We start from the raw sequence: 71545 nt of genomic DNA, 5'->3' as shown, positions 1-71545 counted from the left end.
CCCATCGCCATGTTCCAAGAAAATATCCTGGACTGATCCTGATCAATGACAGATTGGGTGAGAAAAAACTTAGTGTTGGAGCTCCCACTTCCCTCAGAGCAGTCCTGCAGCCCTTCAATGCTACTTGTGCCTAAGGAAAACCTTCTTTCTTGGGTTTATTGGTTTAGAAGGTGGATCTCTGCTGCACCGTCTAAGGGCATGCCAGCACTTGCAATACCAGGCTGCTGGGCCAGCGGATGAGCCAGTACGTGTGGGACACACACAATGATTGCAAGTGTTAGAAAATTGAAGGCAATATCTGATTCCCTCTTCCAGGATGAGAGGAAACTGCTAACGATGCGCAGATCCGAATTTGGTTGCAGGAGGAAGTGGGTAAGTTGTCTGCGTGGTGCTTCTGGCTGCAAAAGGGGTTCACAAGCAGCGGCTGCTTCTCTTTACCCCCTTTAATTTTGTGGATCCTGCTAGCATGAGCAGGGACGGAGGAGCCAAGGAGAGGTGATAGCTCATCACACCTGGTGTAACTGAGCTGTGGCTTCGCCTTCTGCCGGCTGTAAAACACCCCAGGCTCGATCTCCTTCTCCTGATGGCTTTTCTAGCAGAACAGGGCCATTATGGATGTGTCAGCGCAGATAAGGGAAACTCCATGAGGTTGCTCGAAAGGAGAGCTTGTGTGACATATTAGGCCATCAACACATTCAGGACAGGGAATTGTCTTCCATCAGTCTTGGGTAACGTGCTATATCCGAGCACACCGCTCGGACGAGGAGCTCCTGCTCTGCTCGCAGTGACTAATCCCAGGTAACGCATAACACGTCTGTGTGCTGCGCGGGCGGGGAGGCGTTAGCCTGTTGCTTGGCAAAATGAGCTGCAATAATTTTGTGCTTTAGCTTCATATCCTTGCTGTTTTGGGATGGCTCCTTTGTGTAGACAAGCCCTTGTTTTTAACCTGGATACAGCCCTTTCCTGCATGACTGCACAGGTTTCTCTGGCTGGTAGGCAGAGAAGGAAGGTCAGAAATAGGGCTGGATGAACTCTGCCACTTAATAGCTCTCTCAGATTGTCCCAGGGTGCATGTTTCAATGTTTTATTATCTATCTATCTATCTATCTATCTATCTATATATATAGTGCTCTGTTAGTAGGCAAATTCTTGCATTATTAATCTGCTTCAGGCCTTTTATATATAGATTCTCTATGTACGGGTTCATGCAGCTGTAGTTTTCAGATCATGGAAAAATTTTGCATTTGCAGTCATTTCATTAGCTGTTGGAGCGATGTTTGTAATATGACAAACCTCCTGCTGCCTGTGTTGGTTTAGCTAATTGTTCCGCTGCTGTAGGATAATTCAGAGGTCCTGGTCTCTAACACAGCAGAAATAGGGTGATTGTTCTCCACTTGGGAGAAGGGAAGGCGGCTGCTTTTTCCTTTTACTAGAGGTACAGTTGCTCTGGGCACTGGGAGGAATCACTGGGAAGCTTCATGTTGGTGCAGCTTACCTTGAACATGGGAAAGTTAGAAAGCAGGGAAGGAGATTTGGGACTCCATAACTGCCCTCGATCAGGAGAGGTCCCTGAACCTGCTCAATCTTCCCCACATCACATCGACATGAATGGCAGCTGAAGGGAGATCTCAAGGGTTATGTTTAGGAAGGTTTGGAAGGATAGGAAATTGTTTTCCTGCTGTTCAGTCTCAACAGTCACCTCCACTTTGTGTCTCTAATCTACCTTGTTCTCCTCTGGAAGCAAGGAAACAAATGAACACCATGACAGCAGCTCTCTGTTAAAAGTCCAGACAAGCAGGAATCATTTGTATAGGTTTATTTATTTATTTTAACTTTATAAATGTTATTTTTGTCTTTAAATGCTCTTAGCCATTTTTGGGCACAAAGATTGCATTTGATTCAAAGCTTTATTTAGCTCTCCCCAGGAAAAGGGTCCCAATGCATGGGGATGAAACCTTCTGAGTATGGATGTTGCTTATCCAGTGCTGCTTTCTGGGGAGGTTCAGAGCTGGTCTTTACAGGGAAGAGGTTCCCCTAAGTGATGGATTAAGTGCTAAAGGCACAAACACTTGCCATGTTTTATTGCTTAAATAAAGCTTTGCCTGGCTGTGTGGAAGCAAAGCTAAATCTTCAGGTCCAGGGAATCCATTTCTCTTCTCCCTTGAAAAAGGATGGATTAATCTTCAATATGGTCTTTAAAGAAGTCCCCCAAGAAGGGTTTTCTTTCCTTCTGCCATGTAGTGCTTGTACTAAACAATCTCTTTGGTGCCTGAGGACCTAGTGCTTTGCACAGAGTTGGCTGAACAGGAATCCTGTCCCAAACCAGATACAGACACCTGGGCTTTGTAGCTCTCTTTTGCCTCACACTCGCATTCCTGGACACAAAACATGGCATGACATGCACTGCTGCTCTGAGATCCTGAGTTAGTGTTTCAGTGGCTAAGCCCAGTAAACCACACAGCACCGAACGAATCTGGCTCAAAAGCACAAATGCGGGGGCTCCGAACCGCTGCATAAGATTGAAAGTGTGAAAAGTCTTTAAATTACCCATAGCGTGACAGTGATGCTGGAGCTTGGGCTCCAACCACTGGTTGCTGGCTGGATATGCTACACACTGCACACACTTAATAACACTGAGCAACCCTTGTATGCATTTGAATGACTTACTGCAATGGTTTCCCAGGGTCCTTTCTGATCAGTGAACTTCTGCATGCTCTTTTGTTTTTTTGGAAACAGCTGCCTCACAGGTTTGATAACTTGCGTGTGCTCATTTGTTATTTGAAAGCAACTGCCAGCTACTTTTGATGAATAATGTTCCACCTACTGCTTGGTAGCCTGCTGCTTTTTTGTGCATAGCTGGTAATTTGGTCTTCTGGGTACGTTACTGAACATGTGGGTCGTATGGTCCTGAAAGGAGGTGCAAAATGGATTAAAGAGGAGAAGAACAAAGGATGAAAAACAAACCCACGTTTTCCCTGAACTTCTGCACTACTGAGACCATACTGTTGACTCCCCTTTGGAAAAAGTGAAAACTAACTCCTGAATCGTGTGCGTCTGGACATCCCAATTTTGGGATGCATAAGTATGGGATAAAACTGGGTTGAAATGGGATCTCAATGGTTGAGTGTTTGCTGTGGAACCTGCTGGAGCTGGGGAACGTGGGCTTGCACGGCATGTGACAGTGGGGTGCACAGCTGTGGGACATGTGCTTGCCATGTGGGCAAAGTGTGGGAACTAGTGCCAGCCTTAGCTTGCTTGCTCTTCAAATTTGCCTAAGTAATTAGTGTGTCACTTGAGCCATTTTAATAAGCGTGAGTTTCCTGCAGCCGGTGGCTCGCGGGATGCTTGGCAGCAGCCCATTCCGCACCACTGACAGAAATTCACCTTCATCACGTCTCCAAACCTGTGTTCTCGGTGCTGAGCAACCTTTATTAAACAAATCGACCAGTTCAAGTACATAATTTAAAAGTTCTGTTCAAACATGATATTTTGATCCGATCACAGCTTCCCTGTAAAATTAAGGATTTAATGCTCCCATTCCAGCTAAATGGACTTTACGGCTTTCGGGCTGAAAAGACTGCATGGTGGATTAGAAAGTCATTGTGAAAAGTGTCATTGAAAACCTGTAATTTTCCTGTCTCTCCCTCTTACATCAATGATCCATTTTCATGCCAAATTTCAGGAGACAAATGCATTAGTTCAGCTGGGCTGGTAGTGCTTTGCTGTTGGTATGCATCTGCAGTCTTTGGGGCCCAGCACAGGAGCTTTAAGGTGGAAACATACTTTTGGGAATGTTTAAACAGGAAAGTCATTGCCCCACATGTGATGGTGCTTTTAAATATTGGGAATTTAGAGCTATTATCAGAAGAAACATTTTTTTTTCCCTTTCTTTCCTCTTTTCTTTTTTTTTTTGTGCTGACATGTCTAATTGTGTATTACCCAAGGGTTTACATCTTACATAATCTATATGAAAGTTTAACTGACACTAAACATTCATCTTGTGCAGATGTAACAATCCACATGCTTTTGGCAGATCTTCCGCTAGCTATAAAAAACATCTAATAATCCATTAACTAGCCAACCTGAAAGCCAGCCTGTGAGAATATTATTGAGTTCTTTCTTTATTACTAAATTTAATATGATGAATACTCATCTCGCATAATAAGATTTAAATTTCTTCTCTGCTCCTGTTGAACCTCACCATAAGACAACCATAAGCTCAGGGCTGCTTTTGTGTGGTCACTCACTTGGCATGTTCGCTAAGAGATATATCAAGCTATAGACACTTAAACTCAGATTAAAGACAGTGCTCTGACTCATGGTGCGGTGATTAAGGCTCTGTACAGTGTCCCTTTATAGCCCTGTTAAAATCACTGTAGCCTTATTCTGATTTGATTTTCCTCTTTTTATTCGGGAGCCCTGCTGAATGTCCTGCAAGAGGGGAGATGTTGTCCTCTCCAGGATGATATCTGTTTTGGCTACGTGGTCTTACCTGTGTACCTGAGAGAAGGTTTACGAAAGATTGTGAGGGCTTGTAAATTAACAAAGGCTGGGATTTTCCATAGGATATGCTCTAACAGTGGTTTATGAGGCTTGATAGCTGATAGATGTCAGCTTTTGATATCGTTAAAGTTGGGCAAAAGTGTTTTAGTGAAGCTGATAAAGATATTCAGGCTGAAAATGAAAACCTGAGACAGAATGTTGATCCCCCACATCCCCAGTTTCTTCCATTTCTTTGTTCTCAAGTAACTGTTTCCTAATTCACGAGTAAAGGAAAAGTCAGCCCCCCGGGAGTCAGTGTGGCCAGGGGTTGGTGCTGGTGTTCCTCCAGACTCTGCTTCACGCAGAGTGTGTTCACAACTGTACTGTGTCAGCTTCCCATGAATAAACCAGGAATATTTATGCCACGAGGATTAAGAAGATGACACTGATAAATAGTGCTGAGGGTGAAAAATGCTTGCAATTGCTAAATAATCACACTTCTCTGCATGTTGGCAGTAACCTCTGCTGAACTTGTAGCAAAGAGGAGTTATACTCTTTAGGAAGCTGCTCAGGTGTCTTTGAAGACTGACCACCTCTGGGAGCAGGTCATTTCATTTTATATTGCTTTTCCAAGAGCAAACCCAACCCATGAGCACCCAGGTCTTGCTGCACACAGCCACCATCCTCAGTGCTCCCCAAATTGTTTTCCTCCTGTAAGCTGTTCCAGCTGGGAAATGGGGTTTTAGGCTTGCTAAGTCATGACCACTCATAGCTGGGTGAGGAACAGGCTTCTTGGGAAATGCAATATGATCCCAGGGCATTTCTCAGATATGTTGCGTGACTGTTGGAGAAGCATCCTTTTCTCATTGCTTGAATTCATCTTGAAATTCAGGCTCCAGAGCGACTTTGTGAATAGGTTAGTGAAAAATCTATATGTTAGAATAATGCTGAGTGTAATAAATGACTTCTTAATAGCTAGGAAATAAAGCTATAGCTAGCTAAATAAAGCTTTGTGGCTCTGGACTGTTGCCTTAGTCTACATGGGCTTTTAAAATAAACCATAAATTCCCTGAGTTTTACTATTGAGATATGTAGCTATTCAAGTAGGAAAACTGAAATATATATTGCATTGGAAGAAAGTAAATGCCTGAGTCTGCTTTACAGTTGAAGCAAGACCGACTATGGCAGCAGGCTAAATTTCTGAAAAGTGCGGAAATATTAATTTGCTATTTAACTCAGTATCAAATGCATCATGAGCAGCTTCTGTGGCCGTTGCCATAACTTCTCTTCCACAAAGAGTGTCAGGCAGACTTTAGATATAGCCAAGCCCCTTCTCAAACCTTTATTCAGCCAGTGCTGTAAAGTAACTTCATTCCATGCATCTCTTGGTTTTACAGTACCTGGATTTAAAACCAGAGGATCTATTTACAGGGACTGTGTTATATATGATTTGGGTTTGAAGCCAAGATACTCACGCGAGGTGAAGGATTATCTTCCTATGACATTAATTTTTGCAAACTTCCCTGGCCGCTCCGAAACACCAGTAAATGCTGGAAGGGCTCCAGTGAGGCTGGGGGAACCTCGAGGGTTGCTGTGAGGGGTCCAGCTTGGTTATGGAGGCTAGGATCAGCCCCGTGACTCTGCTCCTGACGAAAAGAGGTATGAAGCAAGGATTAGGGTCAGAATATTTAATTCCTCCCACCCCCTGTTAGTGAAACTATACGGCTTTTTTGAAACTTTTGCATTTCTTTCCCAAAGTCTGTTTCGTAATTCCTAGGTTCACAGAGCTGACTTAGGGAGGGAAATGTGAAGGGAATTCAGATCTGATGCTTGGGTCTGCTTGGGATGACAGGATGTTTTTTCTCTAGGATATATCAGAAAGGAAGGTGCTGACAGTGGTGAGAGCTGAACTCGCCCAGTTTGGGGTGTGGGAGAGGGAGGGCACAGTCCCTCGAGGACCTTGTGCATCAGCCTGTTTTAGTCTTTGGATCTGATTCATTCAGGGTCACTGTGGCTAGGGGACAGGCAGACATTTATTTCCTGGGGTTTTGGACTGGTTAATAGGTATGTTTAATCTCCTTATAACATTCACATTTCATACTCTGCCATATGATTTTGTTTTCAACTGAGGCAGTGAGGGTAGATAGCTGTGGGGACTTACAGCTAGCTGAGCTTCAGCATTTATAAGGTAGCCCCTTGATGGCCATAGTTCAGCAAACATGACTTTTTTTTTCATGGAAGTTTGGACCAATCACTGTATTTTTGTTGGACTGAATTGTCCCTGTTCGGATAAGCGCACTAAATTTTGTTTATATTCTTATATTTTTCATATGGGTTTTCATGGGGTGCCTGTGCATGAACCGCACTGCAGCTTCAAGTGCTCACATTTCCTTGCTGGGTACAAGGGCTTCCCGGTGCCATTGTGAAGGGAAATGCTGTGGCAAAGTGCAACAGCTTCATCAGCAGGGGTGTACACTGATGACATTGTATTGCAGCTTCACATCTAATGCAGTTTCTCCTTCATTTAGACAGGAGGAACGTAGCACACCCCAGTAGGTGGAGGCTGAAGATTATTGATAGATATGGATAAAATGAACCTGATTATTGATAGATATAGATAAAATGAACCTGGCTTTAAGAGGCAACAGTTAAAAAAGTGAGAGTAATTAATCAAACACACTGCTTTATAGGGGAAGTGATACAAGCATCATCACCTGGAGCCTTAAAAATCAAAGCAGAATGCACGCTGGCTCCCTGAAAGGTGCAGCTTGGCACAACTGCAGGTTGAGGGACCTGGCGGTGGCTTCCTCAGGACAGAAATCTCCCCAGTGGAAGACCCTAGGGAGTTGTCTGCAAGATGACTGCCCCAGGCAGGGTCCCGGGGGGGCTCTTGCCAGGTCCTGAGAGTCCATAAAAACTTATCAAGTGGACAAATTCCTGCTGGTTTCCAACTTTGCTGCTGCAAACAGTGTTTTCAAAACCACATATTAGTTTAAGGACAACAAAAGGAGTTGAGCTCCCTCATTCTCTCCCCATGACCGAAAACCCCAAGAACTGTTCAAAAAGTCTAAGCTGCCAGAAAGTGGGACAGCGAGAAACTCCAGAAATCTGGCAACTGTTCTGAATTGTGCCTATGTTTGCTTGACCTGATTTTTCCCTTATCCTTATAAAAACATTTAATTAAACATATTTTGAGGCCCCAAGCTGCACAACTTCTGTTGTTTAATTGCCTCAGATAACCCCCCCTTTTGTGTGTGCTGCTAACAAGCAATTTGCTCTGTGGCACTTGCAGCTCCGGCAGACGACTGCATTGGCTGGTAATATTTGCCTCTCCTTTTTTTATTGTTCCTCTCAAATGACTGTCACTGGTTGTATGGAGAACAGCCCAGACATATATGCACAGCACCCGAGATCAGAGTTCCCAGCTGAACTATTGCTGTGCATTAAGAGCTGTGTAAACAGCTTTCTGGGTTTTACACCAAGGTAAATATTAATCTTTTTGCATGAACTGATGATGGAAAAATCCAGAGTGAATAGAAATATTAATAAACCTTAACAGTTTGGAGCCGTGTGATGGCAGTCAGCGCGAGGCCAAGGCTCCTTCCCCTCCACGGGCACTGCTGCGGGGTTTTGGGTCAAGGAGGCTGGGGCACCAGCTGGGCACCGCTGCAGCATGGTGCCACTGCGGGGAAGAGAGAGGCTGCTGGGCTTGGGACTTCTGTGAACATTTTCTCCTTTTCTGATTTCTGCCCATCTTCTTTTAATGTGATTTGGGGGTTGGAAGCAGTAGGATAGTAGTGGATGCAGGGCAGCCCGTGCTGGGCTCTGTGCAGGCATGCGGGGAGGAGGGTGCAGGGTCACCCTGTGTGTCCTCCAGGAAAGTTATCCCATCCCAGCCTCTGGCCAGACCCTGGCACAGGTGTTTATATGAAAACGAAACACATGCTGCCTCATGGCAGGGCTGTGCTCATAACTCAGGTCGTGCTCCTCTGTGTGGGGCTGGGAAGGGAGAGAAGGCGGACGCGTGTCCTCTCATTACCCAGACTGGGAGCTGCAAATTGGCTTCATTTGCTGTAGGCAAAGTGGGGAAAAGCTCACCAGAAGACTCCCCAGGTGAAACTGTGAGCTGGGAAAAGTGTTTTCCAGCAGCTTTGCCACAAGTCTGCCTCCCTGCATCAGGGAGGTCCCTGGCATGCCCCAGGACATGGTGGCACCACCTCAGTTCTCAGCTCAGGTCGGCAGCCAGCAATCCCCCCTCCCAAATCATGGATTCATTCGAGCTGAGTTCAAAAAATGCCTTCCACTGCTTGGTGCATGACAGAGAATTATGGTTTGTTTGGTGGTGTTTTGGTGAAATTCTTTATGCCATCAGTGTGAAAATGTCTCTGAGCTCCCAGGGTGTGCTGGTTTCCTCCCACCACCACGTCCCTCCATTTAGTGTTGGTGTGGAGCCACGGCTGTTGGGAATTCATTTCTGGGTCAATCCTTTCTAACCTTTCTGTGCATTAACTGTGTTGTTGTAGCTTCATTTAAACTGCACAGTGTTCTCCTCCTAATTGAGCTTTACGAACTAATAAGCGGATGACCAGTTGCACATCATCCGGCATTGATTTGCTGCTGCTGCTCCTGGGGGGCCGCGGGGTGATGGTGACTCCCTGTCTCAAGAGGATGGGGTGATGGGCACTGTCCTGTGCCCTGCAACCCCTAAGCGGATTTGGCGCCCTACACCTGAATGTCTCCCACACCATACAGCAGCAGTGAAAGCTCCCCGTCTCCACCAATTCTTAACAAGCTCCCTCTGCAAACCACGGGCCATTGCTGGGAAGCATTTGAGGTGCTGATGTATTTGAAAATGTGTCCCTTGTTTTAAATATGGACATAACTGAGTTCCTCTTTATTCCCTGTGTTTTCCCAGCAACAACAGTTTTCTTTTTTAAAAAGGAAGTTAAAGCATTTACAAAGTCTGTTGGGAAGTCAATGCTGTTCCTGTTTGGTGGCAATGCAAAGCTCAGGATTGCTCCTGGGGGGTGTCTCCATGGCTGGGACTGCAATGTCACTGACGGCCCATGGTTGGGTGGTGGCACGGGCAGGGTTTGCCATGCTCACCTCCAGCCCAGGCAGTGGAAAACAGATAGCTGTCATTTCCAAACAGATCCAAAACCAGCTGCTCCTTTATTTTTCAAGTGGAAAAATGTCCCTTATAGAAGTACTCAGGATAAATTTTCTTTTCCTTAGGTATGCATGGAGAGGCTGGTCCTGCACCTCCCTTATCTGCAGTGCAAAGTGATTGATTTTAAATAGTATTTCCTTGATGCATGTATGTTTTTTGCTTTAAAAGCACAGCAATTCAAGTCTGTAGTCTAGGTTTAAAATGGAGACTGAGGTTTGGCAAAGAAGCTAAAATATTGCTTCCTAGAACATGGCAATACCGTCAGTGCTTGCAGAGCCCTGTTCCAGGAGCTATTAGAGAGATGGGAGACTGAATTGAAAGTTAATAATGGCTTAAGAGCATTAATTTACACCCCAGTTGAGACTGGGAGTCCTGGAGGAAGGAGATGTGGGCTTGGCGGAAAGTTTCTGTCTGGATCAGCAGCTTTCCTTCCGAGTCAGTGCTGATCAGCCTGCTAGGATGCTTAAAAGGATGTCCTATGATTATACAACTGGAAACATTTTAATTAAGTGATGCAGCCTGGATTGCTAAGTGAATTTAAAGCGTATGCAAATAATTGCCCAAGTCTTGTGCACGATGGGCAGAAACGAGGTACAAAGAACTTGAGATCTTTGCTTGCTTTTTAGGTTTCAAATGCTTCCAGTTGCTTAAGTGAGAACCCTTTTTTTTTTTTTTTTTTTTTTTTTTTTTCTGTTAGCAACAGTGACTGAAGGTGAGCCCGAGCGGTTCCCTCCTTGCTGGAACTTGATAACACGGGGGTATCAATCAGCCTTACCGAATTAGCATTTTACTGGTAGTGATGCACAAAGCCTTTTAATGAGGACTTTCAAGTCTCCCAGCTCAGGGTTTCTGCCTGCCTGTTCCTTAGCAACAGAGGGGATTGGCAGACAGAAGGGTTTTGATGTATTCTTACATAAAGGATTTACAATGCTGGAAATTGCATGCAGAAATTAGGATAATTGTGTTTTGTTGTTTTGGCACAAAGTTCAAAGATAAACAAACAACCTTTGGGCCCCCAGAAACTTCCTGTTTTGTTCCCGTTCCTTGCTCTGTTCTAGTGGAGAAGTTATCCACCAAGTCTGGAGCTTAAATTAAATGGACTTGTGTCTGTTTTCTAGAAATTAACACATCAGAGCAGCAAACACAGTGCTCATTGATCTGCAGTGGGAGAAAGAACTAGATGAGCAGCATGCCGAAATGCGGGAAGAGGCAGCGCTCTGCGGTGCTTTGGCAATGCCCCGGCTCCTTCATGGTGGCATCGTCCTGGAAAGCCTCGGTCCCCATCCTCCCGCAGCTCCCAGAGCCCTGCTTCTGGTGGCTGGGGAGCTTCCCATGGCTTGGTGGTGCCTGATGTTAACACTGTGCATCAGTGCTTCTCCTCCTGCTCTCCTGGAACTGACTGGGATTGGGGCTGCAGGGAGGATGCGCCTTAAGCAGACGCCCTTCACCAGGTTGCTGCCCTCCTCTCCATCCCTTGGCCAGCCTGGGCTCCTGCGTTATGCCACAACCTGCTGCGTGGCCAGTGATGCTGATCAGGCTTTTCTTTAAAGAGATTTGGTGTGAGCAGAATTTAGGGTGAGCCAGGCCGTGGGAAGGGCCACCAGGCAGAGCCATGACACCACCACATCCATGCTGCTTTGGGCAGCCTGGGATGGACTTTATCCACCGACCTGCTCTGTTCACTATAAAGTTCCCGTATTTCACAGAAGTGGAAGTGCAAAGCACATCGAATTACAGCCAGTAAGCTTTTCACCCCTACTATATACACTGAGCATCACTTTTCACCTCAGCATTGCACATCCGTGCGCCTGCTGCTCAGCTGGATGTTGAGCACTTGGCCCAGAGCTGCTCCGCTGAGTCGTGGATCCGAGCCCCTGTTGCAGAAAACCCAATGCAAACTGCAGGGAACTCACCCAGTTTGCTGCTGACGTGCGCTTGGTGCAATGTGCTCTGTGTTTTGGGGCGCTGAGTCAGCCTCAAAGCTCGATCCCTGCCTGCCTCCTGCTGGCACCCTCCTCACCCCTCCCAAACTTGCCTTGTGCAGCAGTCCAAATTCTGCAATTCACTAATAACCAACCCAAAGCAAGAACAGTAAGAAAACCTCTGCAAAAACTCCCTGGCAATTTTATAAGAGCTCAGACTTTCTTTATAAGGTCTGCCTAGAGGAGGATGTCGATCCCTGGCACCAGCAGCAGGCACTGGGTACCTGCTAACCCGTGGGTTTTGCGGACCCCATCCTATCCCGCTGCTAGGGCTGGGTTTCTCCCTGCGAGGCGCTCGTGCTCCTCCAGCACTTACCAGAAGCAGGTGTTGCCCAGCTTAGCTCTGTGCAGAATCATCTGCAATGCTAATTTAGAAGAACAGAACCGTATGTGGTTATTACAACCTGTTTGCTGGAGGCGTTTTGGCATGCTCTGGCACGGGCGAACCGATCAAACCCTGTTGCCCCTGCCAGTCTGCTCTGCACCCTCTGAAGGTGTTTCTGCAGCAAATATTCGGCTACCAAATCCCATCCCCTGCTGTCACTTGCAGCTCTGGCAGGCAGCACCTGGCTGCCTTTTGTTCATCCCATCCCATCCCCCTTTTGTTCACCAGGTTTGAAATCCTGACGGGGTACGTGGCAGAAATGGGAGCCTGTTGGTTTGGGCTTTGTCTCCTGGAGTAAACCTGGACCAGTTCTGCTGAAATGGTTGGAAATATATTTGAGAGCACTGAGGAAGATGCGACCATCCGATCTGCACTGTCTACTCGAAACAGGAGCTGATGGGTGCAGTAACTGCATTCCTGTGTCTCCAGCCATTGGGAGGTAAAAGCCAGCGAGGCACCGAGCTGGGCTGAGGCACTGGGCTCTGCCGGGACTTGCAGCAGAGCAGGGATCCCTGGAGCACGGCTGCTCGCTGCTGGTATTGGCGGCGAGTCCTTTCCCCTAAGCCTGCTGCAGGGGATGGGTGGGCATCCGGCCCTTCCTCACAGGCCACCACTGCCCAGCATCCCATTAGCGGTGCCAGGCTGAGCTGCTCCTCGAGGCTGGGCAGCAGAAACCCTCAGTACCACGACTCGCTGGCTGTGCACATGTGGGAATCTGCTATACTTGTATTCGGAGGTGTTTTCTTGCTGCGGTTTTAAAATAATTTCTCTTTAAGAATATACGATTTTTTTCTTCCTCTTTCTTTCAGGGTATCAGTTTGTTTGGATTTGAACACTGGGAAACTGTTGTCTCACGTCACCCATTAACTCAGTGCCCCATTTTGACCAGAATACTGACTATCAAGCCTTTAAAACATTTTTTTTTCACATTATAGAAATGTGAGGGCATTTTATGTGTGCTGTTTATTTTTTTTTTCTTGAGGGCTTTAGTAACTACTTTTTATTTAAAGAGATCAAAAGTTAGAAGAGCAATAGCAATTTAAATATAAAAGCAGTGAACTAGTCCCCGGTTTTATAGACAATTAGCTTGCTGAGATATTGCTGCACATTACATGTACGTATGTATATCAGGCTGTTCACTGAGGATGCCTGAACGAAACACCTCTGGAGGCCCTGGGCTCACTTTCTGCTCCCCGAGGCAGGGCTGTGGCCAGGGGAGGAGCCCATTGATGCCAGGACTTTGCATGGCAAGGAGCTGTCCTCGTTGTAGGACTGCAATGTCCCCAACGGAGTTTGCAGGGTTAGGTTTAAGGTCAGCTTTACCCCTTGCAGGCAGTAAGCTGTGTCTGAGCAAAGGGTGGCCCCCAGCTGCTTCTTCCCCAAAAAGTCACCTGCTGAGAGAGTCTACGTGCACAGCCCTGCGGTGTCCCCATCCTTCTCCTTTTTGCTTGTCCCTCTCTAAACACCACCGCCTTTTGTTTCTGAGGAGGTCTCGAGCCGGCAAGCTGTTGCTCGGAGAGGACGTCAGTACACCCAGGCGCTGCAAGGCTGAAATTTGGAAACCTGGCTGCGTCTTCTGGGCATTTGAACGGCAAGCTGCATGCCTTGTGTTTGATAAGGAATGGATGTGATGCTGCTTGCTGTTTTTAATGCATCTAGATGAAACACACTCTCTGACATTTCCTTCGCTAAACTCTGTGGCTTAATATTCAGCAATTTACCCTTCATTATGTTAAATGCCTTTTAAAAAGTAACCGGAGCGCTATTTGGAGAAGGCCCACTGGCATACAGAATGGCTTCATCCCCATAAAAATGCAAATTAATGCTCTGGAAGTGTAGGTCTAGCTCATTTATATAGAAAATAAAAACGGGCATCGAACAGAGCCCAGATGAACTCTGTTACCAACAAGGCGTTCAGTGATAGCTGCAGCTCTACACATTCCCACAAGACAATTTCTCGTCTCTTTCCTGAAGTTTCCTTTTCATTTTTCAACCTGACTTCCCACCAGAACATGCATGATCCCTGCCTTCCGACAGCTCCCAGCTTCCTCCTGCTTTCTGAGACCTCCATAAACAGTGCAGTGCCTTGGAAAATGGGGCTTTTACGTGCAGTCCTTGCTCATCCTTCAATGTGATTATCATTTCTGGAAAACACACGTCCATTCCCACGTGCAGGTTAAGAAAGAATCCAAAGCACACTGCACGGACCTGACCATTTCCAAGGATCTCACCTGGGAAGCTCACAAATCTGGAGGGCTGATATTAAAATATCCAAATTTTTTTTTTTTTTTTTTTTTTTTTTTGCACAACATTGCAGTGCTTTCCTTAGAAGCAGTGCTAGCAAAATAGAGAATTGTGGTGAGATACTTTTTTTCCCAATTTCTTCCTAAATCAGACTTTTCCATTTTTTGAAGATGATGTGCTTATTCCAGACTTTCTTCCCTGCAGGAACTTGGCTTTCCCAGGGAAGAGGACCTGAGCTAGATATCCCAAGCTGTCGTGCTGCAGGGATGTACCCCAGCCGTGGACTTGGCTGCTCCAGGGGTTGTGCGAGGGGCCCGGGGTGCTTTGTCCCTCCTGGCATGGTTTGTAGCTGTGAAATGTGGCATGCAATCCAACACAGCTTGCCACAGAAATAATGACTGCATGAAAATCCACTGAAGTTGCATTCATTTTATTCACTTCTGCTCTTTTTTTTTTTTTTTTTTCTTCATTTTTTTCTCTATTTTTTTTTTCCTGTGGAGTTTTTACTCTGTATTACCAGAGGCTGGCCCAGACCGTTTTCCCTCGGGTCTCTCCCTTTGCAGGGGTGACCATGCCACCATCCCTGTCCACTCCAAAGGTGGAGGGAAACATCCTGCTCACCACAGCACCCCAGGGAACGCCGAACATCTACATTCTGGGAGCTTTGCTGCAGATAAGCTGGTGCCTTAATTCATTTGTTGAGTGTGCGTATTTCCATGCACACACCTTACTCCCTGACCACAGCAGGGTGTTCCCACCACACAGCAGGAGGTAGGACAGAGGCAGGAAAAGAAAATATTTCACTGTGCATGGTGGTGCCCACTGCCTCACTGTGGTTGATAGATGTATCCGCAGGGCACCAGAAGACCCCAAGGACAGGAGCTTGGTCACGTTCAGCCCAGGTCAGATTCACAACAGTCTCGGTGCCAGAAATCGCGTCTGCAAGTGATGCTGAGTCACAATGTTGGTCAAGTCCTTGGATCATCTCTGCAGGCCATTGGCAGTAGCTGATCTATTTCAGTATTCTGCATAAATTGTCTCTTCTGGTGCTAGGAAAATTGGGCTACCAGTGTGAGAGACTTGCACACATTTAGCAGCCTCAGTCCTGCAGATGCCACTTCCAGCATTCAGCTCAGATAACTGTGCTACTGACAGGTTCAGCCTTCTTGCTATTTTTCCCTATTTATAGCTTCTTTAATGCTTTTTTTTTTGGGTGTCCTTTCTGCTAATATTCAAGATCCTACGCCAGACTTTTTTCTCCGGTCGTAATTGTTTAACACACACACTTCTTTTTATTCTTGCTTATTTTGCACTCGGGCTCTGTCAGGCAGGAATCTCCATGCCGAGGTGTCTGCCCCAGTAATTGCCTGGGCTGCGTTCCAGGTTTGGTTCATAATTTTGGAAGCACTTCAGGAATCACAGTGCCCACAGAGGAGTTTTGCTGTGTCTTCACAGCCAGCGTGCACCTGGGTTTTTGGGGACCATGCTCCTATCTCACTGCCTGACGTGTGGTTGCCATTTCCATGGCGAAGCCCCAAAGCTGCGGTGCCGTTCCCTAGGTTTGGGACCAGGCTGCTATGGACAGAGGGTGGGTGGCTCTCAGTGAGCGATTTCTAGCTGCTGCCATTCAACTTGCTTGTCTGCTCTTGCTCCAGCAGAGACCCAAGGCGATGGATTTTCTCTCTGAGCTGCTGCCTTCAGAGCGCGCTGACTAGGTCGTACACTCATGGTGCTTCTCGAATATTTCATTTTTTATTTCATCTGCTTTTTGTTGCTTGAGGCAGGTGTCACTGGGGTTTCAAACTGCTTTTTAGGTCACTGGCTCATTTCAGGGATGCTTGTTTTACTTGGATGTGTTGAATGGTGCCATACACGGCCTCCCACCCGATCCCTCCACACCGAGTCCTGGTCATGCTGATGCAGAAGGCAGGACCCACCTGGGAGGTGGCCCAGGAGAGGAGGATGGGACAGGAGTGTGTCACGAGCAGGAGCATCCCCATTTATTCTATTTATGATGTAGACTATGAAAATTCTCTCTTGCTATCAGCCACAATACATCTGTAGCCTTCTATTTAGAGAATTATTTTATTCCAGTCTTTGCTCCCATTCCTTTTCATCAGAGCCAGGTTAAAAATGTCCTTTTTTGGATGTTCTTGAGATCCATGCGTATGACAGAATTGCCCACTGCCTTTTGGCTTTCATCATAAATGAACCTGTGCAGCAAGTCCTTGATCCATTATTTCAGCGCTATTTTCTGATGTTCGGTTCAACTCCTTTTTCAGACCTTTTATAATTTAATAAGTAACCAGAAGCCTTAGCACTCAGCAGGCTTCTGAGTCTGGCATCACAGCAGCTAAAACTAATGCACTCCAAGAGGTTAGGCTGGGTCTGTTTTTTCCTGTATCCATTCACAATGCCAGCAGTGTTTTCTAAATACGTGTTTATTTCTGGTACGGCATCTTACATTGTTTTCACATCTGCCGTTATCTATAGAAACACAGAACACAAACCCAGAGCAAGAACAGCCCGCTGCAGGTTCTGTAGCAGATGCAGCAAACCTGTAGGTGCTTCCTTCTGAAATCTGCAGTAACTATTGAAAACAAACCAAACGAAGAATTTAAAATGCAACACTGAACATGCACTGAAGCTGCAGGGTGTGACATGGTTTCCACATCCTGCTCTGCACTACTGCAGCTGTGATCGAGGTCCCAGCCCCATCGAACCCCATGGGCATATGTCTGCACCCCATGTTTATAGCACATGATGGAGGTATCCCAAGCTGACTTTAAGCACTCCAATTCAGCATCCAGAAATATGTTTTATATATAGAAATGTCTATAATGGGTCAGATGAAAACCCAGCACCCCGTTCCTGCCAGGGGCCAGGAAGAAGGGCGGGCACAGCCACAGGAGGCCCCGTGCTACAGGACGTGGAGTGGTTGTGTTGTGAGGGAAAGGCAGAGCCCAGGGGAAGCAGATCCTCCAGGCCTCGCAAACCCTTCTCTTCTGTGCACTCCTTGCTCCCTCCACATGCGGCCCAGCTGCACCCTTGTACAGGTCAGCAGCTCTGTAGTGTCACAGCAGAAACGAGAAAAAGTGACACTCACAAGACTTACGTGGAACAGCTCTTTCTGAGCCATATATTTACTGGTGCATTGAGTGAGGTCATGCCAGAGACACCCCTGGGGACGAAGCTCATCGCATCTGCTGCTGCAGGGACCTGCGAGAAAGCCGACCTTGGGAGAGGTTACGGCTCTGCAAGCTCTGCAGGAAACATATCTCCTGCATGCTGTTGTTCAGAACTGCTGAATTTCTCATCAAGATAATATCTGTTGGGCCAGACGAGGTAGGAATATTCATTTCAGCCCCACCAGTCATTAAGAAGGTGGGGAATTGCACCAGGAGTCAAGAACAAAGTTTGTTGCATTGTCTTTACAAAACAGGAGCTTGATCTTCGTGAAGAAATATGATCAGAGCCTATCAAGTTTTTTTCCAAGATACTTTGAACAAAATAATTGAGCAGGAAAACCTCTCGGGCCTTCATTTCTCAAAATATTAAAATTGTAATGTAAATTATCTTATGCCTGGAGCAAAAAAGCGTATAAAATGTCAGAGTTGTCATGGTTTTAAATATACAAGCAGTCAATCCTTTGTCAACTCATATTGGAATTTTAGTCATCCAGATAAATTGTTCCTTCACATAGACACACACATATAGACACAAACATAGGGCTTTTTTTTTTTTTTTTTTTTTTTTTTTTTTTTTAAATAATGAACCTGCTCCTCAAAAGGTGTTATAGAGACCCGCAATTCCCGGCTTCCAGAAACGTCTGTGAAAGGAGCTGTCTAATATCTTCAGAGCAAATCCACCTGGGTGTGGGGAACGTGTTTATGTAAAAAGATTTGACTGTGTAAAATGATTTCTGCTACCGCATCCATTTATATTTTTGTCTTGGTGTAACTAATGGATACAGCAGCCGACCGTAGTGGAGAAACATTAAAGAAGCGCCGACTGGCTTGATCCAAATAATAGATCTTAAAAAAAATCCAGTTGTGAGCAAATCTTTGAATACAGAACTTGTCTCGGGGTGGAGTGTGATTCAAACGAGGCACCCCGTGCAGACAAATGAAACACGTCCGCCTCCTCCCGAGGACGTGCCGGGTGCAGGCGTGAAGGTGGTGGTGCACGGAGCGGTGCCGGGGAGCCCTGGGCAGCCGGGTGGGCTGCTCAGCCCCACAGCACTCAGCATAGGGAGCCTTGCTGCTGCTGCACCTGCCTGCTGTGCCCCGAGGGAGAACGGGGAAAACAAGAACTGTGTCTGGCTACAGCCGGGACGGGGGTTTCTTAATTCATTTATAGGATATATAAATATATTTCAATATAATATGTATTATTATATATATTATATAAACCATATTAATAATATATAATATAATATGATATAATATAACATAACACAACATAACATAACATAAATTAAATTATTATATAAATATACATACTATATACTATGTATTATGTATTACGTATTATGTATTATGTATTATATAAATATATAATATATTTCTATATAACTCATTTAATGAAGATTTAAGGTCTCTACAAGTACTTTATCCCCGCTGACAGAGTTTTCCTAGGATCTGATTCATGAGCGTGCAGATAGATGTAATGGAAGTGAAGGCATCCCATACACTGAGCGTGGGATGATTTGTAGTTTGTCATTGTGTTTGTGAGTCATTTTGGGGGACTAAATATCTGTTCAAGTCTGAAGTGAAGATGCCTACAAGCAAATCAGTGTGCACACAGAGTCAGTCTTGCATGGGTATGCAGTGCCTGGGCTCAGAAAGTGTGGGCAGAGAAAATTTTCTCAAAATTTTGCAAAAAGCTTCTTATAGCTCTGTTGGACATTAAGGCAAAGGTGGATGAGATCCCTGGGACTCTTAACCAGCACCGATCTGATAAGGATAGAGCAATGGTGCAATTCATATCTAACAAAAACTGGAATGGAGGCAGGTTGTAGCTCATCTAATTTTGCCAGTCAGGGGAACACTCCTTCAATGTCGTGTCTGCACTGGGATCTCCAGTAGGAGACATTGCAATGACTCACACAAAGGTGGTTCCTTGCTGTACCAACAACTGTAGATGCATGCACAGAAAACACTACTAGGAGCCCTGATCATGTTGGCTATATGGGACACACTGGTTTACAACTGGATTAAGTCAAATTCACACACAGCATAGACAGCTCCTTGTCCCTCATGTCCTGGCTAGGCTCCCAGTTTCCAGACAAGGGGCATTCCTGCAGTGTTTGGGATAGTTTGGCTTGCTTGTGCTCAGCTTCTCATTCTGTGTTTTTCTTTTTCCTTCCAAACTGCAATATCAGTAATATCTTACTGACCACATGTAAATATCTTTATTGTGTAGGGTTCCAATTAAAGCTAGTTTATGTTTCCTCTTCTGTTTAACTTCTCCTCTGAGGAAATTCCGTATCTGGATCTCCTGTGTCTCTTGCTTGGCAGCTTATGCACCACAGCAGTATGTGGCCCTGTTTTGTGCTTGTTTGTTTACAGCATCCCATCCACGGTAATCAAAGGTCTCATTTAATCTACCTTCCTCTGTATTGCTGATTAAATGGGAGAGTAAGAGACCGCAGCACATGACCTTCTCATGCAAAATGGAGTTGTTAAGCACAAAATGGTGTTATCTGAGTTACACTCAAGCCCAACAATATTAATATTTTCCTGTGCTAAGAGGCATCTTGGAAAAATGATATTTTTTTTTGAGGTGTGTATCTCACGTGTTTGACCACAGAGGAAATGGACACAAGTGGTTTGGCTTAAAAGTCAGCCTTTAGACGTCTAAGGTAGCATATGAGCAAACCCATCCATGAAACGCTTCATTAGCGGCTCACTGTCCCAACATTGTGTGCCTTGACCAACGCAGCCCCTGATCCAGGGGACCAGTCCCAGAGCAAACAGAACCCAAACCATCCTGCCATGGTGCCTCTCTGCCAGCACGGGCTGTTCAAGCCTTCAAAGCCACTAGGTAAATCTGCTCCTTAGCAAAGCAGTATGAGCAACGACAACAGAAATCACCGGAGTTTTTCTAAACAGGATGATCCTGAGCAGGGCAGTGTTGACCTGTGCTCAACACACCATTTGCTAGCCTGTGTTGATGCTTTATTGAACCAGTTGTAATTATCGTGTCAAAGAAAGCCAATTTGTACCCTGGCAGACTGACATCTGGTTCTAGATGGCAGCAGCCTTTCCATCAGTAATTGAAATGATTGTTCTTAGTGTGCATTGTCAGAAAATGACATTCTTGCTGATATCCCTGAAGTGACTTATATTCACTCTGGAACTAAACAGATATTGTCAGGCCAAAGCTGACAAGTCATTTTCCTCTTTTGGGAAGAACTCTCATTACTCCAGCAATAACGGCCGGGTGCTGCTGGAGGGGGCTCCCAGGTGAGGATGTTTGGATGTTTTGTTGCCCCCGTCTGCTGGCTTTGCCTGCATCTGCATGTGGCATCCGAGGAGCCTCTCATCCCTATCCTGCGGCTCCATGGCTCGTTGAGAGCCCTCTTCGGGAGTCAGATTTTCCCTGGCCTGTGAACCCAGTGCCATGGCCCCCTTCAGAGTCGTTGGGAGGGTCCTGGGAATGGTGGGACCAGGTCACGGTGTCCTTGGTTCATCCTTCCTCAGGCTTTATTGGTGAAGCAGCAGCGGGGAAGCACAGGCATAAGATCTACAGCCAAAGTCTCCTTCTAAGTTGCATATTCCCCCAGCTAATGATCAGAAAACTTTGGCCTCAGTCTCTTGAGAAGGAAATTTGGAAAAATGTCAGACTTTTCTAATTACACACAAGTTGCTTTCTAAGAAACGCTCAAAGAATCTTTTAATTGCTCACAAGATTTTATCAAAATGTCTGTCAGAAACGTTGCTTTTTATTTCCCTAGCAATTTGTTTGTGTGTTTTATTCTTCACCAAAATGTTTTTTTTTCCCTAAATAAATCAATCGGTTTGCAACGTTTGTGAAATTGAAAGAATTTTAGATTTTTTGACTCTTTGCTGCTACAGGTGTGACCATGTAGTGATGGAGAAAGCAGCACTCCCAGGGACTCCTCCATCACATGTCCATCAGTCAGCCTCTGAGAGCTGAAATGGATATTTCTGAACATGGTGCAGGCTTGTGAGTTTTCGAAAGCATCCAAAGCACAGAGAATTACTTTAAATTGTAGCCAGCCTACTTGAGTTTCTCCCTAATCCAGTCTTCCTAGATATTTGCACTCCTTTTTCTATCACCGTTTGTGTTAGTCTGGTTTTAAGGAGGAGCATGCTGGATTGATGCAGTTGGCGTTCTTTTCTTAGGAAAGGCTAGGTTATAATAAAAAAAATTAAACGCATAGTTTCCTTTTTGCTTTAATTAGCCCCACCTCCAGGTTTTTAAACCTAAGCTATCTGCTTGTCTTCCTTCAGTTGTCAGGAACATAGGGAGAGCTCTGCCTCTCTTTTATGAAGTTGGACATGCTAATTATTTAAATATAAGGTACGGGAATGATCCCCTTTTCTCAATGCAGATAGGTACTGACATATCTGCACCACGCAGCTGGTAAGTGCCAAGAGTTCATTATTGACACTTTGTATTTGTTCTAAAATATCAAAGCTTATTCTTGAGCACACCAATGAAAGTACAGAGGAAAAATCTCATACAAGACAAAATAATAAAAATGGTTCAATGATCTGCAGGACCTTCATGGTTTAACAAATTGAGAGGAGACAGCATGTCAGAAAGTGCCAATTGCCACGGGGCAAATATCTCATTAGTTATTATTAAATGCTGGAGAAGAAAGTCAAGAAGTAGGAGAGAGTGATATAATTTGCCACCAATTATGATTTCTGTATTTTGATACCTGATGTATTTAAAACAACAAAGCGGCTTGGATGCTAAAATGTGCTAGTTAAAACCAGCAAAATAATATATGAGGACACGGCTAGTAGGAGTGAAGGGGCCACAAGGTGCAGAGAGCTTTCAGTATCATTACCAGCTTTCTCACTTGAGCAGCAATAAATCCTGTAGTAATGCTTTTTGGGCTGGAGTACTTATACTTCTTCACTATTTGCTGTTCTCTGAGACTCTCTTTAGATATAACAGGGAATTAAGCATGGGAAAGCAGGGAAAAGAGCATCATCAGAGCACAAAAATCATGTTTAGCACTTCGGTAAGAAAAGAGCAGCCTGTAAAGAGAGAAAATGACAGCGAATAAGCCTGTGGAATAAACCAGTTATGTGTTGTGTCATGGCCTGGGCAGAGCCAAAGTGCAGGCTGTTAGCTCAGACTGCTAGCTTTAGAAGCTGCTGTGCTTTTTTTTGATTATTAATTCATATTCTTTTACCTGGAACATGCACACCACACAGAAAAGTACACACGGGGGAAATCTGTATTCTTGTGATAAAAGACCAAAAAAGAAATACAAGTGCTGTATTACTCCAGTTTCTTAATATCTGTAGGTGGTTTTGAACACAGATTATGATATAGCACACCCCTAATAAGCCCATAAGACCACCTATTTGGTGACACCAGGGGAAAATGTCCTACAGGGCATTTGCAGCTACAACATGGGCTTGTAATGACTCACAAAAGCCCTCTGGGAGAGTATAAATTGGTTTCAGGGCTTTCCTCTCTGATGGCAGTTTGTTGTGGCTGGGCTGCATCCTGCTGGGCTGCAGGTGGGGGCTTTCCCTACCTGGGCTTCTTTGTGCCATCTCAGGGCAGGTGGGTGAGCTGTTAGCTCCTGCTGGTTGCTGGGAGTGGGAATGTAGCCTGTGTTTGGGGAAAGTTAAGTCTGAGCAGGCTTTGCTATGTTTTGGGGACCTGCAGAGATGGTGAGACCCAACCTACAAGCAAGAATCTCCTCTACAGGTACATGTGGTAGGAAAATACAGATTTATAAACCTTTTGTATGTGTGTTGTGGTTGACTCAGTGGCTTAGTGCGTCTTTGTTTTAAGTGATAATTATCAGTGCTAACATTCTGATAAATCCATTTTGGGACCCTCTGTTCAGAGGTGCTCGTAGCTTTGATGCTGTTGTTGTCCTGGAGTGCTGCTGCAGGCTCTGTGTGGAGATGTTGGATGCTGTGCTGATGTGGGGGGGATGCAGGGGATATCCCTGCATTGCTTGGTGACCCTTTGCACCTCTGGGTGCTGCCCTGTCCTTGCAGGAAGGGCAAAAGGCTCCTTCTGTGACCATGGTTTCGTTGTGGGTGCCGTGCTGTGCTTTCCTTGAGCTGTGTACTTTCAGAGTTTTGAATGCAGACCAGGGTCTGACTGTGATAATAACTTCATTGCATCTCTTTGAGCCTGTAAGTTGGGGGATAATGTTGTCTTGTGGCTCTGCACTGTAATGTCGTCTTTTTTGGGAGCTGCTTGAATTCAAGCTTTTGCAAGTTGTCTGAAGGCTCCTCTTCAAGTGTTGTTTCAAGTGACTAGGTACAGAAGCGGAAGCTACCAGTATATGGGCTAAACGTGGACAAGTGTAATATTGTGTGGAATATGAAGAGGTCTTGCGAAAAAGGATTTGATAAGCACATTCAAGGGGATCTATCTTTTTTTTCTAGCATATCTGTTCTATTTTGCCTTGTAACAGGGCTGCAATTGTAGGCTTGAATGAGAACATAGATTTCCTTGCCAAACAAATCTCAGCAATTTTCTCAATGTTGCTTTTTATCTGAGGACAAGATAAAATTAGATGCCTGATCCCTATGTGAACTTGCTGTATCTTTTTAGCTATATCTTGTATGACTGTGGGAATTGTCTAAACCCCAAATTTCCTGGCATGGCAGGAACTCCCCATCTGTTGGGAAGTGCTGTTTGGTGCTGAGAGCTGCAGTCCCTTGCTTTCAGCATTGTTTTAACTGCCAGAGCCCAGGTCTTGCCTAGCTATGAACACGTTTTGTTTTTGTCAGTGATGATTCCTGCCTAGTCCCTTTTCACCTGTCATTGCCTGAGCACTTGACAAAGGATGCCACCTTTATTATCCTTATTTACAACTGGGAAGACCTAGGCAGAGTGCTGGAACATCATAAGCAGCCATGAAACTTTTCCTGCTGCCAGAATAAAGATACCAGTGTTTGGCTTCTGCTCTAATGCAATCCCATGCGAAACATTCCTGAGAACAGTCCTCCTGTTTCAGGGGAAAATGCATTGTGGTGTTCTTGTTGTTGTGTATAAACTGTGGCCATCAGTAGCATCTATTGTCAAGATGTTTCTTTTGGAGAGTTTTTTTTTTTTTTTTAAATAAGTGGCAGACTGACTCCAGCTGCTGTGGTTAAGGGCAAGTCCATGCCCCTCAGGTGGGCCTCAATTATTTAGAAGGATACTGGCCTGTTCTGGGTGATGATGAGTTATAGAGATGGATTGGTGACTCACAGACAAGCATTTGTTGCAGCTGGATCTTATTGCTAGGATAATACTGGATATATTACCAAGTAATGAATGAGGGAGAGGTATACTGGAGAGCTGAAGATAGCAGAAGACAGAGGAGAGATTTTATAGGAACCTGCACAAGGTAAGTGTTTGCTGCAGGGAAGAGATTTGTTTAAAGAGCAATGTGTCAAGTTCTCTGTTCTGTGATGGAGCAAAAATCAAAGAGCACAGCTTAGGCAAGGCAACCTTAAATCAGTGTAGGGGATGGCACTGAATTTCATCCCCTTCTTGATAACTTCTTTGCACAGCTTGGTTGCAGATAGGTGTCTGGGCCAGTGTACTAGGAGAGGAAAGTCTTTTCTTGGGCTGAGATGTGAAGCAGCCATCTCTTGTCCCCGTTCCTGCTTCTGGCAGGTATAGCTCCAGAAATACCCTTATCACGTGGCTTCCCCTGTTCTTGAGATTAACTTCTTGTTTGCTTGGATAAGATTTGAGGCTATAAATGTGAGATTATAAAATTGCTTGGCCTTGGAGATATTTCCTAGTCAGAGTCATCAGCTTACACAAATCCTCTTTTGAGCTCAGCTGTAACTCCTTTCCATCCACCCCACCCATCCCACAATGGGTATTTGTGCAAGTCTTCATTTTATGTGCGATAACAACCTCACAGCACAAACCCCCAGTATTTTATCATCTGGGCTTCTCAAATAGATGTTCTTCTTATGAAGGTTTCATGGTTTTGAGGGAGACACGAAGTGCTTTTTGTTTTCTTCCCCCATCCAACGTCTGGTAACACAGCAGATCACCACCAGCAGCAGGCTGCTCTGTTACACGTGGCAGCGTCCTACTCTCACAGCATGCTCTCTGCAAAAGCACTCCTCAATCCTATGAAACAAGGGCACTCAGCACTTTCTAAAGCAGAGCCTTATAACTGTACCAGATACTTGTTTGAAACAGTTGCGTGCTGTATCTAGGTATGATCCGATGTATTGGTGCTGTATTTATTACAGTCTGTGTTTTTTAGCAAGCTGAATAGCTCTTGGGCTCAGTAAAGTGCCTTCCTCTGTGTTGCAACCTCCTTGTGTCTCAGCTGTGTTGCTTTGAATAATCTTTTGAGGGAGGATGGGATGACTGGTGTGGCTTTATGACAGCTTTGGGTCTGTAGATTACCTTGTCCTCTTCCAGTTGCTTTCCCCCACCCTGTCTCAGCTTTGCCAATTCTGCTCTAACCTGTTGAGAGTAAACACTGAAATCTCTTGACTGAGCTAGAATCACCTGAGGTGTGACTGCTGGATTCCTAAACACAAGGCATAGCTGTGGCTATTGTGATTTCCACTAGTTTTACATAGCAGCACATCAGTTCCTGAAGGTGAGCAGTGCTTCATTATAAGGGAAGTTTGGGGACTTACACTGCAGCTGTGCAGAGAGCAGAGGAGCAGCTTTGTGAAAGAGTATCTTTTGGGGAAGGAAGAACTTTGAAATTTGGCTTGTTGTCAATGGAAAACTAAAATACCTTACAGGAAAAGAATATTATGTTATTTCAGTGATAATACATTATCAGTGAAAAAATGCTTGTATTAAGGTATATCTCTTATCATTGATCTATTTTTCAGTACTTATTTTGAAATATTTATGCTGCTTAAAAATGAGGAACCCCAGAAGAAGGGATGCTGGTTCTTCTGACAGTACTATTTTGTGTTTTCTTTGTACAACACTTTTTAAACTTTTCTGCTGTGAAAAAGTTGCTGCAGGACTTTGTGCCCAGCAGCATGTTGGAAGGTCAGATCCCCCCCTCTAGGGATGATGCTGATGGCAGGGCTGGCTGGAGCACAGCTGGAGGTGTCACTGGAGGTGTCTGTGTCCCTACCCAGCAGCAGAGCTGGTGCTGACACAGAGGCGTGTGATGCATCTTGCGGTGCTCTTCAGAGATGATGTTGGCCGTGCAAATTGGAAAAGGTGCATTTGGGGGATGTTGTTTCTGGGCTGAATAGTTCTGCCTTCATCCTGGGTGTGTGATGGTGGCCCTTGCTCTGCCTGGGGCTGTCTGCTCCTGCCTGCAGGGATCAGTTCCCCCCAGAAGTTTTGGGGAGAAGTTTCTCACACCTCTGTTTTGCAGCTGCTGGTTTGCTTAGGAGTTGCCTTGGAAGGTGTGTGGTAAGATCCAAACAGAGGTGGAGGTAACTCTTCCTTAATGAGAAGCAGAGTCTAGGTTGCAGAGAAAAGAAACAAAAAGAAAAATTAGATCATTTGGCAACTTAATTAGATGCTGTGCTCCCTGAGTATATCAGTACCCTGTCGATGTCATTGACTATGTGGTGCCATCAGCAGCTTTAATTCTTCTGGTATTGAAATGATCCGGTACAGGATAGGAAGGAGAGGGCTCAGCTGCACTACTATCATTGGAGAAGCACAGTGAGAGCAGAGTGGGCAATAAATTACATCTGTCCGCTGCCACCAGCGGCTGTGCACTATTAAGCTGCTAATTTTTGTCTGACTTGGTAGGAGAGCAGTGCTGCTGACTGCTGCATTCCTGGATTTCAGGCTAAAGTACTTTCCATTAACAAAGATGAGGATATATTGACTTGAACTGGAAGAATAATTGTCTCCTGCGCGTTTAATTGGCTCCTCACATTCACCCTTTGGTGAATTGATCTGCTATGGGGAGATCATTGTCTCTTCTTGGTTCTTGATGACTTTCTACTTCTTAATGGTCACTCTAATTGCAATGGATGGTGGAATATCTTCTCTTTTTGCCAAAGGTATGGCTAGAGCATCAGACTGCATTTTGCACAGTCTTGTAGCGATGATTGCTAATTATTGCCATACTCAGCTGTACGAATGGGTGTTTTGCTTTGTTGCATTGGAGAAGGAACTTAATTACAGAGCTGTGGATGTTGTGCTCACAAGTGCCAGCATGTCCTACATGACAATAGGAGATTTGTTAGGAAAGCTGCTTTGTAATACAGGCAATATTCCCTCTCCGCTGCCCATGTATTAAGTCATTGAGCAACATAAATTTTAACCTATTATGAAAATAAAAACTTAGAAATCAGCTCCAGTTTCACACACTTGCAGTGATGGCTCAAAATTCAGAAAACAAGCTCAGCCTTGGCAGGCTTATAATATGATACACGCTCTTTGTCAACCCATTTAATATGTGTTTATGGTTATCAGCTCCAATAATAATGACTAAATAAGCAATTAATGATGATGAGTTGGAATGGGCTTAAGACAGAAATACAATGTGAGTATTCCAAGTCTTGAAAATTAAAATTGTTTCACTCTAATTTCAATAGTAGTAGTAATGAAGTGCTTGAGAGATTGTGTGTTGAGCTGGAATGCCATGAATGCCTCTATGGCTCACATCACATCCATAAATGCAATTAAAGGCTGGTATCAAACTGAAATGAAGAGTGGAGCAGATATCTGTAGCTCCCTTGACTTTTTTTTTTGGAGGCAGCTTCAAATGGAGAACTGGTCATCAAAAGTTTGGACAGAAATTTGTTTATGGTACTTGGGGATGCAGATGGCAAGAGGGTCTGTGCTGGGAGAACTGGAACTAGTAGGTAGCAAACTCTGCTTTCTGTCATGAAGCTTTGGTATCTGTCCTTTGTGGCTTTTAAAATTTATTTTAGAATGGTTTATTTCACAAAATGGCTTATCAGAACACTTCCTGTATTCTTACCTCTTCCTTGATTATTATCTGTACCTTGGCAGTACTTGGAGTACTGGCACAATGTGGCCACAGCTGATTATGCCTATCAGCTGCATCTTGTTTCCCCCACATATGCTCCCAACCCTGCAGTGGTGCCCAGGACCAGGCAGGCCATGGGATTTACCCATCCTCTGGGAGTCCTGGGATTGTGGGAGCTTCCCCAACCTCTTAGGGCACATCAACCCCAACCAGAATCAGATGGAGAACTTCCACCTCAGCTGCAGAGGGGGAAGCTTCAGGGGGCTGTGACTTGAGCAAGAACTGCAGTAATAAAAATCCATCTCTCCTGCCACCAGCTTCTCCTCTGGTTGACTACTTTTGCATTCCAGCAGCCCAACCACCCCTGTCCCATCTGAACAGCAATGCCATACAGCTGGGTCCCGTCAGACAACCCTCTGCAGCTTGGGTGATTAGTGAGGGCTTCAGCATCTGGAAGACTGGCCATTGCCCTATCCAGAACAGATTTTCTGATATCTGTCACTTAGACCTGGGCCAAGAATATAATATAACATCAGGTGTCCATTTGCTGTTTGACATCTCCTGTTTCAGACCAGCCAGCATCTGGTAGTACAGCAGTGAGCAGCTGGGTGCTGTCCCCTCTTTGCAGTGCTGCTGTGTTACCAGGTAATGGCCCAGAGAGAGGGCTTAATTAGAGAAATAAAAATGAGTAATAAGACAAATGCTGAACCACCACCAACATTCTTTCATAGCTGAGCTCTCTGAAGACATGATGGTTAGAAACTAAAGATGCCCTTTGCATGTTTGTAACCAAGTCTATGCTCAGCATCTGCAATGGCAAGGCCAGGTTGGGTATTAACAAAAGCAGATCAAATCACACTAGTGTCCTGTCAACCTAATATCAGAAAAGAGCTGAGATATGTTGATGCTTAATATGGAACAAAAAAAAGGCGTGTGGATCCTCAGGCATGTTATTGACTCTAAGTTTGCTCTCATTAATGCACATCTCCTTTATATATATTTTAAAGGAAATCTTTTAAAATGTTATTTGTGCTGCTTTTGGACTTGCCAGGGCCTGCTGGAAAGTGATGCATCCCTAAAACGATGATATATTCCAATAATTCAACAGGCCCAAATCACATCCTGATGATGTATTATATTAATACATCATCAGAAAAGCAGCTTTCTGATCCCTGGAGCTTTAATGATGTATTTGTGTGAACTCTGAACAAAAGGCCATCCTTCTGCTGATATATTACTTAATGGCATAACCAGACCTGCTTGGCAGATGTGTGCTGTAGAAAGCAAAGAACCTGGATTTCCTAATGTGAGCTGGAGATGGGAGATGTAACTTTGGCTCCTATGTGCGCATGGTGAAGTCAGGACAAATGTGAGAGTAAAGCTTCTCTGGAGTCTGTCTGCAAGCTGATTTAGGGACTTGCACCAGCTGAACTGAAATGCAGGGCATTAAATGCTACTTGTGTTTGCTTGAGCTGGGTAAAAGACACGGGATAATAACTAGCTTAAAGGCTGTCTTTTCTTGTGGCCTGGAAAACAACAGAGGAAACTCTCTGTTAATCTTGCATTTATGTGCTCAGTGGTCTTTCAGCCAGATGGTGTGGAAGGTGTTCAGTACTGCAAAGTATTTAATTCAGCCTGATAAAATGTTTTTCTCTATATTATTCCTGTGATGTTTCTTTTAGGGCAGTTGAATTGCATCTTCTGCATGTCTTCTGTGTTTTACAGACCATGTTAACTATCACATACAAGCTGGGACTAGTGTTTGTAACACTTTCATCCTCATGGTGTTGTGTGCTTCTCCACAAGGGTACTGCCCCTGGATGACTAGTGCACTTTGCCAAAAGACAAATTTCTCTTGGTAGTATTCTTCTAGGACTGCTCTATTATTTATAAATTTTTAGCAATTCTTCTCCAACTATGAGTTCAGAGGTGGGTTTGTACGTCTTCCTGCTGTGTCTGTTGAATTATAAAGAGTAATCTTAATCCCAAGAGCAATTGGAAACTTCTGTCTAACACAGGAGTGACTCATGGGGTGGGGAGGAGACTGACAAAACCTGTAACACTGATGCTTCAGCGGGACTAGTTTTGGCAGATAATTCTGCTGTAGTGGGTTTACATGGCAAGGGCTTGGTTGCAGGGGGGCCGTAGGGATGGCCTCTGTGAGCAGAGCCCAGCAGCTGCCCCATGTCAGATCAGAGCCAGCTCCAGAAGGGAACCTACTGCTGGCCAGAGCCAAGCTATGGGCAATGCTGGTTGTATCTCTGGGAGGGCAGATGTCAGAAAGGGAAAAAACTGTGCTACAGAAGCTGGGACATAGGAGTGAGAAATGTGAGAGAAGCAGCCCTGCAGCCCCCAAAGGCAGTGCAGCAGGAGGGCAGGAGGTGCTCCAGGCATGCAGCAGCAGTTCCCATGTGGCCTGTGGAGAGGCCCCTGGTGGAGCAGGCTGTCCCCCTGCAGCCCATGGGTCCCACATGGAGCAGATCTCCACGCTGCAGCCCGTGGAGGAGCCCCCGGTGGAGCAGGTGGATGTGGCCTGGAGGAGGCTGCGGCCCATGGAGAGCCCCCGCAGGAGCAGGCCCCGGACCGGAGCTGCAGCCCGTGGAGAGGAGCCCACGCAGGAGCAGGGGGGCTGGGGGGAGCTGCTGCCCATGGGGGACCTATGCTGGAGCAGTTTGCTCCTGATGGACGGACCCCGTGGTACGGAGCCGTGTGGGAGCAGTTCTTGAGGAGCTGCTGCCTATGGGCGGCCTCCGCAGGCTCAGTTGGGGGAGGCCGGCATCTTGTGAGGGGGAGACCGCGTGGAGCAGGAGCTGAGAGGGACCGTCAGGGAGATGAAGTATTTTGGACTGACCACAGCTCCAGATTCTCCTTACACTGAGCCAGTTTTGCTCATGACTGTAACTGGTGAGTGATCTCCATGTCCTTATCTCAACTTGTGAGCCCTTTCCCATCATATTGTTTCCCACAGCTCCTTTGAGGAGGGGGAGTGAGAGCAGTGTGGAGGAGTTAGGCCGAAACCACCGCATCTACCCAGCCAACAAGCTTTCTCCTTCCTTCGGGTTCAGCTCTGTCTATCCTTTAACTCAGGGTTGCTCCTGGGATAAGTCATGATCCAGCAGCGGTCTTCATCAGCTGCCTCACAGCAGAAGAAGGGCATCCCTTAGTGTGTGGTAGGCAAAGCATGCCTCACGTGGGCTGTAAGGGGACCTCGGGGCCATCTCTTGTCAGTGCAGAGCACCAACTGATGGGGAATGTGGGGAGCATTTGTCTTGGATTCAGCTATTTTTCTACCGGACTTGCCACTTTATGGCTAGTGACCATGCAAACCCTACTGGTTTTCCATTCCAGGAAAGCTTTTTAGTTTTTTGGAGATAATCTTCTTCTCTCTTTGCTCCCTGAGAGCTCACAGCAGAGGGATTTTTTCTTGTAGGCTGCAGGCCAGGTAGTAATGACATGGTAAAGTAGAAGTAACATCCGCAGCTGTGTGAAATCTTATTTGATTTTGATTGAGGTCACTGTTGGTGAGGCACTACAATGCCCAGAATCAGATCTATATTTCAACATCTCTGGAGAGTTCATGCCCCCGCCTTCTGTTGTGTGATGTAAATAACCTTGTTTGGAGTCACACTTCTCATTCTTTGCATCTCCCCAGGTGGGAATCTGCTTGTGACATGGAGCTCTGTGCTCTGCTCTGAGCTGATCCTGGAAGGAGCTGTACAGAAAGGCTGTATTGTAGACACCTGAGTGGTCTCTTCTGCCTGGATCTAAGTAGATCCTGAGTGAGAAGTGGAGGGGATAATGGGCCCTGGTTGAAGTCTTGGCAGGTGACATTGTTTGATTTTTTCCCTTGTCAACTGGTGCAGTCACTCAGTCATAGAAGGTCACCAGACTGGTCAGGCACGATTGCCCCTGGTGAAGCCACAGTGGCTGTCTCTGATCACTTCCTTGAGCTGCATGTGCCTTGACGTTGCTTCCAGGAGGATCTGTTCCATGATCTTTCCAGGCACAAAGGTGAAGCTCACTGGTTTGTAGTTCACTGGGTCTTTCTTTGTCAAGATGGGGGTGATGTTTCCCTTTTTCTAGTCATCAGGGGCTTTACCTGACTGCCAGGACTCTTCAAATATGATGGAGAGTGTCTTGGCAACATCAGCCAGTTCCCTCAGGACGCTGGGATGCATGTCATGTTCTCAGTGTATTAATGTAAGTGTTCTTAGTATATTGTAACCTGTCACCAAACATCAGCTGAGGTGTGGTAGGAGGCTATATACGTGCTCTTACTGTGCAGCAAAATCAAAAAATACCACCTAGTTCTTTGTCATTGCAGGATAAGCTCAACAGCATTGGTTTTCATGTAGTGTTGGTCAAGGCTGCTTATAAAGAAAAATCACACCAACTCAGTAGCTATATGGTAATTTAGATTTATAGAATGTCCTGAGTTGGAAGGGATCCACAAGGATTACTGAGCACAGCTCCTGGTTCTACAGAGGACCACTTAAAAATCAAACCATATTTCTGAGGGTGATGCCCAAGTGCTTCTTGAACTCAGCTTAACAAGCTCAGGTCAGTTGTGCCTGAGCCTTGTGAAATGGAGTTGCTTTTGGCAAAGCACAGGTGAACTCAGATTTATTAGTGTCTGTTGTCCTTTCAGACAGATGAAGGACGTATCACTTTTCTTGAGAGGTACCTACAGTGCCCATTGAACAGCACTTTGAGTGTGCACCCAGGAGTATGTGCTTGGGGAGTGTGCTCCCCAGGCCTGCAGTGGGAGGTGGCCTTTCCTCCAGCTCTGGAGCTTGCTAGGGGGATGGAGTGCCCCAGATATATCAGCATCAACCCATGCTTACTTGCTGGGGTGGCCTGTGCTGGTTAGTCATGGCCAGGGCTGTGTTGAGGCCCCAGTTAGCAGCAGACATGCCATGTGGTCTGGTGGTGCTTTCTAGAGAGGCTTCAGATGTACTCTGTCAAAGGCAGTGACACCCACCTTGCATCTGAGCTCACTTTGGGGGTTCAGCCTCTGCTTTTTATTTAAGTAAAGAAGGGCTGAGTGCTGTCAAGTCAGCCATGTTAATAGTAAGCATGGACACTGGAGGACTTGGTATGAGCAAGCCTGGCTTTCCACTGCTGTGTGGCAATACCCTCTGAAAAGCACCACGATGGTCCATCTGGAGGTGGTGGTCTAATGGTTACTGCAACCACCTTTCAACGTATTCCTATAGAAAGAATCACATTCCCTTTCTATTAAAAGCACTTCTGAGGACAAAAATGATTGTGAGTGTTTTGGGAGTAGTCCAAGCTGACAAGATTTCTTTAAAAGACTTTCTAAAATGTGTTTAGGTCTCTCTTCCTTGCTGGCAGTTGCTTGAAATGATGAAAACCAGACCCAGATCCTGCCACAGGGAACAGATGTGGTAACTTCTGTGCCCCTTTGGCAATAGGGGAAGGAGACAATGTGAAATGCAGTTACGTGGATGTGCAAATGAAGTGCATCTCCATACCTCAGAAGGGTAGACTCACTTCATGAGTGATGAGTTCATGATTATTTGTCTGTTGAGCGTGGACAAGATGTTCTCACCCCTGGACTTCCTGATGCAATTTCTCTGAATAGAGCCAAATCCTTGTATGGAGTGGGATTCACTCACCCTTCCTTAGGTAAGTTTTAAGAGTCTCTACGCAGGGTAGTCACCTTGGGTTCATTTACAGTTGATGGAGTAGAACAGTTGTCTTCAAAGAGTGATTCATCTCCTCTTCCAGCTGACGTCTAAGGTAAATCAGATAAATCACCTCTTGCTAGTGACTGGCTTTGAACTCCAAGAGTGAGGAAGAGCAGCAAAGTTAGAAGTGTAACTGTTGGTCATGTGAAATTGAGATACATCTTACCTGTTCTGTAAGTTCCATAAATATCACAGATACCGTGGCATTTTGCACCAACGGAGGTTTACAGCATCACTTTAAAAAATGCATCAAAGCCTACCACATCTTTTTTTTCTCTGAAGCTTCTCCCCTCCTTATGTGTTCTCCCTAGACATTATCAGCAAAGTTTTTTCTCTCTCTTATTAGAGGCTCATTTTTCTCACTAAATTGGGTCCGTGAGCTGACTGGGATATAATTGAGCCAAGCAACAGTTAGTGTGAGTAACCTATGACTGAGCCCAGAGCAAAACAAGAAGGGAGAAGATTAGCTGCCACTGAGTAATTCAAGTTCCTGAACAAAACAGGAGATAAAGAAAAGAAGGTAACAGCTGGGTGGTGAGTAAGCAGAGGCATTACTAGCCTCAAAGAACTGGGAACATAATTATAGAGGGTCCTTTGCTCAGAGCAAAGGAGAGCTGAACATACCCCTTCAGTGGAGGATTCAGGTTCCCCCTATGGCAGGATGTTGAGGCTGTGCTACCAGGGACTGTCACTACTTACTCTGTCCAGCTCTGTGTGTGTCCCAGAGAGCACCTCTTAGAGGAGGGCATCTTTTCCGTGGTGGCTGCCTGATGCTCACTCAGCACTGTGACAACAGAGTTGAAAAAGAAAAGTGCATCTGACACTCAGGTGGGCTCTGAAGTTCCCTGTTCAGCTCGGACAAGAGGCATTGAACATGTTTATTACATTGCCATTGCATACACTAACAGAATGTCTTGTATATTTGTATATATTCCATTAGTAAATCTAAGGAGCAGTAGGAAGTTACTCCCACATCAAACCAGCTGTTTAAAGTTGTTTTAATGCTAAGTCAGACATCTTAGTACAACTGCTTGTTTTCATAGGAGGCCAAAGAACCTCTTTACAGGAGCCAAGAAGTTAGTCTTTGTACACCTTTAACAAAGGGACTGGGCTTGATCTGTGTGAAAGACAAGCTGTGAGTGAAGCACAGTCAGTGCAATCGCACTTTCCTGTTAAGTACTGACAGAAAGCCTTGGGACAGCAATGTTGCTTTCGTTTTTGTTTTCTGAACACTGGGAAGGATTATACAGGATGTAAGCCACTGCCTAGGTGTCATAGCCACCAAAGAGGGGCTGATTTCCTTTGCAATGACAACATCTGGCACTCTGGAAGTGCCTCCCACTGAAGGGCTGAGATTCACTTGAACAATCAGGGAATGATTTAGGTTGGAAAAGACCTTCAAGATCAAGTTCAACCATTGACCTCACCTACTGAGTCCCAGTGGGGACTTGTCCCTTAGTACCACATCCACACATCTCTTAAATATCTCTAGGGAGGGGACCCTGTCAATTCCTTGGTGTCTCATTGCAATGCTTGACAACCCTCTCCATGAAGAAATTCTTCTTAATATCCAATATAAACCTCCCCGGCACAACTTGAGACAGTTTCCTCATGCCCTACATCCAGATACGGCTGGAAGGTTGCCCCTGTCATGCACTTGCACCCAAGGAGGTACCAGAGGGGCTGATACTGCATATCAAAGATACTTAAGGCAGTGGAAGAATAGTTCTTGTCTGGAAAGAAGAACACCAACTAGTCACGGCCAATGTGGGACCTAGGGAGAGTGGGCATGGTCAGTGCTTTTGTCAAAGACAGTTGCTGGGCACTCTGTTTCTTGTTATTTCCACTACACAGTTAGTGATGTGTTTCACTTGTGAACTGAATTCTTCAAAGCTCACACACAATATTGAACAAAAACAGATGGGATATAAAGTTAAATGGAAGGTGTGGGATTTTTTTTGGTATCTTCTTCTTTGTGTTGACCTATGGATGGGGGGGGAAGATTAGGCAAGTCTTGTAACTTTGGTTTTGAGGTTATTCTTCAGCTTTTAAGTAGGAAATCTGAGCTTGGCTCAAAATATTCTCCTCACAGTAGCATATATTATTACAGTGTAATGTCATGACAGGCTAATTGCTGATAAACACTATGAGCTAGCAATGATGGATGGGGTGGAGAAAAGGGATGGAGCAGATGACCTTGGAGCATTCAAAGGTAAAAAGACACAAGGGCTCAATTATTCCTTTCCCTGCACTTCCTCTGGTACCTCAATACTTGGTAGTACCCTTATAAATTAAGGCAGAACTTGGATCTGTTTCCCAAAGCAGATTTTCTGTACACATTTTTGGGGGGGTTCTCCTTAGGGAATGTCAATAGTAGGCACAAAGTGTCAGTAACCTACAGGTTGGCAGAATGATCTCCTCATAACAAATCCAGAGAGCAAGGAACTGTGCCAATGGTCTTATCACACAAAATACATCAATATTGAGTAAAATTCGAATATACAGTGGGTCAATCCAGATATTCCTATGCTAGCAAACTAGGCAACAACCTTTCTGAACATGTGGAGGCTGTATTCACTAGTACTACTTCATGCGTTTTACCTTGGGGTAGATTTTTAGAGGACACTCTGAGTGTAATAGCAGGGTTTTACCTGCTGTCTGTATATAAACACAACAAAATAAACAATAGCCCCAACCCCCCCCCCCCCCCCCCCCCCCGCAAAAAAAAAAAAAGCCTAAACACCCAACGCCTTGTTTTTTGGTAGGGATACCATCCTGAAAATTGGATTTTGGCAAGAAAATATTGAAGGGATAAAAATAATTTTATGTTTTTTAAGACTTAGTGATAATTAAGTACCCATGCAAAACTGATGCAAGGCATCTGTTCCAGTTTTTCATGAGTACATGTGTGTATTTCTCCTTGGAGACTTGTGCCAGGAAGGGTCCCAGGAACATGCTTGACCCAAAGTCTGTGAAATATGTCACTGAAAGCGATTGGGGCATTAACTTGCTTGAATGATTGGATGGAAGCAATCCTGCTGATAGGAATAGATAACACAACAGTTAAGACTCAGCATCTTGTCCTGCAAGTGATGTCTTTTAATTTCAAGAACTCAAGTTGACAAATGGATCTGTACCACACGAGCTGTTGTGATTGCTTCTGAAGTGCTTTCCCAGAGCCTAATGCACCTGCTCGGTGAGAGCCTCCTGGAGTACAGTTTTATCTAATTGTGACAAGGACAATTATGGAACGCATCCATTACTTAGATTGCATGAGTCCTGTCAAAATTGGGACCTATTATGTGGGGAATGATACATGCATCGGATACTTCTTTTTTAGCAAGCTTGTTGGGAAACCATAGCAGATGAAAGGTAGGGGCTGGTAGGAGAGAGATATAACGTAAGGGAATATAGGGCTCACAAACACCTTGCTTTTATGCTTCATGAACAACTTTATGCTTATATGTCTCTGTTATATGATAAAACTTAGTGTGCTTTAATTAAATTAAAGCCCCCAAAACAGGACTTGAGTGAGATATGAATTATTAACGTTGTACAGACTGTTCGCTTAACTGTGGTTCTAGAGTTTTAAAAAAGTTAAATACCAGGTTTCCTGGTAAAGACAACACAAATTTATATGTTGCTTGTAGAAGCATATGTTATTTTACAGCTTCTATAATTGTATGATCCAGGTAGGGAAAAATAGCTTTCTAACTGGAAAAAAAAAGATATTGGAAAGGCAATTCACAAAATGATTTTAGTAATACAGATTAAAAATCATGTTTATGTTTTGTTCAAGTGAGTGCTTACTTGTGGCATTCTTGAAATAAAGAATAGGTTAAAACAGCGGAGTCGCATACAATATGCTGTAATCATTATGGACTTGATGGATAAGAAAATTGTGTCTGAGTCGTGAATTGGGGAAACCTCAGCTGGTTTCAGTGCAACATCAATGCGCAGGAAGGAAACAGCAGCAAAGCGTAGGTCTGAAACTTTGCTTGTGTCGTTGGTAATGACCTCAAACGGAGCAGAGGAGAGCGCTGACCCCACCTCGGTGATCGTGCTGCTGCTTATCAGGCTCAATGTCAAATAAATATTACGAAGATTTAAAGCCTTGGTGCTAAGGGTCTGACTGGAAATGCATTTCTGTTATGCATTTATAGCAATGCGATATTGCCTGTTAACCAAACAGAATTTAAAACACGTGAGCCATTGTGAGATGCAATTTTCGTGGTCTAATACTAATTGTCATTGATCATTTTTATGACACAACCATTGTCTTTGTAAGACTCAGCTTTTGCTGCAGACTTGATGCCACCACAATTTGGCAATTTAATAACCTGTGAATTACTAATGGGACAGCCTAAGGATCTCTGCGTGGCCATCCTTTAGGGCTGGTGTGCCCTGTTCATCAGCCCCCTCAGCTCACAGGAACACCTGCTGCATTCAGAGTTCAGCTACAAAATATTTATGGAATCTGATACTGAGGTAAACTGAATTCACACAGTCGGGATCAGTGCTTTCATAAGGGGAACAGAGGTACAGCCGTGTTCACACCACCTCTAAGGGCATTATTTTCTCACTCGATGGAACAGATTTAATGTGAACAGTAAACAACCATTGTATATCAAATGCCATAGAGGAATCGGAAGAGGTTTTAAATCCTAGAGTGCAGGTGACAGTTTTATTGGGACACACACAGGTCAGGAAGCTGTCCGATATAAACTGGCTGGAATTGAGGAATTTATAGAAACACTGGCAGAAAATCCAGCCTCACCGCTAGCTTTGGAGGTGGTCGGCTCCACGCACATGACCGGTAGCACTTAATGTGCTCTCTCCATGTATATAGATAAAATCTGGGTGACAGCTGCGCTGATATAGAAGTTAAATCTCATTAATGGACACTGCATTTTCTTCTAACAGTCTGAAGTTTTAAATGCTGTCATTTACTTCTGGCTGGTGTAAGGAGGACAAGAAATGCACGCATTAAGGTTTCTCTGCTGTCACCCTTCTAGGCATAAATATGGGATAGGAACTTTTAGCAGCTGGAATGGCTCTTCTGACAAATCATTAAATCTTCTTTCTCTGGAGTTAAACATTTCCTCTCTCCTGGCCCCGGTGAATGAGTGACAACTTCTCCTGGATGCTAGTCAGAGGGAAAGCAAAGGGCTGCATCCTCCCCCGGCGCATGGTGGCAGAGCTTCGTGGGTGCTACACCAATTTGGATCAACGGCTCCTGGCCCAGTGGCTCTGAAATGCTCAACGCGAGCATTGGGCGAAAACAGCTGAATGGTTTTCAGGAAGGTGCCAGAGAGAAAAGCACGTGGTGCATCCCAAACAGTCCTTCCCTTAATTAGTGCTTCAAGTGATGCCAGGCCATATGATGCGTGTCTCATTCTTTAGGATTAATGAGCAGCTACCATTACATTTTTATCACTTACAGCTTGGCAAATATGCAGCAAAATGAAAATGCTAAGGAAAAAATACAGCTTAAAACAAGTGCTATTTACTAAAGAGATAATTGGTTACATGCAGCCTCAAGCGGAGGCATTACAGTGGCTGCTTTTAATCAGTTGTTCAACATATGTTTGCAATCCTGATGTATCTATGGGACTATCTTGCTGTGACCATGACTAATTACACACACCAATCGTGCATTGCTTTTGGTTATAAACCAGCTATAGAGCTAGAAAATGCTGATACAGACTGAAGCCTGGAGTTTCGCAGGGCTCTGAGTCTGTCAAACTAGTGTGGCAGAAGTGTCTGGTCCTGTGTTTAGAGCTGCTGAACTTTAACTTCTCTGTAGCATCTTCCTCACTTCAGCGGGTGTCTCCATGGACCAGGTACTTTATTTTTCACCTGCTCTGCTCCATCTTGCTTAGCTCTGGGTTTGTTGTTTGTCTCCTGTGCTTAGGCTTGGGATCCAGGGCTGCTTAAGGCAGACACTTGCAGCTATTAAAATGTTGTCAGGGTGTGTGTGCATATCTTTTTTTTGTAAGATTGAGTCCTGAAGCACAAGATTTCAGTGGAGTGATAGTCTGTGGTTCACTTAATGGTTTTTTTGAATAGGTCTGCTTTGTGGAAATAGGCCTAGGATTATGAGCAGTGTCTTGTGTGCGGCACCCTCGATTGTAATGCATGCAGTAAGTGCAAATGAGAGCTTGCTGTTCATGTGCGGTGCTTTTAATATCAAAACAGAATCTATCATGATCAGCTTTAGGAACAAACTAATTTAGATCCTCTCTTTTTCCTTTAAATAACTTGAGGGGAAAAAAGAGGATTTATTTCACATAATCCTTCCAAGCAAAAGATTTATACGTATATATGTATAAGCTTTGTTTTGTGAAGATTAAAAGCTGTTAATAAAGGATCAAGAACACTGAAGCTAGCAAGTGGCCAAAGGAGAAATCCCTTCCCACAGTGTTTCAGCAGCAAAAGTTGCTCAGATATTGCAGATGTTCGTCCAAGTCCCTCCGCCTGCACGGAGCTGAGCCCCTGTGTCCAGGATGGGGATAACCATCACTGCTGCAAAAACACCTGGTGAGCTTGTGCATGCTTGGTCTCTTCTGCTGACCCTGAGTTAATAAGTGAAGAATCGCATTTCAGCTGAGCATACGGCTGTGCATATTGTTTTGGGTTGTCTGTAGGGATTGAAATCTCTGATGAAAAAAGCAACACCTCAAGCAAAGGCTGCTTCCTGCAGGTAGGATGGAAACCGACAGCATGCCTGTACCCTGAATTCCTGGTAGCTCAGGGAGGAGGAAAGTGTTTTGGGTAGGAGAAATAGGCAACAGAAAATGCCACGAACAGAGCCTGGAATTTAGGCTTTGTTCTCTTAATTTGGAGGAAAGTGTAATGACTGACTCACTGGATTTAAGACTGGGGGCTGTTGTGACTGTGGTCACCACCTTCACCTTGGAAGGGGCCAAGCCTCTGTTCTTCTCTCTATCCCATTTCTCTTCTTTGACCTGAAAGTATTTAGCAAATTCTTACTGAGGTTTCAGTAAATTCAAGTTCAATTCTCTAATAGTTTCAAAATACATCCTTTGAATTTTCTTGAAAAAATTTTTCTTTCTTTTAGTTAGTAAGTGAGCATATAATAGTGATTTAATTTTGAGGAGCCAGTAGGCATAGCAAAATCATGATCTGATTAATCTAAACTATTCAGCGCTGTGACAACTTTTTTTCCCCACATTGAATGCAAATCCTTGGTAACACAGAATTGGGATGCTTGAATGGATCTAGAAATTACAGAATAAGAGCATGTGCAAGCAAAACAATTACAAGCCTATGGACTGAAACCCCTTCCCTCCCCGATGAATAAACCACACAATCTAAAACAGAAGAGGGAAGGCACTACCAGGCTAGTTTTTCAGCTGCTCTAGGTAGGTCTCTTTTATCAAGAAGGATGTTGATCTGTGCCACCTGAGGGCATGGGGGAAGGAGGGAAGGTGTATAAAATTTTTATAAGCTTTCCCATGAACACCACGGTTTGTCTCTATTCTTCATTTTGGAAGCACTAGGGATTCATGTTTGAGTTTTGTGTTTGGGGGTCTGCAGCTTGATGCATCAGCTGCTCAGAGAAGGTGCCAATTTGGCTCTTTTAAAGGATGGTTGTGTGTATATAATCTTGGGCAGATTTATTGTATTAAATGACAACAGGTTAAATTCTCTTTCAGCTTCTCTGCTGGCCAGGGCTAGTGGGATCCTATAGAATAATGATTGGAGGCAGGGTCTAAGTGAGACGTGCTGCATTTTCTAATGAAATGGAAGATTTCATTTCTGTGGAAGATCTGAGATTCAAGAAGAGCTCACTGTTTGCTCTTTCCTTTCCCATGTGTGAAACAAATTACCTGAGAAACCTCTTGGTTTAGACTGGAAGGCAATGCAGTAACCAATTTGAATAGATCTGCAACCCCAAACGATATAATGTTTAAGAGGAGGTTTCTCCCATACTTTGTTAAATGGAACCCATTGAGGAGAGCAGTGTGTGAACCATTCAGGGGAAGCCTTGGTGCATGCCACTTCAAAAAAGGGAAAAAAAAAAAAGCCATGATGGCAAGTACAGGTAGGTGTTGAAGGGAAGGTGCAGTTTCCACCTAAAGTTTAGGTGCGAGCAAGCTTTTTTATTCTTGAAGCACCCAAATTCATCTGTTGAACTGAAGTGCTATGGCTGTCTATCTGTTGTCACCCTTATTCTTTCAAGATGCCTTTCTGCCTGCAGGTAGGAGTTCTAATGAGTTAGAGGGAAAAATGTTGAAGGGGTGGAAGTGAGTTCCCACTTGCAGACAGGGCTGCACGTCCTGCCCAACTTCGGCAACATGGAGACATTGGCTCTGCACTGCTTTATCTCCCACAAGGAGCTTCCATCATCTTCAAGGGCAATCCTAGGAGCTTGTGGATAATGTCTGAGAAAGGGCGAAAGCCGTGCTTTCTGTGTGCTTCTGCGGCAAATCTTCCTTCTGGTCTGCTTGGGCTCTGGATCAGGCTTGTCATGGATTGTCCTCTCTGTTTTCTGGGTTTTGCCACTTAGGTAAGTCTACCGCTTGGGTTTTCTGAACATTGGAGCTTTACAGGGCAGGTGAGTGAAGACATAACTGTATATAGAGCAAGATGTGAAAGGGGTTGAATGGGGGAGTTTGTGTGTACGTACATATATACACAGGGACTGGGAGATGTGGGGACTCTCCACCAGAGATAAAGGGTTGGAAAAGGATCATACTGCAGGGTGCAACAGGGAAAGGGACAAACTAGAGATGTTATCAACCAAGGGCAGGGAATAAAGGTTCAAAATATCACGTTGGCTAGAAGCATGATGGTAGTAGAGCAGATGTACTGTGCGTGAAACAAAGCTCACTCACTTCTGGCCTTGCTCGATCCCAGGAGCTCAGCCCCAGCATGTGGCATTGCTGCTGCTCAGGCGGGACTGGCAGGTGGTGCTAATTAGGCTGGTGTGTTTTATGATGGTACTATTAAGCAGGGTTATTTATACCATCATACTTCTCATTTTATCACTTGCTGACTTCAAAGCATTCTCCTTTTGGATAATGAAGCTTGATGTTTTCGTACCTCGCGATGTCCCATTACTCTGTGAAGACACCGATGCCGGTCAGGTACGGCAAGCTGACAGTTTTATTCATTGACTACTGCTAAATACTCATAGTCTGTATGGAGCTATTATGTGTTGTACTTTAGATAATGGGCTGTAAATAATAACAAAATCGAGTCACTGAATGTCCTTACAGGTGACATTAAGTTTCATGAAGATATACGTTAAACTCATGCAGATATAATTTCTGCAAGACAGCCTTAATTTTCAGCCTCAATTTCTAAATATTGCCTATTATGTTCTATGGCCTCTGGAGACTTCATTTTTATTCAATGATGACAAATGAAATTTCTTTTTAAGAATATCTGTTCACCAAATAGGCCCGCGTGGTATTTCTGTGTCATCCTGGGAGCCCCAGAGCGGTGCCGGGGCTTTGTGCGGAGCAGCCTGCCTGGCTGCCTCATCCCCGCGCAGCAGAAACGCAGGAGCTTTTCACACTAATCGCAGAAGATTGGTGAAGGTTGCAAATCTGACCCAGGAACACCTTTCTTTTTTTGCCTACTAAATGCTGACGGACATTCATTACCAATTCTCAGTCGGAGTTATCAGCATAATAGGTTTCATTCCCCTGGAGGGGCTCTAAAAAAAAAAGTTCACTTCCATAAGTAGCTTCACAAAAAGATCCTAACAAGAAGGAAGCCTCCTTGAAGGCTGCCATGCCAGTGGAGATAGCCGCTCCTGCCTTCCTCTGCTGAGCGGCTGGGCTGTTAGGAAATGCCACATTGCTTGAAACTGCTTGTCCTTGCCTTCACACTCCACCTCTCTTGCTGTGCAACATTAAAAGAGAGATCTTCAAATTGTAGCTTGTAGCAGCTCTCTGAATGGGGCTGTTGGGTTGCAGTAAGTGCAGATCCATCAAAGAATATGAAAGTAAGAGAATAAGAGGAGGAGCCAAAAGAGCTGAGAGAGGAAAAGAGGATGTGACCATGGCCAGTGTGATCCTGCTGGCCTGGAGGTGGGTGCAGGCAGAGTGCGTGGAGCCAACGCCTCCAGCCAACACAGCAAACCAGCAGGAGCTGAGGGGTGAAGGTGCACAGAAGGGCTGTGTGTGCTTGGTGAAGGGCTGTTCTTGGGAACACGGGGCTGGAAGATCTTACCTGGTGCTGGCCTTCAAAGAAGTGTTGTCCCACAGGTCGTCTTTAGGTAGATTAATTCTCTTCTGGAGGTGCCCTGGAGAAGGAAACAATCTCATGCCTCACCTGGGTGAGGAAGATCCTGACCTTGCTGACTTGATTGTAAAATTCCTCCCAGCTTCACTGGCTTCAAGATTTTACAACTATAAAGTTTCTTATATATAGGCATACACATCTGTACGTACAGGCACACATCTGTCTATTCATCTACACAGACATTAGCACACGACACCCTTTGCCCACTGTTTTCTCTTTAACCCTGTCCTTGAGGGACCTCCGATCTTCCCCATAACTAAGTTCTTGTGCCAAACACTTCTTTACTTGCCTTTCCTTAGCGAACTCTCTGTTCTTACAGCACTCCCTGATACTTTCCTGGAAATGCCACAGAAGGGTGCACTGAGCTCAGCCAAATGTTGCATCCTATTTTCCCCTTGCATTCCTCATTTGATTTCTGATGTCATATGCTCTTTCCTGCTTTCCCATCCAGAAGACCCAGATCTGATCTCATCCCATCGTATCTCTAAGTCCATCCTCTCTTTCTCTGTTTTCCTTACCACCATCCCCCCCACTACCATGTCTTGGCTGCTCTGATGTGTTCCTCTCCTGCCTGACCCACTTCTTGTGATGCCTTTGCCCATTCCCCGTGACAATATTAATGAGCTCTTCTGCTGCAGCCTCTTTGCCTCGCGTTTCTGAACATCCCACCTTCACTTCCAAGTCATTTCAAAGCTCTTCTTCCCCCTCCATTCCTTGTCTTTATCTGGTGTGTCACCCTCTCCCATTCTCTCTGCTGGTTTCCCACGCATACTTGTCTTTGTCCCATGGGTCTCTTAGTTTCTTATGCGATGTCCTCATTTCCCAGTTAGTGTAGTAGTCGCTTGTCTCTCAACTCCTTTTTTAGCCATCTTCTGCCTTTGGTACCCATAAGAAGGCATCAGATAACTAAATCTTGCTGATGAAAAGGAAATGTCCAATAAGTCTTTTGTGAAATACAGCTTCTTGCAGTAGGTTTAGGTGCTTTTTCAAAAGGTGAATGTCTTTGTGTTGCTGCAGGAAGCGGGTGCTCAAATGTCTTTAAAAAATTGAGAATTCAAAAAAAAAACTCAGAAAACATTCTCTGATCTTTGAGCCTACTACAAAACAACTCATGGCTCTGTGAAGCAGTTGAACAGCAACAGCAGAGAAGGCAGAGTCGTCATCTCAATGAACAACCAACCTTTGCTCGTGTTGAAATGAGATCTCTTATGAGAATGACATTTTGTGATTCCCAACTTTCTATCCGCCTACCACACTTTGAAGCTAACACTTTTGACTCTCCTGGAGCTAGGAACACACAGCACAGTCCCAGTACAGGAGAAGGCTTCTCCAGAATGTGATTACTAGTCTGTGCCTGAAGGGTATGAGAAAGTGTCCTGAAATAGTATGACCTCAGTTCTGGGAAGTCCCAAGTGGCTGAGGACAGGGTGCTCCTCCCGTTCACCACACATCAGTCTTACCTCTGTTGGAGGCCAAGCAGTGCAAACAGCGATTTGCTTTACTGTGGCTGGTGAACTTCAGTGCCTCCATGTAGAATCCATGCACGTAATGACTTCATATACATTTCCAGAAGCTAACGCCTGAGATTTGGCTCATTAAAATCCAAATGGCGTGCTAGTAAAATGAAGTCTACCGATGTACCAGATTTGTGCACTGGAAAGTGGGATTCAGTCAGATCTCCCAGTCGTTTACGAGCAATAAGTACTCAGTAGCTCTGAATACGTGCTCTCCTACTTTGTGCAGGTTCTGGAGGGAAAACCTTCTGTTGCACCCAAGGACAGCTCTTGCTAATGCTGAGGAAGCTCTTGTGGGCAGCATTTGGTGCAAGTGGCGTTAGATGTGCAGCATTGACCTGCAGCAGCCCTGGGGTTTGATGCACCACTCTCCTATGCTAACTCCCTGAAAGCAGCTAGAACAATCCACATGTTGTCTTGCATTTGTGTCCTGAGAGTGCTTCCTGCAGCTCAGCTGAATGTGCAGAGCCCCTCCGTGGAGAGGGAAGCGCCACCAGGGAATAGCAGGGAACAGCTTTTCTGTGGTGGAGCCGCCAAAGTGGCTTTGTTCCGAGTACTTTGTTTCAGTGCTTCCTGAATAGGGATGATATTACTCACACGCTGAAGAGCTTTGCTGTTTGGAGCGTAAGATGGTTTAGAATTGGGCCCAATTTATATGGAATGGGTTTATTTCTGCAGTAATGGCTTCTTCTAGGATAAGAGTGTTTATAGCCCTTCCCTTTGGAATCGTTGTCGCTCTGACTAGACTGTCTAGACAGCTCGGTTTTCAGGCATATTCACCACGCCGTGTCTCTACAGTGGGTAATAATATGTCAAAGCCATAATATTGCCAGCTAAGGCAGGCTCTGAAGGGGGAAGTGATTCTGGCTCTCCTCTTGAGAGGGAGGAACAGAAAAAATCCAGCTCCTGTTACTGCTGTGCAGGAGGGGAAGGTCCAGGGTCTGCTGCTCTTGCAGTCTGCAGATGGGGGGCTCTCAGGTCCATCACCCCCTTAAATGCATGCTCCTTTCCTCTGGAGCACTGCAGGAAGGAAAAGAGCAAGGAAGCTTTTAGTTGTCTACTTCAAATAATGTGTTATTTAAAATACGTTTCCTTCTTGGGGAAATAGCTGGTGATCATGCTATGAGAACAGTTGCCCTCAAGGAAATGGAATAAGCTTTTCCTACCAGTTTTGGATTCCAGGTTGGACAGAAGATCTTGACAAGCCTGATCTTGTTTTGTGTGCCCTTTCCTTCAAGGACACTTAAGAAGCATGGAATGACTTGCTGTGTATGACCTGGTCCAGCTGAACACCACTGTGAGGTGGTGGGTGATGTTTTCCCATGCCTTTGAGTTCTGTAAGTGCATGTTTTTACTCCCTTGACAGCTTGGTGAGAAAGAAGAATATTGTAGAGGCATAATTATTTCCAAGTAGGTGCCCACTGTGCCCTTCTGCACAGCCTTTGTGACTTTAGGGAGTGTTCAAATAACTTCTTTTAGCTCATATTAAAGACATTTGGAAGTGAAGCATAGAAGACACTATGCAAATAGATTTTGGAGGAAGGCTCCTGTTTTCTAGACTAACAAAAATACATCGCACAATCCTATTCGCTTAATCACGGATCCAAAGTTTTAACACCTGCCTCAGGATTTCTGCACTTCCCATGAAAACGACTAGTTGAATTTAACATTTGCAGGCCTGTGACCTGCAAACTCCTTGGGGAGAACAGAAATGCCCCAAAACATTTGGATACTAGCAATGGACTCTTGGCTGTAGAGGAGATTGCAGTTTAGAGTGCACACATGGGCTGAGTTCCCAGTGCTCCCTCAGTACATAGCAGGGGAAAAAGTAGGTACAGCTGAGATATATCCCACTTTAGGCACTGGAAAAGTGGATGGTAATACTGGATGTGGTTTCTGCCTTGGATATAAGGCGTACATTTATCTATATGTACTGCGTAGGGCTGATGGCAGCTTTAGTGCAGTTACTGGGCCTGGGGTTGTTGGGAACCTGGTGTTTGCCCAGGGAGAGATTTGAAGGGAAGTCGTGGGAACATCCATCTATTCTGGGTCACTGGCTCCAGTAGCTCTGCCAAGGAGACTGGCACATAATCCCTTTCAGAAAAACATCAGACTGTAGTTTTAGACTCTACTGTTCTTCAGAGAGGCTGTTGCAGCATCTCTGCTTTGATGGCTAAAAACTTTAACTTCCAGATTAACTATATTTACAGGCACTTTCAGACCACTTGTTCTTATGCCAAAATCACTCGGTTTTAAATGCATATTTTTTTCTCTTAGTGATGTTTTGAGGTTGTTGACGCTTTGCTTTGTACTGAAAAGCAAAAGAAACGCTTGTGGTGGTTTATAGCTAAAATGAGGTGGAGGTAAGACTTCAGGGCGTCTCAACATCTTGTTGGGAACCCAAACAGGTATTCAACTGAAATATAGCACTTCCTTTAATCTGGGACACATGGACTTGAGTTGCTGAGGTCCTCTCTGATGGTCTCCCCTGGCCAGCTCTCCTGTATGCAAGGCAGAAGCAGAGGCAATGTCCTGCTGCTTAATGATGCAGCCAAAATCTCTGAGGTTTCTTAAAGTTCAAGCACTTCTCAAACAAATATCTAGTGTTTGATTTTGGTTACCAGCAGAGATGATGCTGTTGCACAGCTATCAAGCCTCTGCCCATTTAAGGAGTACGTTAACTGAAGGATATACATAAATCCCTTTTGAACAGAATCAAACCCACAGTGATTACACAAACCCAGTCATGCGCTCCCTCACATCCCCTGGGAGCACCAGCATCTGGCATCAGCGCCTGCTCTGAGCAGAGATGCTCTCTCAGCCTGCAAACCATCATCCTGTGCTACCTCTGAGTAATACCAGGGCTAAGGATTGATCTGGCCCCTGCTTAATGTTCTCTTAGTGAAAGTAATTAAAAATTTCCAAAAGTAAACCAAATCAAGCCAATTAAACTGTAATGTGATCAAGGCTTGACTGAGATTTATCATCTTTTCCATGGCTTGAAATGCTGGCAGCTGGATGAATGCAGCAGCAGTGACGAGTGTGCACGTGTTAGATGGGACTTGACTTAAAGCACAGATCTGTGTGAGTAACCCAAAGCAAAAAAAAAAAAAAGCATGTTTGAGGTTTCTTCATTTCTTTTCAGCTTCTCAGGGGATGTGAAGTCCTGGACAGTTTGTGGCTGTGGTCCAGGATGGCTTTCAGACCTAATGCCCTTGAAGCAGGGGCTCTGTTCATCTCAGGGAGGTTATAAGTAGTATTCATGGTGGTTTGGGCAACGAGGAGGATTTTTTTTTCCAGGTCATGTAACTGTATACCTACCGTATGTCCAAAAAGAGCTGGTACAGAGTTCTGTATGGATGGAGCGAGTCTGAAGTAGGGCGTCTTCTGTATCTTGATAAGAAATGGTTGCACCTTCCCTTGCTGCAGGATGCCCACAGCCGGGTGCCAAGCTGCATGGTCAGTTGTGCGGCCCTGTTGCACCCCTCTGTGTAGCTGAATGGGGCAGCCAACAAAACAGACTTCGACAAACAACATACATTGTTTCTTCTGCTTTTCTCCTGCCTTCAGGAGTGAGGAAGGTAGAGAAGGTATTTCAGAAGCTTCCCTGAAATTAGGGAATCCCTTCCCCTTCTTAGTGTTTTGTGTTGTAGATGGATATATTTTAGTTTACATTTTGAGGGTGCCTTTAAAAACGAAAGGTAGTGGATAGTTTTTATCAGAATAAGGAGGCTGAGTTCCCTTGTAATGCAAAATCCAGACTTACAACACGACTTCCTCCACAGCCGCTGAGCATGTTGCTGTTTAATTGGAATAGACCGCGCGGAAGTGTGTGGCCTTCTCATTTTGAAGGACAAATGTGTTTTTGTTTGAGCCTGAGTAAGGCTGCAGCTCGTGATGTCCCAGACACGTGTGCGGAAGTCATCTGCCTGCTGGTGCCCCTTCCAGGCCAGCAGCGGCTGTGCCAAAGACTGTGCAGGCACGAGGAATTGCTGGCTCTGAGCACAGTCATCGTGTCAGGCGTGAGAGAAGCCCAAGGTGATGGTATTGAGTCTATACGCAGTGCAGGATAGCTGTGTGTAGGGTCTGTCCTACAAACATCTACCAAAGCCTGCTGAGGACGCTGTGTGCATTGGTCTTGATGTGCAGCCTCTGTCCCCTCCCTCCCATCTGGTACCTCACTGAGCTTCTGGGGCATCTTCCATCTGTGTCGGGCACCTCACTTACGGCTTCTCATGTCTAAAATTAGCTCTGTGTTGGAGGAGGGTTGGCTTTCAGCTCCTAGTTCCTTAAATACCCTCCAGAGCTATGGCTGTGAGACATTAACAGAAATTAGACCTGTCAACTGCAGACAGGCTGAGCATTACCAGGAGTCCAATAACTTGGATTAACATTTATCTGCCAGAGATGCTCTGGGTTGTCTGAGCGCCTTCCCTCCCTCATGCTCGTCTTGGTGCCCAGAATATGTAGGAGACAGCTTTGCCCTTCACGGGCAGTAACTTGATGTGCAGAAGGGCCCATTCCTCCTTTCCCAGTCCTGTTATCCTGAGGAATTCAGTGCCTTGAATGAACCATTGGAAGAAGGAATTGTTTAAACTTGATCAGTGTTAATTTCTTCGATGTTTATTGGTATAGAAACTAGAGTGAGTGTCTCCTTCTGCCCAAACGGCCACCCAAAACACTGGGTTGGACGCTTGGTGTAAGGCTTCCAGATGAATTAGGTGATGCTGAAAGGGTTCAGCAGCTCTAAAAGACTGGGGGAAAAGTCCAGCCTCAGGAAGACCTTGTGCATATGATGATCAAGTGGTGATGTGGAAGAGGCAAATTTTGTTTTTTCCAGGAGACAAACCCATTTTGCTGAGATCCCTGGATAGAGTTCTGACTCTGGGCTTTGGGCTTGCCAAGGGTAGCTCAGGAAAGAGGGAAAAGATGCTGCAGCTTTCTCCACTTGTGCATTGCTCAGGGATATGTGGGACTGTTCAGTCCTGCCAAAGTTGTGGTAACCCTAGGTGTGCCCTGAGCAAGTCTTTGGGAACCAAGAAGTCTTTATTGATTAAAACACAGCCAGTAGAAGGTCTTTGCTCCTTTTTGGATGTATGAGCATTATGAAGGTCTGCATGTTGGACTTTTCTCCTGTTATGCAAGGAGATATCTATTCTAGCCCATATTGACTGGAGTGAAACTGCTGTCTTCAGCTTGATACTGGTTGTTCTTCAGTCCTACTCAACTGCCCCATATTTCTGTATTAACTGTATTTTTTAACTATATTTCTATATTTCACACTTCAGAACTTGTAGCGAGCATGCAGAGCAGGGAGCTTTGCCACATAAAATATTAGCAAATTGCTGAATGCTCCTGAATGGAGGCTGGGATCAGTTTGCAGTGTGGTTCGTGAAATCTGACAGCTCTTAGAGGCTTGCAATAGCCAGATGTGCGTGTGGAGCACAGCTCCAGCGTGTGCTGCTGCTACTGACTGATCATCTCAGCATGCCCTAGTCCCTTGCAATGCACTTGACAGGTATTCCTGTTCCTCCTAGTGAGTGATTAATGTCTTGTCTCATGCAGCCCACCACAGGTGTTTGCTTCACGAAGCTTCATAGGGATAACGAGGCCTTAGACATCTAGAGAGAATTGTTCTGGGACGGAGCAGTGGAGCTCTGGGTAAGTCCTTGAGTCTCTCCTGTGCGGAAGGAAAGACGGTGTCCTGTCCTGGCTGGCAGCTCAGGGGCAGCTCTTGCTGCCCAGCTGCTTCCTTATTTATCCAAATATCCGAGGGCTTTATGGCCGTAGCTGCCAAACTGTGTTGGGCAGGAGACTGTTGTCAGCTGTCCTGTGAGTTCCTGTGCACCTGCGTCACCCAAGTTGTAATTGGGAAGCACTGGATGAGCTGAGACTGAAGTTGTTGCTGTTGCTTTACAGTCAGCCATCCCGCTTGGTTCTCTGCGGAGAAAACCGTTAGTGCAAGCTGGGTTATTGCACTGCAGGGATAAGGAAGTCTGGGCCGGGTAGGTGCACTGGCTTTCTGCTGCAGTCCCCGTGCATTTGAAGACATTTTAGTTCTGGAAAGTATCCAGATGTGCTCTGGGCAGCAAGACTTGCTTGTTGATCCACTGTCTCGTGCAGGTCCCCGAGAGGCAGCTGGGGCAGAGGTGGGAGGGTCAGAGTGGTAAGGGCTGTGCCAGGCTAGGTGGCACTTGAAGTGGCCTTCTTAGTGCTGAGTTGACACCGCCTGGAATTGCAGGAAGCCTCACAACGTTGCAGCCGTGCAGACACAGTCCCCAAGTTCCCCAGGCGCGTCTTGCTGCTCCATCTTTTAAGGCTGACTGAAAACGTTGCTGGTGGGAGTCGTTTCCATCCATTTACCAAGGGCGTCCTCAGTGGGGAAAGCTTATTTTTGGGAGTGCTCAGTGTAGATGGAAGGAACTAATTAACTGGAATTAACTGGGATGCTTACATAAGTGTCTAGGAGCTATTTTTGAAAAGATGAACGCTGCACTGGGGGAAGTTAAGGTCAGAAGTACAGGAAGAAGTTGATACGAGAAGACCTGATAAATCTGCTGGTGGTGAGGGCTTGCAGTAACCCATCCACTCGCTGAAAAACAGGCTCCTCTTTGAGTCCAATATCCAGGACCGTGAGCTTGCTTGCTCCTGAAAAGCACTTCACCAAAACTCTGCCTGGATCATGGCACGGTGAGCATGGGCGGTGGTGTGTGTCTGAGCATCTGTTCTACAGAGGTGGTTAACAGTTCCCTGTTCGAGCTGAATTGAAGGTAAGAAATAAATTGGTCCTATCCACAGACAGCCAGAGCCTACCGGGGGGTCCCTCAGTCACTTTAGTATTGGGAAGGGGACTTGCTCCTTTCCCGTGCCAAGAGGTGACACAAACGGACCCCGTGCCTTGGCCTCTGTGCTGGGGATGAGGGAGGGTGATGAGTGTGGCTGGTGGGGAACACGAAGAAGCCTTTTCTGTGCTGACATCATCAACAATCTCTCCACAGGAATCCCAGGGCTGTACCTACCCCAAAACCTCATCCACGCGTTGAAGGCAGCAAGAAGGATTGCCACACCAACATTGATGCTCTCTGCGGGGCGGACAGCCACAGCATCGTACAGTGACCTGAGAGCCTGCTGGAAGCCAGTGGGAGAGGGAGCAGTGCGTGTGATCTGGAGGGGTGCTGCAAGAGTGACTGGCGTGACGGAGAGCATCCCTGTCATGCTGAGCTCTCTGGATGTTTGGGTAATCCTAAAAGACTGCTTGGAGAAGCAGAAAGACGCAGGGAGATGAAGAAACCAGGAGGCTGGCACAGCTGGCTGTGGGAATGATCAGAGGTAAAAAGCTCTCACAGAGGAAAAGCAGATTCTTGAAGGGAGAGGAATGTAGAAAAGCAAACTAGACATGGTGAGGAGGAAAAAAGAAATGTGCTCTGTGATGTCAGTTTTGGAAGACTCTAGGTTTTGCTGGTACTTGCAGGCTTTCAAAACTTGCTTTGCTGTCTCTCTGCAGCAAGGGATTTGCTGAAGTGACAATCACACTGGCTGCAAAACACGCTGTTAAAGCTCTATGTGGCCCTAACAAGCTGTGGCTGCCGGGATGTGAAAATATCCTATCTTCTGGCCATGTTTAGGGTATTCCAGAAGGCTGATGCCTATTGTGGATTATTAAAGCCAGTGAATACAACGTCCCCCATTTGTGTGACCAGAGTTCTGGTAGAAATTAGGGAATGGTTGACCTATGCCACTGTAGCCATGGGAAAGATGCTGGAGAATATTATTTTCTGCCTTTCTGAATGATTTAGAAAAACAATAGTAGAGATGCCAGCAGATGTAAGGAATGACACAGGCAAAGGCTGGCATGATCAGAACTCCTCAAGAAGTGTTGTTGAGAGACCAAAAGTGTTGTTGTAAAGACCAAAGCAGAGACAGCTGAGCCATTCAAGAACGCTATCTCTTACATGGCTTGGAGCAGATAGCTGAAATGGGGAGATTTGGGTTCTGGCTGCTACAGGCAGTTGTCTAATCCCTCTATTCCTGGGCTACAGCTATGGCAGTTTAGGTCAGTAATACTTTTCCACCTCTTTTTCAAAGCATTTTTCCAATCCCTGGCTGTGATGTGATGCAAGTCTAAAGGTAGGGGGATAATTATTCAGCTGCCTATCTAATCTGTTTGATCTCCCTTGTCTAATCTCCATTATCTTCCAAAACAGGCAATAGGTGCTTTTGATGCAGCCTGTGATCAGAAGCCACGCACAGAAAGCAGAAAAGTAGGGCGCCTGGCCATTTTCAAAGTGAAACTGCAGTCTGTTCCTCGACTGCGTCCTGATCAGAAGCAGGCTTTTTCCATCTGCAAATGGACTTTCATCTCCCTTTCTCCCCACCCGTCATAACAAACAGCTTTTTTTGGTGAAGTTGTCATGGCTGTTCAAAAGGCTTCTGTGTTAGAAGTTCTGGGATGAAGAGACGGTATCTGGGGATTGACTGCAAGAGCTGTGTTTAGTGCGGGCTTGAGAGGTTTTGCTCTTGCGCTGCAGTTTTAAAAATGCTTGTGGGGTAAAACATTTTGATCAATTATTATGATAATGACACGAGAGTGTGGAATTATGAGCATAATTATAATTACCATTTTTATGCACAGTTAATTAATCATAAAATACTACATCATAGAATTTTTCTGTTTAATGAAATTCATTATAGAGGCCCCCGAAGCCCTAAATTTAACATTAAGCAAATTAAACCTGTGTCCGGGGTTAGGGCTATTAGCCCAAATGTGGCCTTGGATTAGTTGCTCCAACAGGACTCGGCGATCTATTAACCAAAGGAGAAACCCTTCCTGACCACAGGTACCTGCTCCAGAGGGAGGCGAGCTGGGTTTTGGCTACCGCGGTGTTATCTCGGGGTAGCTCGTGTGCTAGTAATTGAAAAGGCCGAGTTGGTGAGCCTCGGGCCCAAGGGTTTGGAGGAGAGCTTGTGCTTGCAGCAGGAGGCTGCTTTCCTCAAGGTATTGGAGCTAAGGGCGTTGGAGGGAAACCTTCCCTTATCTTACTGGGGATAACTTCTTGTCCGTGGTCTGGGTTTCAGCCCTCCCATCGCAATGTTATGCAAAGAGAGCAGAGTGTGGAGGCGTGGTTAGCTTGCCTTGCAGAAACGCTTCTACAACTAGATATTGAACTTTACCAGTGCTGTGTATCAAAGACTTATGAGGCACCTCCTGGAGCGTGCTAAGGGTGTGAAAAGTCCCAGTGTTTTCAGCTGCACTTCTTTGAAAGAGGTAAGGTTAAGTTTTGGGATGGGAAGGCCAGTTGGCAGGAGATGGCAACCAGCATCACTGTCATTGTTTTTTGGTTATATTTCTTCCAAAGAACTGTACTAATTGAAGTAAGCTGTAGATCATACCTCACGCAGTAGCAAATTGGATGGGCGTCCTCTGTCTTTGTGACCTCGTCCTCTTGAGGTAGGTGTCAGTAGGCAGTGGGCTGTCCACAGCATCATTCACCAGCGTCGCTTGGGATTAAAGTTTTTTTCTTTTTTTTCCCTCCAGGCACTAGTGCCATATTGCACCTCTGCACATGACCATGTTGGTCCTTTACAGCTCTTTGCTGGAAGGCAGCTGGCATCCAGGTAGCTCCACTGGAGGTGTCTGCAGTGAGTCAAGCAGCAAACGGGCCACAAAACGGTGAGTTTCTGAGCGGGAAACTTAATTTCTGATTTGGGAACTAATCCAAGCCGAAGAACAAGTGTCATCTTTCCTTGTGTTTAGGCATGGGTAATGCTGTGTCTGAACCTTGGCTAGTTTTCTAGATGCCTTTGTCACTGCAGACCCAATTCCCGTTGCCTGTCCTCCCCATTACAGGGCACAAGGGGGCAGCCCCATTTCCAGATCGATTTGGTTTTTCTCGTCCCTGTGTGCTGCAAAAAGCTCTGAAGTGAGCACATTTGGAAGATGCCGTTTGGTTTTGTTTTTACCGGTGTCTTTCTAATGGAAAGAGCTCTTTGGAGGTACTAAATTATCAATTTTCTCACAGGTACCCAGAGTGCTGATTGTTACGGTTGTTTTTATTGATGTCTGGTCTGGAAACAGATTGCAGGTTTTGTTGTTTTTAATATAACGTGACATGTCTCAGCATGCAGCCACAGTAATGTGATATAACGGGAAATCGCCCAGTTCTGAAAGTACAGCCGTGGGTTATTGCCCTTTGGCTGGAAGCAGGCTTCATTTTTTCTCCTTTGTGGTTCCCAATCAAGGCAGATAACTCAAACCTTTGGCAAATTCTGTGTATGAAACTGCATTGTTGTAACACACATTACCATACTAACTCATGTCTGTGGGTATGCAAAACCCAGCTCGCTCCTGTTTTGGCAATCCGATGGTATATGATACAATATCTGATAGGATGTATAGAGTCAGCTTAAGCTTTTCTCCCTGGCTCAGGAGATCCGGTTTTGTCCACTTAAGAATTTTTGGGCAGCAAAGCTAAACTTATGATGGTGGCAAAAGAGATGTTGAGGTGGAAATGGGGATGTTTGGGAGCTGGGAAGTGTCAGTGGTTATTGGGGTGGCTGCAAGGTGTCTGGGGGGGAGCAAATGTAACGGTGGGAGCAGCAGCGAGGGAATGCTGGAGGAAGAGAGCTGACAGCAGCCAGAGTCCGGATGAGATGAGGGCAGGGAGAGACCTGGAAAAGCATCTGTGGAGCTTTGGAGGCCCAGCGGGCTGGGAGGAGGTAGTCAGGGTGCTCAGCTTTGCCACCAGCTGCCTCTGAGAGGGGGGAAGAGCGCTGTGGGGCCAGCTCGGTGCAGTGCTCAGCTGTCTTGAAGCCAGCACATATAATTGCTGATCTTGCACTGGCTTTTGTGAGCTGCAAAAGAAAATGAGTTGTTAGCATCTGTCCTTTCACAGTTCTACTGAATTCTTTTTCATTTTTTTCTCCATTGCACCAGAAGGGGTGCACCGATTCCTTCTTGGAAAGGAGAGGGAAATGCTGAGCCTGTGCTGTTGAACCCAATGTCTAAACCTCTGTTTTCCAGTCAGTGACAAGCCAGAGGCCGTGGAGAAGGATTGCTGGCACCTCCTCAGGGCAGTGCAGTCTGTCTGTCCTGCCTGCCCCCAGCCGGATGGGCTCAGCCTGGATCCCGTTGGTGTGAGGGGATGGGGTAAGCATGCAGAGAGCACTAACAGCGCTGCCATGTGCTTAGAAGCACAGGTGTGCTGGGGACGCAGGTGGCACATGCCTGAGGCTGCCTTTGCCTGCGTGAACCTGATATTTGTTGTCTTTTTAACCCAGGGTTACCAATGAAACAAAGATTAAGTGACTGTTTGCTCTTGCTGTGCTCCTGCCTGTCTCTCCGTCCCTGCTGGTAACTGCTGTGCTGTTTGGCCCTAAGATGTGATGTCGTTAATTCTGAGAAACAGCACCTGAATGGGAGAACAGGATCCTAGAAGATTGCTCATTTGTGGAGCTCCCATTTTATTGGGCAGCAGGACATGGTTTGCTGTGATGGTGTAGGAAATGTGCCTAAGTAACGCATCTCCTGTTGGGATGGTGGGGGAAACCAAGTCCTGGCTGTGCACGCAGAAGCGGTTGCCTACATGTTGCATCAACCTCCTTGTTCTTAAAGTGAGTAATGCAATGCTGTCAAAAAGCATAAGGATGGCTTCTCTACGAGACAGCCCTGCTCTCCAGGGGTAGGGTATCCATGGTCTATCCAGGGAGTAGATGCTGTTGGAGTAAAAGGAGCAGCTGCTGCTGCTGACTACATTCATGGAGTACTCTGCCTTGCTCATATGGAGCAGAGCATCCCTCGTAGGGCTGAACCGCAGCCTGCTCTGTGCTGCCTGGGTGACAGGAGGAGTGCTGGCTGTGAAGAGGATCCGCCTTCAAAAATGTTTATGGTGAGCCTGCTCCTTTACGCTGAAAACATTTTTGTTTCATATTCTGGGTTTTATTTTTAGCTGCTCTGCTGTGAAATGTCTCACTTAAATAGACCCCCTTCTCTGTTTTTGGTGTGCTTCTGGCATAAAGTCAATAAACTTATTAAAGAGGAATCTCTGGAGAATTTCACAGAACTTTCTGAGATTGACAACAGGTGGAACAAATGCATTGCAGGTTATATTTAAACGGCACTGATTTGAGGCAAGTGTTCATGTAGGAAATGAACTCATGGCTATTCCCAGCTGAGCACTTATGCCCACAGACAGGGGGTGCTGGAAGGGGCAAAGAGCCTCCTGCTCTGTGCTCCTGCACCATGGTGTGGCCAGCTGGGTTCCTGTTGTTCCCGGGGGTTGCTGAAAGACTTTGTTCAGTGCAGTGCTGGAATATGGTGTGATAGGAGCTGAAGTAAACCTCCTGATGACCCCAGTCCAGTGGGAATACCTACAGGAGAAAGACAAACACTTGAACTTGCAGCTTATTCTTCAAAGTAGAGCTATAAAACCTTCTAAAGGCGTCTGGAGAGGTAAAAATTTATAGCTCTGAATATAAAACGTCCTAAATTCAAGTGAGATACTGACTTCAAGACAATGTTTTTTTTTTTCCCCCACTGTGAGCTTTTTCAGCATCATGTATGCTAACTTGTCTTTCCTGGTACTGCAGAAAGGGTGCTCGCCATTTCTGTACTCTGTTACAGGTGCATTTTCCCCTTAGATTGCCTAATTGGTTTATATAATTAACTTAAACCTGGAGCAATTGTTCCTAATCTGTGCTTAGCTTGAGGTTTTCAGCCTGTGTCACACTTGAAAAGAAGCTTCTGGGCCTGTGAGTGTACTCATTACACTTTCAGCTGCATCCAGTTGATTAAATACTAGGTGCTGCTTCCTTCTGGAAACCTTGTCTCTCTAATAAATCTTCGGAGGCATAAAGCAGAGATTCCGCACATCCTAATGCATGTTGCACAAGGAGCGGGGATGCTGAGGCTGTACCGTTGGTTGGGTTAGGAGCTGGTAATAGGGTTTGATGGACCTATGCTGACAGCGTTCGGGAGCTAAAGCAAACAAACTCTGCTGGCAGTTTGCATCTTTGTCTTACAGGGGACTACGGCGACTTCCCTGATATTGCTGCACTGGCATGTGAAGCAAAGCTGTCTGTTATCACTCATGCTTCAAGTGCTGAGAGAAACTTTAGAGACTGCAATCATCTTCTATTCAGGAGCAGAGGTAGTTCTTGCTGTGGGAAATCTCCCTGGGAAATCAGTCTCTGAGATCTCCCAGCTTCTCTGCCAGAGGTGTTCTGCCAATTTGAGGGAAAAGAATCGTTCTTATAAATAAATCCTGCGGCAAGCTTCTGAGGTGAGGGACTCCTGGGAAAAGGTGTGTTCTTGGAAAAATGAAAAAAGTGCAGGCAGTGATGGGGTGGGGGAAAGCGTATTGAGCCACCCTATTTGTGAGGAGAAGACTAAGGCTCTTGTTTTAGGGTAAGGGCTGCTCCTGGCTTAAGGGTGGGAAGGGAGCTCCTTTGTCAACACCCTTTTATTTGCTTTTGGGGGCAGAGATGGCTTTGTTCTGGGGAGTAAGGTAAGGCACATCCCCTTGTTCACCTTGTGTAGTGCCTGCATGGCCCCAGTATGTGATGTCCAACATGGGTGGGTGCCTCTCTTTGAGGCATAGTCATGTCTTGTAGTCACAGCACTTTGTGCCAGCACTTTGATATCTAGTGGGCTGCATTGGGGTCTGCTGCTGGGTTGCTTGGTGCTTAGGAGCTGTAGATACATGCAGGGGGCTCCTCTGGTGATGTGACCACTTCCAGCTCCTTCCTGCTGCCGGGTTTCTTTGCAGTGCAGTGCTCTTCCACACTGTGCAGCACACCAGTGGGGACGTGGGCCTGGCAAACAGGGGAGGCCAAGCTGGGGTTCACAGATGTTGCACTGCAGTTTATGGACAGATTTCCTTTGACATCTTCTGTTCAAAAGAGCTTCAGGTCCTTCTTGTAATGGCTGGTGGCAGATGTTGACCTCAGGCTGGGATTGGGCAGCCCATAGGGGTTAGAGCAGCCCTGCGGGCCCACATGGGTGCTCAGGAGAGGAAGATGTAGATGTGTTTTAAAATTGTTCTAAATGTACCAAAAGAAAACATTTTTTTACCTTAACTCCCTTCCAAACAGAAAAATGCTGTGATAAACATCCTTGTTCTTCACCAAAACTGTCAGCACATTTTTCAACCTTCCCAAAATGTATTTTGGCACTGAAGATAAATGCAAATAATTTCCATGTATAACATTTTTATTTTTTGGGGAAAACAAACATTGCTTCTGCGAAGGGAAGCCTAACTTGAAATCATCTCTTTGTATACACTGAGCATGAAGGCCAGTACTTTATAATACTCACAGTATTGGCAACTTTTTAAATCATGAAAGATTTACATAAGTGCTGCAGAGTTGGAAATGTTTCATGACATGTTCATTCACACTAAATCAGGCTCTGCCTTTTTAGAGTTCTCTTTCTAGACAGTTATGCAAATGCAAAAAGACAGGAATGGATTTAAAATGATTTTCAGCACTGGAAGATTAGCAGAAAGTGACAGACTGCCACAAAACACTGCCATCTCTGCTCCTGCAGACTTCCAGCTCTGGTAGGGATAGGATGGGCAGCAAAGAGAAGAAGGAGGAAGAGATTAAGGGTTTTAGTTTTCTTGTCATTATTGGAACCTTTATGTGCTTGGGCGGGATGATGAGTCTGTTTCTGCAAAGTGGCTGTTATGAAACCATAAGGGTTATAGAGAAACCAGGTTCACGCCTTGACCGAGCCTGGTATGTAACTTCTGTAGTTGAGTGAGCTGGGGGTGTTCAACCTGGAGAAGAGAAGGCTCCAGGAGACCTTACAGTGGCCTGCCAGTGACTAAAGGGGCTGCAGGACAGCTGGGGAGGGACTCTGTGTCAGAGGGTGTGGTGATAGGACAAGGGGTGATGGCTTTAAATTGAAAAAGGTAGGTTCAGATTAGATATAGGGAGGAATTTCTTTACTCTGAGGGTGCTGAGGCTACCCAGAGGAGCTGTGGATGCCCCATCCCTGGGAGTGTTCAAGGCCAGGCTGGGTGGGGCTGGGGGCAGCCTGGTGTAGCGGGTCCATGGCAAGGGGCTGGAATTAGATGGTCTTCAATGCTCCTTCCAACCCAAACCATTCTGTGACGACTCTTTACCCATCCTTAACTGAAAACAAACTAGGAAACTTCTCCTTGGATCCTGCAAAGCATCTACACTGATAACTCTTTCTTGTTTAAGTGGCTGCACTTATTTGCTGCCCTGGATATAGGGAGCTGAACTAGCTTCTACCACGTGACGGGCACAGGGCAGAATTATCCTGTCCTGTTGCTGTCCCACTCCAAATCCCCCAAATTGGCAGTGTGGTGTTGAATACCCCTCACCAAAAAAGATATTTCTCAGAACCCTGAAATGGTCAGCTCTCCCTATGGTCTTTTAAAGGCTGCATTGCCCATTGTATTTTCTATGTGCTTTCAACTTGCATGCATCTGCAGTTCTTAATGGATGATTAATTGGCTTCACGTAAAAGATAAATTCATGGAAATAACCTCCTGTGTCAGAGCCCTGCACCCTGCCGAGGTAGGCTACTCATCATATGATCCCCTAGGATGTCTGATATAATTTGCAAGGAATAATGCCTAAAAGAACTCAAGTTGATAGGGTCTGGTCTCTGTCACCAGCCTGGCAGTCCATGACTCAGGTGACATGCTGAGGACAGAGGTATTTGTTCTTGCAACCTTCACTTTGATTTATGAGTCCTTCGCTGTACAATCATACATTCTCTGAAGGCCAAAGAAACTGAAGAAATCCAGAATAGCCCCACAGATAATTGGCTTTTGAATTGAATTCTTTCCCAAATTTTTATTTGGGACCTGCTCTGGCCACCTAAGTCACTGTTTTGCTTTGAAAGCCATTATATAAAAAGTCACCAAATAATGAATGTCAGAGCATTCGTATTTTCTTTGGAGTACACTTATATAGCTTTTACAGGGCTTCTTTGGCAACGGTCAGTCTGTGTGTGTGTCCATTAGCCTAGCTCAGCAGGGAACTTTGAGGAAACCCTAAAAGCACAAGATTTTTGCCTTGTGTTCCCACAGCAGCCAGCACTGAGAGATCCTGGCTAGCCACAAGGCCTCGGGATTGTTGTGCTTCTTTTAAGAAGTTTTCCTCACTTTCAGGACACTTTCTGCTCCTGGTCTGCTTCCTACCTCACATGCCTCAGAATCTGCAAGATTTCTCCCATGTTTTCAGAGAGTTGTGTTGCCAATCTCCAGTCATGACTTCATGAATTACCCACTCCTCCAGTACAAGTTAAATCTCTTGATGCTGATGTTTCACCAACCTGCTGCAGTCCAGACTGGTCTCTCTGTTCCTATCAAGTCCTTGCCTATTTCTCCGGTATCTCCTCATGGGCATCCAGCTCTTGGCTCAAACTCACTGAATGTGACACCAGCTCTTTGTCCACTGCTCCAAGCCATCTCTGTCACCTCCCTTCTTAGTCCCCGAGCTGCGCTACAGCGGCCTGAGCAAATACACTCTGGGGAGGTGAGGTTTTCTGCCACAGAAGGCAAAAGCCCTTTCAGTAACACAGGAGGTGTCACACAGTGTGTTTTTATGGCTATTTTTACAGTTCTTATTATACCTTAGATCTAAAACAGATCCTTACAATTGCTCGTAATTGCTGGTCTTTTGGCACTTCATAAATCCTCTTCCACAAAATATGCAGCTAGGGAAGAATAACCTGCCCACCGAGTGACACTCTTACAGGAGGGAAAATAATGAGAAATGTGGAGTGTGGGAGCAACAGGCTTTCTGGACAATTGTAAACAGCAATCGTGCTTAAAAGCATCATCATCTGATGGCAGAGCAGAAAGAGAAACGCTGTGTTTAATGAATTGAATTGTTCATTGAAAATAATGGACCATTTCTGACTTGCAGGTACTTAGTGACTTGTTGTGATGTTGTAGCGCTTCAACAGCGCAGGGAGCGAGCAGCTCCTGCACCTGCTTTCTCTGAAGCGTACTGCTTTTGTGCCTGCTATGCCTAATTCTGTTTGTGCCACGGAGTTGTCTTAGTTAATTCTGTTGTAAAATAGCTGCTGTGCATATGCCAACAACGATAATGTATGTGGAAAACAAATATCTTTAAATAGTTCTGCCTCAGTTCTCTCAGATAACTCCTTTTCTCAAGCTTTAAGAAGGTCTTGGATTAATGGATAAGACTTGGGCAGCACACTCGTGGTTCCAGCAGGGAGGTGGATCAGCATGTCCGGTAGCTTGGTTTTGTTTCTACAAGAGTGCAACAAGCAGGAGCACCACGTTCCCCTATACTTTCCTTAGGACCACGTTTCCCTATACTTTATATACTATACTTCCCTATACTAGGACAAACTCCTTATACCTGTATTTAACACAAGCCAACTCTTCAAAGCATTGAGGAAATTTTAAGTCTGGGAACTGGTTGAGAATATGTCACGAAAGATGAGGTTCTCCCTGGTGAGAAGAAAAGACACGTACAGGCTATGGCCCGTTGCTGGGGGCTAACGCCAGCAGCCAGCCAGTTACCAGGAAGAAATTGACTTCTTCGGGTGGCTTATCCTTAGTATGTGCCTTCCAAGGTCATTGTCTTTGCGAGGCTTTCATGGATTTACATGTAAGCACCTGAAATTCCAGACTTTAGGGGTTTTGTGGTGTGTAGGAAAGGTGATGCTGTGAGTCTTGGTCCAATACCCCGTGTCCCAGGAACGGAGCTGGGGTTGGTGGGTGAAGGCAGATGTGGGTGGACATTTAACCAAGGCGCTGCTGATGGTGATGGATCTCCATCTGCTGGGCTGCATTTTCCACCCCAAAAGGCTCTATGGAGAGTGGTGTAATGGCTTGCTCTGTGCCTGTAGCGCTTGGGGGAGTCCCTTCTGCATCAGCAGTGATTAAAGCACTCTTTGTGGGAGCTGCTGAGGTGGAAAGTGCTGTGATTACCAAGCTGATAGTCTGCGATTGCTATTGACAGTCAAATTGGGCGATTCTCCTCTGGCTGATTAGACCAGATGTGCAGGACATTTTTAATAAACTGCAAAACAATTGAGATGATTTGATAACAAACCTGAAGAGAATGGATTAATAATTTAAGCATCAAGCAAATATGGTCTTTGACAGTTGTGTAGTGCAGCAGGCAGGCTAATGCTCCCTGTCGGCAGCTGTGCCACCCTCCTGCCCCAGATGAAACCTGGCAGACCTCATCAGCCCTGGGTCTGGCACTCTAGTTAAAATATATATTAAAAGAGAAATTAATCTAGTGCTCAGACACTGGATTAAGCTCTTTGATTTGTCTGGTGAATGAAATATGTTTGGATGTGCTGAAGAGTGCAAAGGGGATGTTGGTCAAGGCATTGATGGAGATGCAGATGAGGTGCTCATCACAGCTGGGTAGAGAGAAACTTGCTCAATTAATGCAACCTGTGGTCATTAATGCCATCATTGTGCCTACTGCAGACTGAATCTGTTAGGATAGCGGGGGTGAGCTGTGGGAATGGCTGGGAAAAGGCCTGTCTGCTGGGGTGGAGAAGCGCTTTGCTCTTGTTCAAAACTGGACCTGCCCTGATTTGGCATTCTCATAGACTCGCTCCAACCCATTTCCATCACGGTTGTGTTTGTGTTTGAACATCGCTATTGCTTTGCTTGGGTGTTTCTCTTTTAAAATAAGAGTGGGCATTCTAATAGATGCTGACACAGAGCCAAGTGTCGGACTGTCCAAATCCATCAGATCAGAGAAAAGCGTTGAAGTTACATTTCATGAAGGCTCATTACAAGGGACAATTAGTGGGAACCAGAATCCTTATCAGATGGCAACCATGTCTTCAAAATACAAGGGAGCACTGACTTCTGGGTCATTAGACCAGAGGCTGTGGGGCAGGGACCATGAAATTTATTTATTCCAGAGCTTGCGTTGAGAAGGTAGGTGGTAATGTCTCAGAAACCCCACAATTATGAAAGTACAGTGCACAAGACGATTTGCAGAGAACGGCCACTTTTAATAGATACTGTCTCTTGTCATGTTGAGTCTCTACCTGGTGCGAGATGGTTCCCTACGCGAGCTCCCTGAGGAGGATGTTCTCCTTCTGCTTGGATTGCTTCAGATCTCACTGGGACAGTGTGTTTAAAGCACCCCGGTGCAGTCCAATTAGAGGCACTTTGCCTTTGAAGGGCTTGAATAGAGGTGTTTAACAGAAATAATTTAATAGCACCAGTGGACATTCAGCCATGTGCTGTGCCAGTCCCTTCAGAGGTCTGGAGAACAGCAAGAGGCTGTTGCCGAGTTCAAGTAGCTTATTATTGCCTGTACATGAGGGCTGTATTTCATTCCTGTGCTTAAGAAGAGGCAAAAAGGCATGTGCTTGGCTTCTCCTTTTGAATATAAGGACAAGAGGCAGGCTGCAAGCTTCTCTAGGCATGCTGTGAGTTATTCGAGCAAGAATGGTTGCTAAGTTATTCTTACATGCAAGAAGTTGAAGTTACTCATGCAGGCAGTTCAAGAGGGGAGGTGAAACGGGTTGTGTGTTTTTCCAGAACAGTGATTCCTAGGGCTTTTGGTATCTTTGTTCAGAAAACTTGTTCTGGTCTGACCACCACTGGCCATCCCCGGGTCCCTTCTAACTAAGGATTTTGCTAGCGGTAGCTTACTTGAACCATACAATGTGGGTGGCAAATGTGTTGGCTGCCCATTTCTGTGTTTTACCAGCAGACTGACTCCGTAATATAGCACCAAAGCAGGAGATTGACGACGTTTGATTGGGGGTGTGGTGGTGGTGGGTGGTGTCTTTCCCAGAGTCCTGTTTTTGGCAGTGATCAAAAGCAGAGTCTAGGGAACAAGAGAATAAGACAAACAGGTGTTTATGTCCTCAAAGTACTATTCCAGACTCCAGGAATTTGTTTTTGGGCATTTACTTGCCCAAGATTGGTGTCTTGGTGTTTAATAACAATCCAGGTCAGTTCTCTGGCAGCTTCTCCCTCCCCCCCCCCAACTTGCCTTTGAAGTGGTATAAACTTTTGGCATCCCCAAGATCATTTAGCAAGTTCTACTGTTTATCTATGTTTGTAAATAAATAATATATATTTAAACCTACCGCCTGCCTGATAACTGCCATGTCCCTCTGGATCCCTGGGTTTCTGGGTGTTTGTGTTCACCGAGGGCTTGGTGTGGCAGCACGTGCTGGGGTAATGATGGACTAGGAGCTGGGGATCTCTTGCTTTGGGATATTGCTGTGAACTTGTGTTGTTATTGGGACCCAAAGGATGAACAAGCCCAAACAGCTTCATGGCTTGACATCAGCCAGGCAGCCCTGTTGTCTTGTCCCAGGGTTTTGATGAGTTTTTTTTCTCATGCAGTGGGTGCAGCTGGAGAAAATTAGCCATGAAGCCAGCTTGCTTTTAGCTTATGACTAGTTTGATTTCTTTTAAAGTTATCTCTGTTCAATTGCTCTTCTGGGAATCTCTACATTAAAACCCAAATTGTTTTTAAGAATCTGAAGTTAAGAAGTTCTCCAGGTGCTGTTCAGTAATGGTGCGCACACACAGGATTACACAGGAAATGATGATTTTCAGATGGCAAGGCTTAGCTGGCACACTACAGTTCACAAAAGGGCAACATGAATTAACGGGATGATTAGATATCTCCAAGTACCACACAAGTGTTGCTTTGGGGAGCACTCTGGCCATTGAGAAGTGCAGGAGATGCCTCCCTGCAGGGCTCCGTGCCTGGGCTGGGCTTTCCCATGCCCTCTGGGGAAAGCCTGTCAGAGGCTGCACCTGAGCACCCCACAGGTTGGATCTGTGATCCCAAATGAGCAGGGATAAAAAGCTCCCCATCCTGTACATGCCTGTACAGCAGAGAAAAGTTATTTTTGAAGTGTTTTTGTAGTGGTTTTGAAGAGCTGCCTCGGTTCTCTACCTCGCACATCGCTGCCTGTTAAAGCCAGTTGCCTTAATTATCCCAAGTTCAACTCTTCAGGATTGAGAGGATATTAGAACTAATAAATGTAAAACATCTCTCTATATCTTTGTCTATGTTTCTATAGTGCCAGGCCTATGGATAAATCAGTTAACCTCTCTACCTCATTTTACTCATCCATAAAATGAGACTAATAATCGCTTACATCACAAGAAGAGCTGAGAATGAATGTGCTTGGAAGGTGAGAAGTGGGCTATGAATAGTGATCATGGTGAAACAGTAAAAGGAGAAAACCTGCCTCAAACAAGAATTTGTTTGATATCTCTTTTAATGGAAGTGCTGGCATGAATTCCTCCTCACTAGGTTATGGAAATTTAGGACTGGACAAAGTTTCTAAAGGAGCCATTTAGCTCGTTTGCTTTTGCCTTGATTTATTAGCTGTGTTTTATGCTTCCAGCATCTCCGTGCATCTGTGCAAGGGATCAGTCCCATGGTTTAAATGCTTTTGGAAACAGAAACCGTGAGGTCTGAGCGTCAGGCCATACGCAGACGGAGGTTTCCAAGGGTGCCTGTTGGTTTCAATCACCATGGAGCTGGGCACTAATAGTGATGTGAGCAGCATGACTGCACCACTCTAAATTGGAGCAGGATGGGTCTGTGCAGTGCAGACGTGCTGTACACCTACACCTCCCCATCTACCTTCTCCTAACTGTGTAATTACCTGACATGCCCCCATGGAAATTTCTGATTTTTTAGGAGTTTTTATGGCAGTCAAAGTTTTTTTGTGTTGTTTTTCCCCATATAGCTATGTGTGATGGTGTCTAGAACAGATGCCACAGATGTTGAGAATCTGAAGTATATTTTGATTTTGAGTATTAAGCAATATAAGGTCATTAAATGCACAGAGAACTGATGAAAGTACACGGTTTGAGGTGAAGCTGCTGCCATGCCCATAGGTTTCATGCTCGTGCTGTTTCCAGTTCACCATGGGAGGAGCAGCAGGCAGGGCTGAAGTAATCAGAGAGCAAAACTCTTCCGTCTGTCTTTCCGAATGCTACATGTAGAAGTACAGGCGCAATTAGGTTAAGAGCACTGAACAAATGTCTAAGAGAAAGAAAAAAGGATGACTCACAGTATTTGTTCTCTTACTGCACAAGTTTATATCCCTCCGTCCGACAGCAACATCAGAAATGTGAATCATTTCTGCACCAGCAGCAGCTGAACTTGGGTGCTGCTGGCAGCACGCTCAGCCGTGTCCGAGTGAATCACCGTCACGGAGCTGTTGCTGCTAGCCCAGAAAAGCCATACCCAGGAATTCCAGGCACTCGGCACTTGATGCGAATATTAATCGACAATTAAAAAGCATTTGCCTAGCTTTGTAAGCAGAAAAAAGAAAAACTGAAGTTACCATCAACGACTGCAGCTCCTGTGCTATGGCAAGGCTTTGTGGCTGGCGCTGGAGAGCAAAGCTGGGGGTGAAGGTCTGTGAGGAGGCTCCCGAGGATGTTGCATGGTGTGTAAGCATGACTGCTCTGTGCCACTTTTTCTTAAAGATGATCTTGGAGCTTTACAAGCCTTGAAAAGGCGCTCTGTTCCTGCTGAGGCAGCACAGTGCTGTGCTCGGGTGGATTATCGGAGGCACAAAGCAAGCTTGTGGTTTTCAGAAGTGCTGAGCCTCCGCAAGTCTCCTGGTCTCTGTGTGGGCACTCAGACAACTAGGCACAAATGTTTTGTTTAGGGCACACCCCGAATTTCTGTGAGAGCTGGAAATAGAAATGCAGGAGTCCTGATCCCTATTCTTGCCGTTAAACCATGGCCACGTTTCTTCTTGCTACATGTAGTAAAATGACCTTCTGCTGAGGGAGACCGCAGGATGGACAAAGCTGGTTCGTAGTGGCCGTTTGCTGAAGATGGCTGTTACAAGAGTTCTGAGTAGCAAGTGTGGCAGCCCTGGTCTGCTGTGGGCTGGAAGACACGTGGCCAACACCCTGGGGACGTGGCGAGCACAGTCTAGAGGGCTTCCTGGGGGTGCTCCTTCTCCTTTGGTGGGAAAATGGAAAGGAAACGTCACCTTGAGTGGTGTGTCAGTGCACACACTGGTGCTTCAGACACCACAGTATGTGGCACGGCTCCTTATGAAGCTACCAGCCCACCCACACGTAAATTGGCACATTGCATGCTTCACTAGGATACAGTATCGGGACAGGGAACTCTACTGACAGCAATATGGTCCAAGTGCCTGCACTGAAGCTAGAAAATGGCTGATGGTGAGCATGTACCACTTACGTCTGCAGTTACTTCTGGTCAAGTACTGGAAATAATTACATAACCAAACTAATTTTATATTGGGAAAGAAATATCTGAATATCTTCTGAAAGAAAGATCTGAAATCAGGGGTATTTGATTTCTCTACGGGCTGATGCTCCCTGGAGGTTCAGGTGGCAGCAGGAGATGCTGGATGTCTGATCTGGGGTGAGTTGGTGGCAGTCTCATCTCCAAGCTGAATTTCCTTGACCTGCTTGTGAACTGGAAGCAGGATTTTGGAGATTGGGCACTGGCAAGGCTGCCCTCCTTGGTCCATAACATCTGGTGTGCAGCCTATGCCCATGGCGTAGCTGGATCTGAAGCTCCTTCAGATGCTTGTGAGCTAGCTTGGCGTGGCTTGGGCAGGTCCCATGAGCAGCGAGGGTGGAGCTTAGTTTCTCTTAGGGATTTTGTGCCAAGAGTGGAGCAAGCTCAGGCCTTCACGAGTGACCTGTTGGCAGCAGCAGGGATATAACCATGATCGTGCTGAGCAGCGTTTGCTCATATGGGATCCCTGTCTCAGTGCAAATCCCCGATGATTTTGCAAGGTTCCCTACATGCTGGAAGAAGAAGCTGACTTTTCTATTTAAAGCTGAAGTATCATCCTGCTTCCTGTCTTCCAAATATTCCCTGGGAAGAACTAAGGGAAGGAAGAACTGCCTGTGCCATCAGCTGGTGCAAAGCCCTGACAGTCTGTTTGGCTTTGGTGCTCCATGCTGAGGTGATGGCTCGTGCACCTACTCCCCCATTTCAGCCCTTAGGTGTGGATGGAGTTGAGTCAGGCAGTTGCAAGTCTGGGGTTTTGGGAGTCCCATAGCTAATACCAAGGGACCTGCACCTTGGTGGGGTTAATTCTGTTGGCAAGGGGAGAATTTTGTACCTTCCCCAGGGGAAGGAGAGCTGACAGTCTGATTTTGGGGCTGCTGGAAGGAGGGGTGAGAACTGGTGAGCTGCAGAGACCCTGACACAAAGACGATCAAAGCGCCCACAGAGAGATTTCACTTGTGGAAACTTATTTAATATGGCTTTGAGTTGCAGAAAGCATTGCAAAACCCTGGACCCTTCATGTCTTTAAGTGATAAGCTATTTTCTTGCCAATGTTACATATCCAAAAAGGAAAAAAAAAGAGGTACAATTATTGTGATTACAGATAACACAACATCAGAAATGGATTTAGTAGAGCAAAAGGAAATGAAAGGTGTAAATTAAAACTCGATAACGATGAAGGATTTGCATGATACCAAATGCTAAGATACCCTATTAGCCAATAAATTACCCTTGTGCTGGTTACCTCTGGGAGCCATGTTTGCATTTTATGATAATTATTTCTTGTCTTGGGGCATTTACTAAGGAAAGACCAGAAAGTTAACAATAAATTTTTATAATTAAACTTCAAGATGAATTGAGACTTTGTAGGCATAAATTTTTTAATTTGTGCCAATCCGTAACGTTTGTTAGCACAATATCAACTAATTTATGGAAATATGTCCATTATGGACATTTTCATACAAATGAAACAAACAAAACTGACAATAATGGAGTGAGTAGCATGTTTTGATACTCCATGGATGTGACTGTGGTATTATGGAACCACAACTTCAGTTAGTTTAAAAATTAAAAAAAAAAAAGCCAGAACCTTTTTTTCAGGAGAGGAAATGTCATGTGAAATAGATATGAAAGCTTAAGAATTAATACACCCATCACTATTTCCCTCTCCCTTAAAAGCATTGCATGCTCTGGAGCCTCTATGTTCAGGTGTTCTTAGAAGTGGGCCTGGGAGAGCAAAAGCCCTAATTCCAGTGCTTGTACCAATTTGCTTCGTGATCTCATGTGGATTACTTGATCTGTCTGGGTTGGTTTATCCTGTCTCTAGATTATGCTTTGCTAAAGGCACAACGGCAAACAAACAGAATTGCTGCGCTCTCATACAGAAGTCATCACCGGGCCATCAATGAGGAGGTGTGGGGAGGTATTTCAGGCCCCTTCCCCCTACACCCGAATGAGGACATCTTTACCCACGGGAGGTAAATATTACTGCAAGAGGTGAGATGGATGTACTGACAGAGACCCGTGTTACCACGCTCCTCAGAAGTACCACCTTCACCTTTCTAAATTGTTTAGAAGCTGTTATGCAGCCTACACATCGGTACGGCTTCCTAATCTACTCATTCCATAATTTACAAATGCTCCTTTTACTGCACAGAAGCTGTTGGGGCCTCCATTGTCCCAGTCAGCAGACTGGAGCAAAGCAGGAATACCTCCTGGAAAAGGCTTCAGATTTCTAAACAAAAGGGAGGCTCTAACATTCATCAGAAAAGAATGTCTTAATCTCTTGAGCACCTTGCCCAAGCTGATTTTTCTGAGTTGCCCTCATGTGGGACCATGCCTGTGATATACCTGACATGTTGGCTTGCTTTTGATAAAGTTTTGGAAATCTTTTGTGATACCC

General features: G+C 45.4%; 2 long non-coding RNA genes across 2 annotated transcripts in view; one reads left to right on the top strand and one right to left on the bottom strand.

The window, feature by feature from the left end:
• The first annotated feature begins 31055 nt into the window (after positions 1-31055).
• LOC121071099 lies at positions 31056-62965 on the top strand. Its single transcript, XR_005820384.1, has 7 exons — positions 31056-31286; positions 52884-53214; positions 55421-55878; positions 56906-57031; positions 57163-58333; positions 58905-59162; positions 61947-62965. It is a non-coding gene; the product is annotated as an uncharacterized LOC121071099 (long non-coding RNA).
• A 4676-nt stretch (positions 62966-67641) lies between these two features.
• LOC121071101 overlaps positions 67642-71545 on the bottom strand; it is a 4082-nt gene continuing 178 nt past the window's right edge. Inside the window, exons 1-2 of the long non-coding RNA XR_005820385.1 lie at positions 67942-71545; positions 67642-67846 (exon numbers count right to left, since the gene is read on the bottom strand). The exon at positions 67942-71545 is cut by the window's right edge and continues 178 nt beyond it. This is a non-coding gene — a long non-coding RNA (uncharacterized LOC121071101). The remainder of the gene's footprint in view (positions 67847-67941) is intronic.

This window comes from Cygnus olor, chromosome 5, assembly GCF_009769625.2.
Source record: "Cygnus olor isolate bCygOlo1 chromosome 5, bCygOlo1.pri.v2, whole genome shotgun sequence".
Classification (NCBI taxonomy): domain Eukaryota; kingdom Metazoa; phylum Chordata; class Aves; order Anseriformes; family Anatidae; genus Cygnus; species Cygnus olor.
This window is presented reverse-complemented; position numbering and strand designations above follow the sequence as displayed.